Raw genomic sequence first — 71,860 nt, forward strand, 5'->3', positions numbered from 1 at the left:
CCTGCACGTCTCTTCCAACGGGCATTTAAACTGTCTTGTTAAGCTACTGCGACCTCCACCGCTCTTCCAAGTGGCATTTAAACTGTCTTGTTAAGCTACTGCGATCTGCAAGTGTCTTCCAAGGGGCATTTAAACCGTCTTGTTAAGCTACTGCGTCCTGCACGTCTCTTCCAAGGGGCATTTAAACAGTCTTGTTAAGCTGCTGCGACCTGCATGTCTCTTCCAAAGGGCACTTAAACTGTCTTGTTAAGCTACTGCGACCTGCACGTCTCTTCCAAGGGGCATTTAAACCATCTTGTTAAACTAATGCGACCTGCACGTCTCTTCCAAAGGGCATTTAAATCGTCTTGCTACGCTACTGCGACTTGCACGTCTCTTCCAAGGGGCATTTAAACCATCTTGTTAAGATACTGTAACCTCCACCACTTTTCCACGGGGCATTTAAACCGTCTTGTTAAGCTACTGCGACCTGCACGTCTTTTCCAAGCGGCATTTAAACCATCTTGGTAAGCTACTGCGACCTGCAAGCCTCTTCTAAGGGGCATTTAAACCATCTTGTTAAGCTACTGCGACCTGCACGTCTCTTCCAAGGGGCATTTAAACCGTCTTGCTAAGCTACTGCGACTTGTACGTCTCTTCCAAGGGGCATTTAAACCATCTTGTTAAGCTACTGTAACCTCCACCACTTTTCCAAGGGGCATTTAAACCGTCATGTTAAGCTACTGCGACCTGCACGTCTTTTCCAAGCGGCATGTAAACCATCTTGGTAAGCTACTGCGACCTGCAAGCCTTTTCTAAGGGGCATTTAAACCATCTTGTTAAGCTACTGCGACCTGCACGTCTCTTCCAAGGGGCATTTAAACAGTCTTGTTAAGCTACTGCCACCTGCACGTCTCTTCCAAGGGACATTTAAACCGTCTTATTAAGCTCCTGTGACCTGCACGTCTCTTCCAAGGGGCATTTAAACAGTCTTGTTAAGCTTCTCCGACCTCCACCGCTCTTCCAAGGGGCATTTAAACCGTCTTTTTAAGCTACTGCGACCTTCACGTCTCTTCCAAGGGGCATTTAAACCGTCTTGTTAAGCTACTGCGACTTGCACGTTTCTTCCAAGGGGCATTTAAACCATCTTGTTAAGCTACTGTAACCTCCACCACTTTTCCAAGGGGCATTTAAACCGTCTTGTTAAGCTACTGCGACCTGCACGTCTCTTCAATGGGGCATTTAAACTGTCTTGGTAAGCTACTGCGACCTGCAAGCCTCTTCTAAGGGGCATTTAAACCGTCTTGTTAAGCTACTGCGACCTGCACGTCTCTTCCAAGGGGCATTTAAACCGTCTTGTTAAGCTACTGCGACCGGCACGTCTCTTCCAAGGGGCATTTAAACCGTCTTATTAAGCTACTGCGACCTGCACGTCTCTTCCAACGGGCATTTAAACTGTCTTGTTAAGCTACTGCGACCTCCACCGCTCTTCCAAGTGGCATTTAAACTGTCTTGTTAAGCTACTGCGACCTGCAAGTGTCTTCCAAGGGGCATTTAAACCGTCTTGTTAAGCTACTGCGTCCTGCAAGTCTTTTCCAAGGGGCATTTAAACAGTCTTGTTAAGCTGCTGCGACCTGCATGTCTCTTCCAAAGGGCATTTAAACTGTCTTGTTAAGCTACTGCGACCTGCACGTCTCTTCCAAGGGGCATTTAAACCATCTTGTTAAGCTACTGCGACCTGCACGTCTCTTCCAAAGGGCATTTAAATCGTCTTGCTACGCTACTGCGACTTGCACGTCTCTTCCAAGGGGCATTTAAACCATCTTGTTAAGATACTGTAACCTCCACCACTTTTCCACGGGGCATTTAAACCGTCTTGTTAAGCTACTGCGACCTGCACGTCTTTTCCAAGCGGCATTTAAACCATCTTGGTAAGCTACTGCGACCTGCAAGCCTTTTCTAAGGGGCATTTAAACCATCTTGTTAAGCTACTGCGACCTGCACGTCTCTTCCAAGGGGCATTTAAACCGTCTTGTTAAGCTACTGCCACCTGCACGTCTCTTCCAAGGGACATTTAAACCGTCTTATTAAGCTCCTGTGACCTGCACGTCTCTTCCAAGGGGCATTTAAACAGTCTTGTTAAGCTTCTCCGACCTCCACCGCTCTTCCAAGGGGCATTTAAACCGTCTTTTTAAGCTACTGCGACCTTCACGTCTCTTCCAAGGGGCATTTAAACCGTCTTGTTAAGCTACTGCGACTTGCACGTTTCTTCCAAGGGGCATTTAAACCATCTTGTTAAGCTACTGTAACCTCCACCACTTTTCCAAGGGGCATTTAAACCGTCTTGTTAAGCTACTGCGACCTGCACGTCTCTTCAATGGGGCATTTAAACCGTCTTGTTAAGCTACTGCCACCTGCATGTCTCTACCAAGGGGCATTTAAACCGTCTTGTTAAGCTACTACGACCTGCACGTCTCTTCCAAGCGGCATTTAAACAGTCTTGTTAAGCTGCTGCGACCTGCATGTCTCTTCCAAAGGGCATTTAAACTGTCTTGTTCAGCTACTGCGACCTACACCGCTCTTCCAAGGGGCATTTAAACTGTCTTGTTAAGCTACTGCGACCTGCACGTCTCTTCCAAGGGGCATTTAAACCGTCTTGTTAAGCTACTGCGACCTGCACGTCTCTTCCAAAGGGCATTTAAATCGTCTTGCTAAGCTACTGCGACTTGCACGTCTCTTCCAAGGGGCATTTAAACCATTTTGTTAAGCTACTGCTACCTCCACTACTTTTCCACAGGGCATTTAAACCGTCTTGTTAAGCTACTGCGACCTGCATGTTTCTTCAATGGGGCATTTAAACCGTCTTGTTAAGCTACTGCGACCTGCATGTCTCTACCAAGGGTCATTTAAACCGTCTTGTTAAGCTACTGCGATGTGCACGTCTCTTCCAAGCGGCATTTAAAAAGTCTTGTTAAGCTGCTGCGACCTGCATGTCTCTTCCAAAGGGCATTTAAACTGTCTTGTTAAGCTACCGCGACCTACACCGCTCTTCCAAGGGACATTTAAATCGTCTTATTAAGCTCCTGTGACCTGCACGTCTCTTCCAAGGGGCATTTAAACTGTCTTGTTAAGCTTCTGCGACCTCCACCGCTCTTCAAAGGGGCATGTAAACCGTCTTTTTAAGCTACTGCAACCTTCACGTCTCTTCCAAGGGGCATTTAAACCATCTTGTTAAGCTACTGCGACTTGCACGTTTCTTCCAAGGGGCATTTAAACCATCTTGTTAAGCTTCTGTAACCCCCACCACTTTTCCAACTGGCATTTAAACCGTCTTGTTAAGCTACTGCGACCTGCACGTCTCTTCAATGGGGCATTTAAACCGTCTTGTTAAGCTACTGCGACCTGCATGTCTCTATCAAGGGGCATTTAAACCGTCTTGTTAAGCTACTGCGACCTACACCGCTCTTCCAAGGGGCATTTAAACTGTCTTGTTAAGCTACTGCGACCTGCACGTCTTTTCCAAGGGGCATTTAAACCGTCTTGTTAAGCTACTGCGACCTGCACATCTCTTCCAAAGGGCATTTAAATCGTCTTGCTAAGCTACTGCGACCTGCACGTCTCTTCCAAGGGGCATTTAAATCGGGTGGTAAGATACTGCGACCTCCATCGCTCTACCAAGGGGCATTTAAATCGTCTTTTTAAGCTACTGCAACCTTCACGTCTATTCCAAGGGGCATTTAAACCATTTTCTTAAGCTACTGCAACCTCCACCGCTCTTCCAAGGGGCATTTAAACCGTCTTGTTAAGCTACTGCGACCTCCTCGGCTCTTCCAAGGGGCATTTAAACCATCTTGTTAAGCTACTGCGACCTGCACGTCTCTTACAAGGGGCATTTAAACCATCTTGTTAAGCTACTGCGACCTCCAACGCTCTTCCAAGGGGCATTTAAACCATCTTGTTAAGCTACTGAGACCTGCACGTCTTTTCCAAGCGGCATTTAAACCGTCTTGGTAAGCTACTGCGACCTGCAAGCCTCTTCTAAGGGACATTTAAACCGTCTTGTTAAGCTACTGCGACCTGCACGTCTCTTCCAAGGGGCATTTAAACCGTCTTGTTAAGCTACTGCGACCGGCACGTCTCTTCCAAGTGGCATTTAAACCGTCTTATTAAGCTACTGCGACCTGCACGTCTCTTCCAACGGGCATTTAAACTGTCTTGTTAAGCTACTGCGACCTCCACCGCTCTTCCAAGTGGCATTTAAACTGTCTTGTTAAGCTACTGCGATCTGCAAGTGTCTTCCAAGGGGCATTTAAACCGTCTTGTTAAGCTACTGCGTCCTGCACGTCTCTTCCAAGGGGCATTTAAACAGTCTTGTTAAGCTGCTGCGACCTGCATGTCTCTTCCAAAGGGCACTTAAACTGTCTTGTTAAGCTACTGCGACCTGCACGTCTCTTCCAAGGGGCATTTAAACCATCTTGTTAAGCTAATGCGACCTGCACGTCTCTTCCAAAGGGCATTTAAATCGTCTTGCTACGCTACTGCGACTTGCACGTCTCTTCCAAGGGGCATTTAAACCATCTTGTTAAGACACTGTAACCTCCACCACTTTTCCACGGGGCATTTAAACCGTCTTGTTAAGCTACTGCGACCTGCACGTCTTTTCTAAGCGGCATTTAAACCATCTTGGTAAGCTACTGCGACCTGCAAGCCTCTTCTAAGGGGCATTTAAACCGTCTTGTTAAGCTACTGCGACCTGCACGTCTCTTCCAAGGGGCATTTAAACCGTCTTGTTAAGCTACTGCCACCTGCACGTCTCTTCCAAGGGACATTTAAACCGTCTTATTAAGCTCCTGTGACCTGCACGTCTCATCCAAGGGGCATTTAAACAGTCTTGTTAAGCTTCTCCGACCTCCACCGCTCTTCCAAGGGGCATTTAATCCATCTTTTTAAGCTACTGCGACCTTCACGTCTCTTCCAAGGGGCATTTAAACCGTCTTGTTAAGCTACTGCGACTTGCACGTTTCTTCCAAGGGGCATTTAAACCATCTTGTTAAGCTACTGTAACCTCCAACACTTTTCCAAGGGGCATTTAAACCGTCTTGTTAAGCTACTGCGACGTGCACGTCTCTTCAATGGGGCATTTAAACCTTCTTGTTAAGCTACTGCCACCTGCATGTCTCTACCAAGGGGCATTTAAACCGTCTTGTTAAGCTACTACGACCTGCATGTCTCTTCCAAGCGGCATTTAAACAGTCTTGTTAAGCTGCTGCGACCTGCATGTCTCTTCCAAAGGGCATTTAGACTGTCTTGTTAAGCTACTGCGACCTACACCGCTCTTCCAAGGGGCATTTAAACTGTCTTGTTAAGCTACTGCGACCTGCACGTCTCTTCCAAAGGGCATTTAAATCGTCTTGCTAAGCTACTGCGACTTGCACGTCTCTACCAAGGGGCATTTAAACCATCTTGTTAAGCTACTGCTACCTCCACCACTTTTCCACAGGGCATTTAAACCGTCTTGTTAAGCTACTGCGACCTGCATGTTTCTTCAATGGGGCATTTAAACCGTCTTGTTAAGCTACTGCGACCTGCATGTCTCTACCAAGGGTCATTTAAACCGTCTTGTTAAGCTACTGCGACCTGCACGTCTCTTCCAAGCGGCATTTAAAAAGTCTTGTTAAGCTGCTGCGACCTGCATGTCTCTTCCAAAGGGCATTTAAACTGTCTTGTTAAGCTACCGCGACCTACACCGCTCTTCCAAGGGACATTTAAATGGTCTTATTAAGCTCCTGTGACCTGCACGTCTCTTCCAAGGGGCATTTAAACTGTCTTGTTAAGCTTCTGCGACCTCCACCGCTCTTCAAAGGGGCATGTAAACCGTCTTTTTAAGCTACTGCGACCTTCACGTCTCTTCCAAGGGGCATTTAAACCATCTTGTTAAGCTACTGCGACTTGCACGTTTCTTCCAAGGGGCATTTAAACCATCTTGTTAAGCTTATGTAACCCCCACCACTTTTCCAACTGGCATTTAAACCGTCTTGTTAAGCTACTGCGACCTGCACGTCTCTTCAATGGGGCATTTAAACCGTCTTGTTAAGCTACTGCGACCTGCATGTCTCTACCAAGGGGCATTTAAACCGTCTTGTTAAGCTACTGCGACCTACACCGCTCTTCCAAGGGCATTTAAACTGTCTTGTTAAGCTTCTCCGACCTCCACCGCTCTTCCAAGGGGCATTTAATCCATCTTTTTAAGCTACTGCGACCTTCACGTCTCTTCCAAGGGGCATTTAAACCGTCTTGTTAAGCTACTGCGACTGGCACGTTTCTTCCAAGGGGCATTTAAACCATCTTGTTAAGCTACTGTAACCTCCAACACTTTTCCAAGGGGCATTTAAACCGTCTTGTTAAGCTACTGCGACGTGCACGTCTCTTCAATGGGGCATTTAAACCGTCTTGTTAAGCTACTGCCACCTGCATGTCTCTACCAAGGGGCATTTAAACCGTCTTGTTAAGCTACTACGACCTGCATGTCTCTTCCAAGCGGCATTTAAACAGTCTTGTTAAGCTGCTGCGACCTGCATGTCTCTTCCAAAGGGCATTTAAACTGTCTTGTTAAGCTACTGCGACCTACACCGCTCTTCCAAGGGGCATTTAAACTGTCTTGTTAAGCTACTGCGACCTGCACGTCTCTTCCAAAGGGCATTTAAATCGTCTTGCTAAGCTACTGCGACTTGCACGTCTCTTCCAAGGGGCATTTAAACCATCTTGTTAAGCTACTGCTACCTCCACCACTTTTCCACAGGGCATTTAAACCGTCTTGTTAAGCTACTGCGACCTGCATGTTTCTTCAATGGGGCATTTAAACCGTCTTGTTAAGCTACTGCGACCTGCATGTCTCTACCAAGGGTCATTTAAACCGTCTTGTTAAGCTACTGCGACCTGCACGTCTCTTCCAAGCGGCATTTAAAAAGTCTTGTTAAGCTGCTGCGACCTGCATGTCTCTTCCAAAGGGCATTTAAACTGTCTTGTTAAGCTACCGCGACCTACACCGCTCTTCCAAGGGACATTTAAATGGTCTTATTAAGCTCCTGTGACCTGCACGTCTCTTCCAAGGGGCATTTAAACTGTCTTGTTAAGCTTCTGCGACCTCCACCGCTCTTCAAAGGGGCATGTAAACCGTCTTTTTAAGCTACTGCGACCTTCACGTCTCTTCCAAGGGGCATTTAAACCATCTTGTTAAGCTACTGCGACTTGCACGTTTCTTCCAAGGGGCATTTAAACCATCTTGTTAAGCTTATGTAACCCCCACCACTTTTCCAACTGGCATTTAAACCGTCTTGTTAAGCTACTGCGACCTGCACGTCTCTTCAATGGGGCATTTAAACCGTCTTGTTAAGCTACTGCGACCTGCATGTCTCTACCAAGGGGCATTTAAACCGTCTTGTTAAGCTACTGCGACCTACACCGCTCTTCCAAGGGGCATTTAAACTGTCTTGTTAAGCTACTGCGACCTGCACGTCTCTTCCAAAGGGCATTTAAACCGTCTTGTTAAGCTACTGCGACCTGCACATCTCTTCCAAAGGGCATTTAAATCGTCTTGCTAAGCTACTGCGACCTGCACGTCTCTTCCAAGGGGCATTTAAATCGGCTTGGTAAGATACTGCGACCTCCATCGCTCTACCAAGGGGCATTTAAATCGTCTTTTTAAGTTACTGCAACCTGCACGTCTCTTCCAAGGGGCATTTAAACAGTCTTGTTAAGCTTCTCCGACCTCCACCGCTCTTCAAAGGGGCATGTAAACCGTCTTTTTAAGCTACTGCGACCTTCACGTCTCTTCCAAGGGGCATTTAAACCATCTTGTTAAGCTACTGCGACTTGCACGTTTCTTCCAAGGGGCATTTAAACCATCTTGTTAAGCTTATGTAACCCCCACCACTTTTCCAACTGGCATTTAAACCGTCTTGTTAAGCTACTGCGACCTGCACGTCTCTTCAATGGGGCATTTAAACCGTCTTGTTAATCTACTGCGACCTGCATGTCTCTACCAAGGGGCATTTAAACCGTCTTGTTAAGCTACTGCGACCTACACCGCTCTTCCAAGGGGCATTTAAACTGTCTTGTTAAGCTTCTCCGACCTCCACCGCTCTTCCAAGGGGCATTTAATCCATCTTTTTAAGCTACTGCGACCTTCACGTCTCTTCCAAGGGGCATTTAAACCGTCTTGTTAAGCTACTGCGACTTGCACGTTTCTTCCAAGGGGCATTTAAACCATCTTGTTAAGCTACTGTAACCTCCAACACTTTTCCAAGGGGCATTTAAATCGTCTTTTTAAGTTACTGCAACCTGCACGTCTATTCCAAGGGGCATTTAAACCATTTTGTTAAGCTACTGCAACCTCCACCGCTCTTCCAAGGGGCATTTAAACCGTCTTGTTAAGCTACTGCGACCTCCTCCGCTCTTCCAAGGGGCATTTAAACCGTTTTTTTAAGCTACTGCGACCTGCACGTTTCTTCCAAGGGGCATTTAAACAGTCTTGTTAAGCTACTGGACCTACACCGCTCTTCCAAGGGGCATTTAAACCGTCTTGTTAAGCTACAGCGACCTGCACGTCGCTTCCAAGGGCCATTTAAGCCTTCTTGGTAAGCTACTGCGACCTGCAAGCCTCTTCCAAGGGGCATTTATACTGTCTTGTTAAGCTACTGCGACCTGCACGTCTCTTCCAATGTGCATTTAAAACATCTTGGTAAGCTACTGCAACCTGCACGTCTTTTCCAAGGGGCAATTAAACCATCTTGTTAAGCTACTGCGACCTCCACCGCTCTTCCAAGGGGCATTTAAACCATCTTTTTAAGCTACTGCGACTTGCATGTCTCTTCCAAGGGGCATTTAAACCGTCTTGGTAAGCTACTACGACCTGCAAGCCTTTTCTAAGGGGCATTTAAACTCTTTTGTTCAGCTTCTGCGACCTGCACGTCTCTTGCAAGGGGTATTTAAACCGTCTTGATAAGCTACTGCGACCTGCACGTCTATTCCAAGGGGCATTTAAACCATCTTGTTAAGCTACTGCGACCTCCACCTCTCTTCCAAGGGGCATTTAAACCATCTTATTAAGCTACTGCGACCTGCACGTCTCTTCCAAGGGGCATTTAAACCGTCTTGTTAAGCTACTGCGACCTGCACATCTCTTCCAAGGGGCATTTAAACTGTCTTGTTAAGCTACTGCGACCTCCACCGCTCTTCCAAGGGGCATTTAAACCTTCTTGTTAAGCTACTGCGACTTGCACGTTTCTTCCAAGGGGCATTTAAACCATCTTGTTAAGCTTCTGTAACCCCCACCACTTTTCCAACTGGCATTTAAACCGTCTTGTTAAGCTACTGCGACCTGCACGTCTCTTCAATGGGGCATTTAATCCGTCTTGTTAAGCTACTGCGACCTGCATGTCTCTACCAAGGGGCATTTAAACCTTCTTGTTAAGCTACTGCGACCTACACCGCTCTTCCAAGGGGCATTTAAACTGTCTTGTTAAGCTACTGCGACCTGCACGTCTCTTCCAAGGGGCATTTAAACCATCTTGTTAAGCTACTGCGACCTGCACATCTCTTCCAAAGGGCATTTAAATCGTCTTGCTAAGCTACAGCGACCTGCACGTCTCTTCCAAGGGCCATTTAAGCCTTCTTGGTAAGCTACTGCGACCTGCAAGCCTCTTCCAAGGGGCATTTATACCGTCTTGTTAAGCTACTGCGACCTGCACGTCTCTTCCAAGGTGCATTTAAAACATCTTGGTAAGCTACTGCAACCTGCACGTCTTTTCCAAGGGGCAATTAAACCATCTTGTTAAGCTACTGCGACCTCCACCGCTCTTCCAAGGGGCATTTAAACCATCTTTTTAAGCTACTGCGACCTGCACGTCTCTTCCAAGGGGCATTTAAACCGTCTTGGTAAGCTACTACAACCTGCAAGCTTTTTCTAAGGGGCATTTAAACTCTTTTGTTAAGCTTCTGCGACCTGCACGTCTCTTGCAAGGGGCATTTAAACCGTCTTGATAAGCTACTGCGACCTGCACGTCTATTCCAAGGGGCATTTAAACCGTCTTGTTAAGGTACTGCGACCTCCACCTCTCTTCCAAGGGGCATTTAAACCATCTTATTAAGCTACTGCGACCTGCACGTCTCTTCCAAGGGGCATTTAAACCGTCTTGTTAAGCTACTGCGACCTGCACATCTCTTAAAAGGGGCATTTAAACTGTCTTGTTAAGCTACTGCGACCTCCACCGCTCTTCCAAGGGGCATTTAATCCATCTTGTTAAGCTACTGCGACTTGCACGTCTCTTCCAAGGGGCAATTAAACCGTCTTGTTAAGCTACTGCGACCTGCATGTCTCTTCCAAGGGGCATTTAAAACATCTTGTTAAGCTACTGCAACCTGCACGTCTTTTCCAAGGGGCATTTAAACCGTCTTATTAAGCTACTGCGACCTCCACCTCTCTTCCAAGGGGCATTTAAACCATCTTGTTAAGCTACTGCGACCTGCACGTCTCTTCCAAGGGGCATTTAAACCGTCTTGGTAAGATACTGCGACCTGCAAGCCTTTTCTAAGGGGCATTTAAACCCTTTTGTTAAGCTTCTGCGACCTGCACGTCTCTTGCAAGGGGCATTTAAAACGTCTTGGTAAGCTACTGCGACCTGCACGTCTCTTCCAAGGGGCATTTAAACCATCTTGTTAAGCTACTGCGACCTGCACGTCTTTTCCAACTGGCATTTAAACCGTCTTGTTAAGCAACTGCGACCTGCACGTCTCTTCCAAGGGGCATTTAAACTGTCTTGTTAAGCTACTGCGACCTCCACTGCTCCTCCAAGTGGCATTTAAACCATCTTGTTGAGCTACTGCGACCTGCACGTCTCTTCCAAGGGGCATTTAAACCATCTTGTTAAGCTACTGCGACCTGCACGTCTCTTCCAAGGGGCATTTAAACTGTCTTGTTAAGCTTCTGCGACCTCCACCGCTCTTACAAGCGGTATTTAAACTGTCTTGTTAAGCTACTGCGACCTGCACGTCTCTTCCAAGGGCCATTTAAACCATCTTGTTAAGCTACTGCGACCTGCACGTCTCTTCCAAAGGGCATTTAAACAGTCTTGTTAAGCTACTGCGACCTGCACGTCTTTTCCAAGGGGCATTTAAACAGTCTTGTTAAGCTGCTACGACCTCCACCGCTCTTCCAAGGGGCATTTAAACCGTCTTGTTAAGCTACAGCGACCTGCACGTCTCTTCCAAGGGCCATTTAAACCTTCTTGGTAAGCTACTGCGACCTGCAAGCCTCTTCCAAGGGGCATTTTTACCGTCTTGTTAAGCTACTGCGACCTGCACGTCTCTTCCAAGGGGCATTTAAAACATCTTGTTAAGCTACTGCAACCTGCACGTCTTTTCCAAGGGGCATTTAAACCGTCTTGTTAAGCTAATGCGACCTCCACCGCTTTTCCAAGGGGCATTTAAACCATCTTGTTAAGCTACTGCGACCTGCACGTCTATTCCAAGGGGCATTTAAACCGTCTTGGTAAGCTACTACGACCTGCAAGCCTTTTCTAAGGGGAATTTAAACTCTATTGATATGCTATTGCGACCTGCACGTCTATTCCAAGGGGCATTTAAACCGTCTTGTTAAGCTACTGCTGACGCGCCCCCTGGGCCGTGGGGCACTCGGATCCGGGCAATTAGGGAAACGATGGGAGTAGTAGTGGCAACCCGGTTCCGTGGCTCAGGGTGGTCAGGCCAGTGGTAGTCCGTTATGTGTTGTTGATTATGTCCGACTACGCCACCCGTGGATTTGCGGTTATTAGGAACCGCCGCTGCATGCAGACCGCTGGGGCTGATGATGTGTGCAGCTATGGTAGTGTGACTCCCCACGGGAAGAGTGCGGCCCCAGGGCAGTATAGTGGATGGTGGGAGTGATGGTAGTGAGAGTCCCAGTGCTGATAGTGCTAGAGGAGCAAGGAGCACACAGACAACAGGTTGCAGTCCAGGGTCTTTACTAAACAGGCAAACTGACCCACAAACAGTCCCAGCTAGGAGGGGACCTGGATGTCTGAGAGCAACGGGGAAATTGGCCCTGGTCAGGGTGAGGGTGTAGGCCTACCGTGCTTTCTGCGCTCCTTCTGGCTATCTCCTCGTTATAAGGTAACAGCCCACGTTTCCAAGCTTTCCGTGTATTCTCGCCTGTATGGCCTGCGACGTGGGTTCCTTTCTGCTCCCAGCCTTGTACGGCTTTACTGGTCCCTTCGGTTGTGGCAGGGCCTCCAGGCTTCTTAGGCCAAGGAATGTACAGTCCCTTGCGGACTGGTTCTCTGCTGGGGGATGTGGAATCCTTCCAGCCTCAGACACCAAAGTCTGGTAGATTAAGTCCTCTTTCTGCCAAGACAGGCTCTCTTCGCCTCTTGTCTCTGGCTTGTGGCTCTCCTCCTGCCACACTTCCTCTTAGGTGTAGTGCAACTTTCTGTCCCTGCTCTGGGACACCTCTCAGTGCTGAGGCAGGTCGTCCAGTTCTCTCTAACCCTGCCCTCAGTACCAGCTTTTATAGGGGCAGCCAGCTCCCCCTACTGGTCTGAAACAGGAGTCATTGCATGCTAAAGTTTCCCTGACAAGGGAACCTCCCCCTTGCTCTCAGACACAGCTTTAATTACACTTGTGGCATCCAGGTCAGGGTGACACATTCCCCCCTAGTGAAATTTAGTACTCCGGGACTAAACAGTAAACAAAGACAATATGCATAACAATAAAACATTAATAGACAGACGACGCACAAATTGAGTTCTTAAGGTCACAGTGTGGTCTGTGACCGGGTGTCCATATCACCAATACAACGGGGAGCCTTAACCAGGTGGGGGTCTGTCCTACCCCAAGTCCTTCACAGTCTTATTTCATTCCTGGGTTAGGCTCAGAATGCAGTCCATACAAGGTCCCGGTTATAAAAAAGTCCATAACCTGTGAGTCCTTACGGTAGCTGCAAGAAACTGAAACATAGAATTACCAAACATGCATGTAACTTGGCAAACATTTCAACATTTGGCAACAGGGTTATTTACAATTTTAGTACACTCTATATTCTCCAGTGAGCGGGTATCTGTCCCTTTGTGCTCCTGGTTGACCTCCTTAACCCACTGTCTGGTGGTGGACCAACCTGGCTTTCCCCACTAGCGTTAGGGGTACAGCTACCAGCTGGGTGTACAGGTAGGGCAGGCAACTGTCTGCGGGTTCTTTGGCTTACCGCAGGCATGGCAGGCTCACTGTCAGCAGAGGGTTGACTCTCCTGGGCTGCTGGTACAGGCTCTTCTGCCTCTGGAACCGCTTGCTCCTCTTCACCTTCCGGCTCTGGTGTTGGTTGTTGCTGTGCCGGTTGCAGGAAATGCAGGACAGGTACCACTATGGCATCATTTATGCGAGTCCAGGACTGAGGGAACTCTCCGAGAACGGTGCTGATCATTTCTTCCTTGTCCTCTGCGGGTTCAAGGTCACTCTGATCCTCTTCTGCACTACGGAGTTGCTCGGGGCACCTTTTGAGGTGGTCTCTGGAGACGACACTAGTGGTTTCTCCTCCGTCCTTGGTGATTACGCACACCTTTGGGTTGTCGTGGTCAGACTGCAGTACGGTGTAGGGTTCCCTTTCCCACTGGTCGTCCAACTTATGTAGCCTTCTTTTTCGCTTTAGGACTTGCTCACCAGGTTCTAGGGGACCAGCAGGGGCGTGTTGATTGAAGAGTCTTTCTTGCTTCTCTCTCACCTGGGCCAGGCTCTTCTCCACACTCTCCTGTACCTTCTTGTACTGCAGTTGCCTTTCCGTATCCCAGTCCGCATCCGGGGAGGTGTCCTCAGGTATTAGGACTCCCATCTCCAGGTCCACGGGCAGCTTACCTGGTCTAGCTCGCATCAGGTAAGCCGGGGTGCAGTTTGTAGCATTCACCGGGATATTGTTGTACATGTCTACCAGGTCCGGCAATTTTTCTGGCCACAGGCTGCGTTCCTCCAGGGGCAACGTCTTCAGGAGATCAATGACTATATTGTTCATCTTCTCACACATCCCGTTGGTTTGGGGGTGGTAAAGCGTTGTCCGAATCTTCTTACAGCCATAGAGGTTGCAGAACTCCTGGAAGATTTCAGCTTCGAACGCTGGACCCTGGTCTGTCAAGACCTGTTCCGGATACCCGTGTGGATGGCAGAAATATTGCTGGAAGGCTCTGGCCGCCGTTTGGGCTGTCAAGTCCTTTACCGGGACCACCACTAGAAAACGGGAATAGTGGTCCACGATTGTCAGGGCATAGATGTATCCTGACCGGCTGGGAGCTAATTTGACGTGGTCCAGAGCTACCAGCTCAAGAGGCTGCGTGGTGACGATGGGCCTCAAGGGTGTCTTCTGGCTGGTACGGTCCTTCCTCCTTAGGTCACAAGGGCCACAGTTTCTGCACCATTTTTCCACAGCTCCTCTCATGCCGACCCAAAAGAACCTTCCTCTTAGTAGGAACTCCAGTTTCTTCCAACCGAAGTGTCCCGCTCTGTCATGGTAAGCTCCCAGGACCATAGCTGCATCCCGCCTTGGAACCACGACTTGCCAGGTCAGCTCGTGCGTCCGGTTGTTGACAATCCTTCTGCACAACTTGCCTTTGTAGAGGAACAGCTTGCTCTTCTCATTCCACAGCTGCTTGGCTTCCTCTGGAGCATCCGGATCCATGCGGGCTTCTTCCTGGGTCAGCAGTTCTTTCACCAGACGGATGGCAGGGTCACTATCTTGGGTCTCGGCCCAGCTGTGGTGAGGTAGGGGATTGATCATCACGGTTGTTAGATCCTCCTCTTTCGCGCGGTGGGAGTATTGAGCGGCTCCATACCGGTGAAACGCGGGGAGTTCTACATCCTCCAGCTCTTCTGGGTCTTCGTCACCTTCAGGTAAGTGAGGCATCCTCGACAGGGCGTTTGCATTGGCATTGGTTTTGCCGGCCCGGTACTTGATCACAAAGTCATAGTTGGAGACACGGGCCATCCACCGCTGTTCTAGGGCACCCAGTCTTGCATTGTCCAGGTGTGTCAACGGGTTGTTGTCCGTGTACACGGTGAACTTTGCGGAGGCCAGGTAATGCTTGAAGCGTTCCGTCACGGCCCACACCACCGCCAAGAATTCTAGCTTGAAGGAGCTGTAATTCTCCGGGTTCCTCTCGGTGGGCCTCAGCTTCCGGCTGGCGTATGCGATCACCCGTTCTCTGCCCTGTTGGTTTTGGGACAGTACGGCTCCCAGTCCCACATTACTGGCGTCCGTGTGGAGAATAAAAGGCTGGCCATAATCAGGGTAGGCCAGGATCTCATCCCCCGTGAGGGCCATCTTCAACTGGCGGAAGGACTCCTCTTCCGGTTTATCCCACTTGAAGGGTGGCTTTTGACTCCTGGACTTAGACTGTCGGATCAGGAGGTCCTGCATAGGAGCTGCCATCTTAGTGAACCCGGGGATGAACCTTCGGTAGTAGCCTACCAACCCGAGAAACTGTCTCACCTCTTTGATGTTCGAGGGGCTTGGCCAGCTCTTGATTGCCGTGACCTTGTCAGGGTCGGGGGCCACTCCCTCCGCGCTTACCACGTGCCCTAGTTACTGGACCTTTGGTTTCAGCAGGTGGCACTTCGATGGTTTTACCTTCAGGCCATAGCCTGCCAGGGCTTCGAACACCTTGGCCAGGTGCTTTGTAGCGCCGGCGTCCCTGCCCTCTGCTAGGCAGGGACGCTGTTCCCCTCACCTCTCTGCTCCGTGCCCGGCGTCCTCCTCCCGCTCTGCTGGCAGCGCGCGCTCCTTCCCGGCCACTGTGCTTAGGGCGCGCGCGCACGCTCTCCCTCCCTCTTAAAGGGGCCGCGCGCGCCGTCCTAAGGAGTCCCCGGCCAATGGCCGGAGGACTTCACCATATATAAGGCACCTCCTCCAAAATGGAGGTGCCCGAGCAATGTTGTTGCACTGTTCACTACTCTGCTTCAGCCCTCAGGTCTCGTTGCCAGTTACCTGCCAGTTACCTGCCAGATTCCTGCCTGATTACTTGCTACCTGCCTGCTAGTCTGAGGTCCGACGGTCTGCCTTACTACTCCTGTCAGTCTGTCTAAGGACCAGCCTGCCCGCTCACCTGGGAGCGCACATCAGCTACCTGCCTGCTTGCCTGAGGTCCGACGGTCTGCCTTCCAACTCCTGTCAGTCTGTCTATGGACCAGCTGGCCCGCTCACCTGGGAGCGCACATCTGCTACCTGCCTGCTAGCCTACCTGGAGGCTCCGCCGTCACGTGCTGTGACCATCTGCCTGTCCAGTGACTTCTGCCCGCTCACCTGGGAGTGCTCATCTGCTACCTGTCCGCTAGCCTACCCCGAGGCTCTGCCGTCACGTGCTGTGACCATCCGCCTGTCCAGAGACTTCTGCCCGCTCACCTGGGAGCGCTCATCTGCCGCCTGTCTGTTGGTCTTCCTGGAGGCTCCGCTGTCACATGCTGTGACCACCCGTTCATCCAGAGACTCTCGCCTGCTCACCTGGGAGCTCACGTCTATCATCAGCCGCCACAGGTCGTACCAACCCTTTACCTAGAGACTGCCCCGGTCACTTGCCGTGACCACCTGCCCGGTCATTCAGAGACTGCCCCGATCACTTGCCGTGACCACCAGCCCGTTCATCCAGAGACTGCCTCGGTCACTTGCCGTGACCTCCAGCCCATTCACTCAGAGACTGTCCCGGTCACTTGCCGTGACCACCAGCCCGTTCTTCCAGAGACTGCCTCGGTCACTTGCCGTGACCTCCAGCCCGCTCACTCAGAGACTGTCCCGGTCACCTGCTGAAACTTCCAGCCCGTCTTCCCTGGTCGCCACCCGCTCCCTTACAAGGACCGCCCCCTTGTATAGTAGCTCAGAGGTTCCGCCTCCCAGACCCGTTACAGTTTGCTCGGGCCATGGAACCCGGTGGCACCCAAGCTCCCTCGCTCTCGGACCTGTGTCATGAACTGTCCCGTCAAAGGTCCCAACAGGAGTCCATCCTGGGTCACCTGCGGAATGTCAATACTCGCCTGGACACTCTGACTGCTCCACCAGCAACCTCCGCCAGTGCCATGTCTCGCAATCCGGCAGCTCCGCTGCCCAATAATACCATGGTATCCTATCCCGGACCCCGGCTTTCTGCACCTCCTCGCTTCGGAGGCGACTCCGCCCAGGCTCGGGGCTTCATAAATCAGTGCACCCTGCACTTTGAACTATTGTCCCACCAGTTTAACTCCGACCGGGCCAAAATTGCATTTATCATGTCCCATCTCACCGGGGAGGCCCTGGCCTGGCTAAATCCTCTATGGGAGAGAGGAGACCCCCTGGTGTCCAACTTGCCTGCTTTTCTCACGGCCTTCCGGAAAGTCTTCGACGAACCCGGACGGAAGACCTCATCCGCATCATCACTGCTACGCCTCCGTCAGGGAAGTCTCACCGTGGGCCAATATGCCATACGGTTCCGTACCCTTGCCTCGGAGCTGGCCTGGGATAACGACGCTCTGGTATCCGTCTTCTGGGAGGGTCTGTCCGGCCGTATTAAAGATGAACTTGCCGGTCGGGACATCCCTACCACTCTCTATGACCTAATAACTCTTGCCACCCGGATTGACCTACGGTTCCAGGAGCGTGCCAAAGAGGTCACCCGTGAGAGGAGTTCACCACGTCTAGCTCCTACTTTTCAGAAACCCGTCACTCCCTCCGTCTCTACCCAGGTACACTCTCCTGAGCCTATGCAGGTCGACCAGACCAAGATGGTCAAAACCCGTCAGGACTTACGCCGTGCCGAGGGGAGCTGCTTCTACTGTGGCAGTAAGGAGCACCGGATCCGTGCCTGCCCGGAGAGGTCGGGAAACGCCTGTGTCTAGGTTCGCTCAGAGAGGTCGACCTAGACAAGAATAAATCCTCTCCATCTCTGCTGTTGTCAGTCTCAATCGTCTGCGGGGAGAACCGTTATTTCGAACTAGCCCAACTTGACTCTGGAGCAGCCGGGAATCTTATCTCACAGTCCCTGGTAAAGAAATACCGCATCCCCACCAAACCTCTGGCTGTACCCTTGTCTGTTGCTGCCGTGGATTGGGGCCTCTTACCACGCCCCATCCAACTCATCACCGAATCCATTACTCTGCAGGTGGGAATGCTGCATTCTGAGAGTATCTCCTTTCATGTTCTGCCTGGACTTTCTCACGCCCTCCTGCTAGGCCTACCTTGGCTCCAGAGACATGCACCCGTGCTTGACTGGCAGACCGGAGAAGTCCTTCGCTGGGGACAGGACTGCCATAAGACCTGTCTGGTTCCCGTCCATCCCGTCCGTCCTTCTCCTACCCCAGCTAATCTACCTGGACTTCCGATTCCTTATTGGTCTTATGCTGATGTCTTTAATAAAAAGGAGGCAGAGACACTACCCCCTCATAGACCATACGACTGCCCTATCGACCTGTTACCTGGTACTACTCCTCCCCGTGGGCGTATTTATCCATTATCCGCTGCTGAAACCCGGTCGATGTCCGAATATATTGAGGAGAATCTGGCCAGAGGATTCATCCGGAAATCTACCTCCCCGGCGGGAGCAGGCTTCTTTTTCGTCAAAAAGAAGGACGGCTCTCTCCGTCCCTGTATAGACTATAGAGGCCTTAACCAGATCACGGTGAAGAATAAGTACCCCCTTCCGCTCATTCCGGAGTTATTTGATCGTCTGAGGGGGGGCTAGAATCTTCACCAAACTGGACCTCCGTGGGGCGTACAACCTGGTTCGTATCCATCAGGGGGATGAATGGAAGACGGCATTCAACACCCGGGACGGCCACTATGAATATCTGGTAATGCCCTTTGGCCTCTGTAATGCTCCTGCCGTCTTTCAAGAGTTGGTCAATGACATCTTCCGGGACCTTCTCTACTCCTGCGTAGTGGTGTACCTGGACGACATCTTGGTCTTCTCTCCGGATCTCCAGACTCACCGGAGGGACGTTCGCCAGGTCCTGCTCAGGCTCAGGCAGAATCACCTCTTCGCTAAATACGAGAAGTGCCTCTTTGAGCAGACCTCGCTTCCGTTTTTAGGCTACATTATTTCTCAGACCGGCCTACGAATGGATCCAGAGAAACTGTCTGCCATCGAGAAATGGCCTCGACCGGAGGGGTTAAAGGCCATTCAGCGATTCCTGGGCTTCGCCAACTACTACCGTCTCTTCATACCTCACTTCTCTTCCCGGACCGCCCCAATTTCCGCGCTCACCCGTAAAGGTACTAATCCCAAAGAGTGGCCACCCGAAGCAGAGGAGGCCTTTCTTTCCCTAAAACAGGCCTTCTCTTCCGCCCCGGTGCTGCATCGCCCAGATGGCAACAAGCAGTTCTTCCTGGAAGTTGACGCCTCCTCCTCTGGAGCCGGAGCGGTACTTACTCAAAAATCATCTTCCGGGAGAATGGTAACTTGTGGTTTCTTCTCTAAACTCTTCTCCTCCTCAGAGCGCAATTATTCCATTGGAGACCGAGAGTTATTGGCCATCAAACTGGCATTGGAGGAGTGGCGTTACCTGCTCGAGGGGGCTCTTCACCCGGTAATAATTTACACTGACCACAAGAACTTGGCTTACCTCCAGCATGCCCAGAGACTTAACCCGCGCCAAGCCCGGTGGTCCTTGTTTTTTGCTCGCTTTGATTTTGTTCTTCATTTTCGCCCGGCTGACAAAAACGTCAAAGCAGACGCCTTGTCCCGATCCTTTCTGGTGTCCGATCTCGAGGAAGAACCTAAACATATCATCAATCCCGCCAGAGTAATGCAGGTGGCTCCCGTGAGTCTAAATCGTCTCCCTCCCGGTAAGACGTTTGTTTCAGTACCTGATCGGGAGAAGATCCTACACTGGGGCCATTCGTCTAAACTAGCTGGCCACGCCGGTCAGAAAAAGACCCTCCAGCTTATTGCCCGGCACTACTGGTGGCTTACCCTGCACAAGGACGTAATAGACTTTGTTTCTACCTGTATGTCCTGCGCCCGCAACAAAGTCCCGAGACACCTGCCAGCCGGTCGCCTCCTTCCGCTTCCTGTGCCTGCTGCCCCCTGGCAGCATATTGCTATGGACTTCATAACTGATCTCCCCGTCTCTGCCGGTTGTACGGTCATTTGGGTGGTCGCTGACCGCTTTTCCAAGATGGCTCACTTTATTCCCTTGCCAGGCCTCCCGTCTGCACCCGAGCTGGCTAAAGACTTTATCCGCCACATCTTCCGTCTTCATGGCCTGCCCCTCCACATCGTGTCGGATCGTGGGGTACAGTTCACCTCACGTTTCTGGAGAGCCACTTGTAAACTGCTAGACGTCACCCTGGACTTCTCTTCCGCTTACCACCCACAGTCCAATGGTCAAGTGGAGCGGATCAATCAGAACCTGACCAGTTACCTCCGGCACTTCGTTAATGCCCATCATTCAGACTGGGTGGATCTCCTACCATGGGCCGAGTTCTCTTATAATAATCACCAGAGCGAATCCTCCTCCAAATCCCCGTTTTTTGTTGTCTTCGGTCAGCATCCTCGGATTCCTTTTCCTGTCTCCACCTCTGTGGACAACCCGGCTGCGGAATCTCTCGTTAGCAAATTTTCCTCCATTTGGGAGAGTACCCGATCCGCACTCCTTCAGTCGTCCGAACGGATGAAAAGACACGCTGACAAAAAACGCCTGGATCCTCCACAATTTCGTCCTGGAGATAAAGTCTGGCTCTCATCTAAATATGTCCGACTCAAGATACCTTCTTACAAGTTAGGGCCTCTCTTCATCGGTCCTCTGGAGCTCATCAGTCAGATCAACCCGGTGGCCTATAAATTGAAACTCCCGGCCAACTTACGGATCCCTAACTCCTTCCATGTATCTCTCCTCAAACCTGTGGTACTTAACTCTTTTTCCAAGTCTACAGGTACGCCTCCTGCTCCGGTTTCTGCTGAGGACGAGTTTGAGGTAGAGAACATTCTTGCCACCAAAAGGGTAAGAGGAAAGACCTTTTTTCTAGTAGATTGGAAGGGGTTTGGTCCTGAGGAGAGAACGTGGGAGCCCCGGGAGAACATCCATGCCCCTCTCATCCTAGCTAAATTTCTGTCTGGCCTAAAAAAGGGGGGGCCTAAAGGGGGGGGTACTGTAGCGCCGGCGTCCCTGCCCTCTGCTAGGCAGGGAAGCTGTTCCCCTCACCTCTCTGCTCCGTGCCCGGCGTCCTCCTCCCGCTCTGCTGGCAGCGCGCGCTCCTTCCCGGCCACTGTGCTTAGGGCACGCGCGCTCTCCCTCCCTCTTAAAGGGGCCGCGCGCGCCGTCCTAAGGAGTCCCCGGCCAATGGCCGGAGGACTTCACCATATATAAGGCACCTCCTCCAAAATGGAGGTGCCCGAGCAATATTGTTGCACTGTTCACTACTCTGCTTCAGCCCTCAGGTCCCGTTGCCAGTTACCTGCCAGTTACCTGCCAGATTCCTGCCTGATTACTTGCTACCTGCCTGCTAGTCTGAGGTCCGACGGTCTGCCTTACTACTCCTGTCAGTCTGTCTAAGGACCAGCCTGCCCGCTCACCTGGGAGCGCACATCAGCTACCTGCCTGCTTGCCTGAGGTCCGACGGTCTGCCTTCCAACTCCTGTCAGTCTGTCTATGGACCAGCTTGCCCGCTCACCTGGGAGCGCACATCTGCTACCTGCCTGCTAGCCTACCTGGAGGCTCCGCCGTCACGTGCTGTGACCATCTGCCTGTCCAGTGACTTCTGCCCGCTCACCTGGGAGCGCTCATCTGCTACCTGTCTGCTAGCCTACCCGGAGGCTCTGCCGTCACGTGCTGTGACCATCAGCCTGTCCAGAGACTTCTGCCCGCTCACCTGGGAGCGCTCATCTGCCGCCTGTCTGTTGGTCTTCCTGGAGGCTCCGCCGTCACATGCTGTGACCACCCGTTCATCCAGAGACTCTCGCCTGCTCACCTGGGAGCTCACGTCTATCATCAGCCGCCACAGGTCGTACCAACCCTTTACCTAGAGACTGCCCCGGTCACTTGCCGTGACCACCTGCCCGGTTATTCAGAGACTGCCCCGATCACTTGCCGTGACCACCAGCCCGTTCATCCAGAGACTGCCTCGGTCACTTGCCGTGACCTCCAGCCCGTTCACTCAGAGACTGTCCCGGTCACTTGCCGTGACCACCAGCCCGTTCTTCCAGAGACTGCCTCGGTCACTTGTCGTGACCTCCAGCCCGCTCACTCAGAGACTGTCCCGGTCACCTGCTGAGACTTCCAGCCCGTCTTCCCTGGTCGCCACCCGCTCCCTTACAAGGACCGCCCCCTTGTATAGTAGCTCAGAGGTTCCGCCTCCCAGACCCGTTACATGCTTTAGGTGGTCCTCGTAGGTCTTCGGATAGACGATCACCCGAAGGGCATACAGTTGAACTCACTCAGTCCCATCGGGGTGGTGAAGGCGGTCTTCTCCTTGTCAGCCTCTGCCACAGGAACCTGCCAGTACCCGCTAGTAAGGTCCAAAGTAGAAAAGAAGTTAGCTGATTTTAGTGCAGCTAAAGACTCCTCTATTCTAGGCAGCGGATATGCGTCTTTGTGAGTGATACGGTTGATTTGTCTATAGTCCACGCACATTCTCATGGTGCCGTCTTTCTTTTTGACCAGAACCAAGGGGGCTGCCCAGGGTCTACAGCTGTCTCTAATGACCCCAGCTTCCTTCATCTCTCTTAGCATGCCCTTTGCGTTCTGATAATGTGCAGGGGGTACAGGTCGGTGTCTTTCTTTTATCGGTGGGTGGCTCCCTGTGGGGATGTGGTGTTCTATCCCTTTTACTCTGCCGAAGTCTAGCGGGGGCTTACTAAAGACTCTCTCGTACTCCTGTACCACCCGGTAGACTCCTTGTTTTTGGTGCAGGGGAGTGGAGTCAGCACCCACATGGAGTTTCTGGCACCAGTCCTCCTTTTGTTTCCGGGAGCCATTACCCTCCGCCTGAGGAGATGGAGGCAAGGGTTCCACAGCCCTGATAGCTTGGTGTTCGACAACAAACAGTTTGGCGAGTGTAGCATACCTGGGTAAGTGTACTTCCCTCTCCCCAATGTTGAGGATGCGGACGGGCACCCTCCCATGACGGACATCAACCACCCCCCGGGCTGTCAAAATGGTGGGCCTGCTGTCTGAGTACACGGGTTCTACCATGGCTTGGTAGTCTCTACCTCTCAACCCGATTGCAGTCCGACACCAGATCATCATTTCACTTTTGGGAGGCATGGAAATGGGGAATGGATCACTGAGTCTTACGCTACCGATCTCACCACCAGACAGTTCTACCTGCTGCCGTCTCATCAGGGCTTTTATCTCCTTGTTGAGGACTCTCTGTTGGCTGGAACTAGCATTCACCGCCCCTGTTGTAGAATTACAATTACCTCTGAAAGACAATTTTCAATTATGTTAGTACCCACAGTTATTTTAGGGTGACTTTCATGACGGTCAATGTCCACAATAATCACTCCCTGTGCCGGCAGTTCAACTTTACCAATTTTAATGGTCATCTCCTTGAACCCCATCTGCGACACGGATAAGCCATTACTGGCGATGATGCTCAAGTTACTGTCTGGATACCGTGTGATATCAGCATCAGTCCAATACTGCTTAAAAAGTACATAAGGGATAGTGGTTACTTGTGACCCAGTATCCAGCAAGGCGCACATGGGGATACCGTCCAGCACCACGGGTAAAACCGGGCGCCCCCCAACGTACTTATCACGCCAATTATAAGGGCCTGGTGATCTTATGCCTGGGGGTCGGCCCTCAGCCCCAGGTTGGACCCGTTTAAATTACAGTACCTGGAAATGTGTCCGGGCTGGTTGCATCGACGGCAAATGGGCTGTCCATCCTCTGCGTAGCGGTCTGTGGGTCTCCCTCGGAACGACGGTTTACTCCTCTGTCGATGCCACGGGACATCCTCCGGACTTGAAGCCAGCTCGATGGGTCTTGACGGGTCTACTTGCAACGCCTGGACGGTCCTGATCAACGCCGCAGCGCTCCTGGTCAGCTCCTGGACTTGGTGGTGCAGATCTTTCGACGGGGCTTGGTTCAGGGCCTGTGCATCAGCCTCCACGGAGTCCATAGAGGAGGGCGCCGCCTCCTGGTGGTAAGTGATAGCAGGGCGCCGGGGGTTTATAGCGCCACTGGTTGCAGATTCACGGAGCACCCTTATGGCCCTGTCCTTAAATTAGGCAAAGGTCAGGTCGGGGTTCTGAAAGAACATGAGGCGCAGTTGGGCCCTGTGGGCGCTAGACAGCAGACCCTGTATGAATTGTTCTGTTAGCAGTTTATCCGTTTCCTGCACACTGCCAGGGTCAGTTTGTTGAATAGCCCTCAAGGCTTCCTGCAGATTTAGGGCATAGTCTCTGATGCTGTCCTGTGCCCGCTGCCTACATCCATAGAACCTCATTTTAATCTCAGCGGAGGTACGTGTGTCAAAGGTACCCTGCAGCCGGGCCAGAATACCCTTCACAGTCCTTTTCTCCTCAGTGGGCCATGATTTTACCTCCCTTTGGGCTGCGCCAGTTAATTGCCCTGTCAATATGCTGACCTTCTGTTCCTCTGTCAGGGGGTAAACCTGGAACAAACTGTATAGCCTTTCCTTGAAGTCAGTTAGGGCATGGGGCTCCCCTGAATATTTGGGCAGCCAGGCCGCTCCAGGGATGTAGGGCAAGTAAAAGGGCATTACCGCTGCTGCAGCTGCGTTGGTGGTAGTGGGCGCCTCTGTGTCCGACATCTTCCTCCCCCCTAGTTAAGCGTGGCCTACCTTCCGACGATCCTCTTCTGTAGGTCGCGGCTCCGCTGCTGCTGCTATGGACGAGGACCTGGCGTCGCGTCCTGATGACGTCAGCGTCGCTCTCTCTTCCTTTCAGGACCTTGCGCAGCGTCGGTGCGTGGGGCGGAGCTTCGGATCTCGCGCGGTTTTGACGTCCACGCCCCTCTTCTTCCCGCGCGGCGTCCTGAAGATGGCGTCCGATGGCGGTAAACAGCTGCGGATGGCGGGAAGACGGCAGAAGACGGCGGGAAACGGTCCAAGATGGCGTCTGATGGCGGGAATCGGCTCCGGATGGCGGGAAGAGACTCCGGACGGCGGGAAACTTCGCCACAGGTAAGTTACAAAAGTCTTTTTCAGGCACGCAGTACCCGGTGGTTGCGGGCACGAAATCTTGCCGACTATGCCAAAGCTGACTCGACCCCTGGGCCGTGGGGCACTCGGATCCGGGCAATTAGGGAAACGATGGGAGTAGTAGTGGCAACCCGGTTCCGTGGCTCAGGGTGGTCAGGCCAGTGGTAGTCCGTTATGTGTTGTTGATTATGTCCGACTACGCCACCCGTGGATTTGCGGTTATTAGGAACCGCCGCTGCATGCAGACCGCTGGGGCTGATGAGGTGTGCAGCTATGGTAGTGTGACTCCCCACGGGAAGAGTGCGGCCCCAGGGCAGTATAGTGGATTTTGGGAGTGATGGTAGTGAGAGTCCCAGTGCTGATAGTGCTAGAGGAGCAAGGAGCACACAGACAACAGGTTGCAGTCCAGGGTCTTTACTAAACAGGCAAACTGACCCACAAACAGTCCCAGCTAGGAGGGGACCTGGATGTCTGAGAGCAACGGGGAAATTGGCCCTGGTCAGGGTGAGGGTGTAGGCCTACCGTGCTTTCTGCGCTCCTTCTGGCTATCTCCTCGTTATAAGGTAACAGCCCACGTTTCCAAGCTTTCCGTGTATTCTCGCCTGTATGGCCTGCGACGTGGGTTCCTTTCTGCTCTCAGCCTTGTACGGCTTTACTGGTCCCTTCGGTTGTGGCAGGGCCTCCAGGCTTCTTAGGCCAAGGAATGTACAGTCCCTTGCGGACTGGTTCTCTGCTGGGGGATGTGGAATCCTTCCAGCCTCAGACACCAAAGTCTGGTAGATTAAGTCCTCTTTCTGCCAAGACAGGCTCTCTTTGCTTCTTGTCTCTGGCTTGTGGCTCTCCTCCTGCCACACTTCCTCTTAGGTGCAGTGCAACTTTCTGTCCCTGCTCTGGGACACCTCTCAGTGCTGAGGCAGGTCGTCCAGTTCTCTCTAACCCTGCCCTCAGTACCAGCTTTTATAGGGGCAGCCAGCTCCCCCTACTGGCCTGAGACAGGAGGCATTGCATGCTAAAGTTCCCCTGACAAGAGAACCTCCCCCTTGCTCTCAGACACAGCTTTAATTACACTTGTGGCATCCAGGTCAGGGTGACACACTACGACCTACACCTCTCTTCCAAGGGGCATTTAAACCGTCTTATTAAGCTACTGCGACCTGCACGTCTCTTCCAAGGGGCATTTAAACCATCTTGTTAAGCTACTGCGACCTGCACATCTTTTCCAAGGGGCATTTAAACTGTCTTTTTAAGCCACTGCGACCTCCACCGCTCTTCCAAGGGGCATTTAAACCGTCTTGTTAAGCTACTGTGACCTGCATGTCTCTTCCAAGGGGCATTTAAACCATCTTGTTAAGCTACTGCGAGTTGCACGTCTCTTCCAAGGGGCATTTAAACCGTCTTGTTAAGCTACTGTGACCTGCATGTCTCTTCCAAGGGGCATTTAAACCATTTTGTTAAGCTGCTACAACCTGCATGTCTCTTCCAAGGGGCATTTAAAACATCTTGTTAAGCTACTGCAAACTGCACGTCTTTTCCAAGGGGCATTTAAACCGTCTTGTTAAGCTACTGCGACCTGCATGTCTCTTCCAAGGGGCATTTAAAACATCTTGTTAAGCTACTGCAACCTGCACGTCTTTTCCAAGGGGCATTTAAACCGTCTTATTAAGCTACTGCGACTTCCACCGCTCTTCCAAGGGGCATTTAAACCATCTTCTTAAGCTACTGCGACCAGCACGTCTCTTCCAATGGGCATTTAAACCGTCTTGGTAAGATACTGCGACCTGCACGTCTCTTCCAAGGGGCATTTAAACCATCTTGTTAAGCTACTGCGACCTGCACGTCTTTTCCAAGGGGCATTTAAACCGTCTTGTTAAGCTACTGCGACCTCCACTGCTCTTCCAAGGGGCATTTAAACCATCTTGCTAAGCTACTGCGACCAACAAGCCTTTTCTAAGGGGCATTTAAACCCTTTTGTTAAGCTTCTGCGACCTGCACGTCTCTTGCAAGGGGCATTTAAAACGTCTTGTTAAGCTACAGCGACCTGCACGTCTCTTCCAAGGGGCATTTAAACCGTCTTGTTAAGCTACTGCGACCAGCACGTCTCTTCCAAGGGGAATTTCAACGGTCTTGTTAAGCTACTGCGACCGGCACGTCTCTTCCAAGGAGCGTTTAAACAGTCTTGTTAAGCTACTGCGACCTGCACGTCTCTTCCAAGAGGCATTTAAACCATCTTGTTAAGCTACTGTGACCTACATGTCTCTTCCAAGGGGCATTTAAACCGTCTTGTTAAGCTACTGCGACCTCCACCGCTCTTCCAAGGGGCATTTAAACCGTCTTGTTAAGCTACTGCGACCTGCACGTCTCTTCCAAGGGCCATTTTAAACTTCTTGGTAAGCTACTGCGACCTGCAAGCCTCTTCCAAGGGGCATTTAAAATGTCTTGTTAAGCTTCTGCGACCTGCACGTCTCTTCCAAGGGGCATTTAAACCATCTTGTTAGTCTAATGCAAACTTCACGTCTTTTCCAATGGGCATTTAAACCATCTTGTTAAGCTACTGCGACCTGCACTTCTTTTCCAAGGGGCATTTAAAGCGTCTTGTTAAGCAACTGCGACCTACACGTCTCTTCCAAGGGGCATTTAAACTGTCTAGTTAAGCTACTGCGACTTCCACCGCTCCTCCAAGTGTCATTTAAACCGTCTTGTTAAGCTACTGCGACCTGCACGTCTCTTCCAAGGGGCATTTAAACCGTCTTGTTAAGCTACTGCGACCTGCACGTCTCTTCCAAGGGAGATTTAAACCGTCTTATTAAGCTCCTGTGACATGCACGTCTCTTCCAAGGGGCGTTTAACCTGTCTTGTTAAGCTTCAGCGACCTCCACCGCTCTTCCAAGGGGCATTTAAACCATCTTGTTAATCTACTGCGACCTGCACGTCTCTTCAATGGGGCATTTAAACCGTCTTGTTAAGCTACTGCAACCTGCATGTCTCTTCCAAGGGGCATTTAAACTGTCTTGTTAAGCTACTGCGACCTACACCGCTCTTCCAAAGGGCATTTAAACCGACTTGTTAAGCTACTGTGACCTGCACGTCTCTTCCAAGGGGCATTTAAATCGTCTTGTTAAGCTACTGCGACCTGCACTTCTCTTCCAAGGGGCATTTCAACCATCTTGTTAAGCTACTGCGACCTCCACCGCTCTACCAAGGGGCATTTAAACCATCTTTTTAAGCTACTGCAACCTGCGCGTCTCTTCCAAGGGGCATTTAAAAAGTTTTGTTAAGCTACTGCGACCTTCACCGCTCTTCCAAGGGGCATTTAAACCGTCTTGTTAAGCTACTGCGACCTCCTCCGCTCTTCCAAGGGGCATTTAAACCGTCTTGTTAAGCTACTGCGACCTGCACGTTTCTTCCAAGGGGCATTTAAACCGTCTTGTTAAGCTACTGCGACCTGCACGTCTCTTCCAAGGGACATTTAAACCATCTTGTTAAGCTACTGCGACTTGCACGTCTCTTCCAAGGGGCATTTAAACCGTCTTGCTAAGCTACTGTAATCTCCACCACTTTTCCAAGGGGCATTTAAACAGTCTTGTTAAGCTATTGCGACCTGCACGTCCCTTCCAAGGGCCATTTAAACCTTCTTGGTTAGCTTCTGCGACCTGCACGTCTCTTCCAAGGGGAATTTAAACCATCTTGTTAAGCTAATGCGACCTTCACGTCTCTTCCAAGGGGCATTTAAACCGTCATGTTAAGCTACTGCGACCTCCACCGACCTTCCAAGGGGCATTTAAACCATCTTGTTAAGCTACTGCGACCTGCACGTCTCTTCCAAGGGGCATTTAAACCGTCTTGTTAAGCAACTGCGACCTGCACGTCTCTTCCAAGGTGCATTTAAACTGTCTTGTTAAGCTACTGCGACCTCCACCGCTCCTCAGAGTGGCATTTAAACTGTCTTGTTAAGCTACTGCGACCTGAACGTCTCTTCCAAGGGGCATTTAAACCGTCTTGTTAAGCTACTGCAACCTGCATGTCTCTTCCAACGGGCATTTAAACCGTCTTTTTAAGCTCCTGTGACCTGCACGTGTCTTCCAAGGGGCATTTAAACCGTCTTGTTAAGCAACTGCGACCTGCACGTCTCTTCCAAGGGGCATTTAAACTGTCTTGTTAAGCTACTGCGACCTCCACCGCTCCTCCAAGTGGCATTTAAACCGTCTTGCTAAGCTACTGCTACCTGCACGTCTCTTCCAAGGGGCATTTAAACCGTCTTGTTAAGCTACTGCGACCTGCACGTCTCTTCCAAGGGACATTTAAACCGTCTTATTAAGCTCCTGTGACCTGCACGTCTCTTCCAAGGGGCATTTAAACCGTCTTGGTAAGATACTGCGACCTGCAAGCCTTTTCTAAGGGGCATTTAAACCCTTTTGTTAAGCTTCTGCGACCTGCACGTCTCTTGCAAGGGGCATTTAAAACGTCTTGTTAAGCAACTGCGACCTGCACGTCTCTTCCAAGGGGCATTTAAACTGTCTTGTTAAGCTACTGCGACCTCCACCGCTCCTCCAAGTGGCATTTAAACCATCTTGTTAAGCTACTGCGACCTGCACGTCTCTTCCAAGGGGCATTTAAACCGTCTTGTTAAGCTACTGCGACCTGCACGTCTCTTCCAAGGGGCATTTAAACTGTCTTGTTAAGCTTCTGCGACCTCCACCGCTCTTCCAAGCGGTATTTAAACTGTCTTGTTAAGCTACTGCGACCTGCACGTCTCTTCCAAGGGGCATTTAAACCGTCTTGTTAAGCTACTGCGACCTGCACGTCTCTTCCAAAGGGCATTTAAACAGTCTTGTTAAGGTGCTGCGACCTGCACGTCTCTTCCAAGGGGCATTTAAACTGTCTTGTTAAGCTACTGGACCTCCACCGCTCTTCCATGGGGCATTTATAAAGTCTTGTTAAGCTACAGCGACCTGCACGTCTCTTCCAATGGCCATTTAAACCTTCTTGGTAAGCTACTGCGACCAGCAAGCCTCTTCCAAGGGGCATTTAAAACATCTTGTTAAGCTACTGCAACCTGCACGTCTTTTCCAAGGGGCATTTAAACCATCTTGTTAAGCTACTGCGACCTCCACCGCTCCTCCAAGGGGCATTTAAACCATCTTGTTAAGCTACTGCGACCTGCCTGTCTCTTGCAAGGGGCATTTAAACCGTCTTGATAAGCTACTGCGACCTGCACGTCTATTCCAAGGGGCATTTAAACCGTCTTGTTAAGCTACTGCGACCTCCACCTCTCTTCCGAGGGGCATTTAAACCGTCTTATTAAGCTACTGCGACCTGCACGTCTCTTCCAAGGGGCATTTAAACCGTCTTGTTAAGCTACTGCGACCTGCACATCTCTTCCAAGGGGCATTTAAACTGTCTTGTTAAGCCACTGCGACCTCCACCGCTCTTCCAAGGGGCATTTAAACCGTCTTGTTAAGCTACTGTGACCTGCATGTCTCTTCCAAGGGGCATTTAAACCATCTTGTTAAGCTACTGCAACCTGCACATCTTTTCCAAGGGGCATTTAAACCGTCTTGTTAAGCTACTGCGACCTGCATGTCTCTTCCAAGGGGCATTTAAAACATCTTGTTCAGCTACTGCAACCTGCACGTCTTTTCCAAGGGGCATTTAAACTGTCTTATTAAGCTACTGCGACCTCCACCGCTCTTCCAAGGGGCATTTAAACCATCTTGTTAAGCTACTGCGACCAGCATGTCTCTTCCAAGGGGCATTTAAGCCGTCTTGGTAAGATACTGCGACCTGCACGTTTCTTCCAAGGGGCATTTATACTATCTTGTTAAGCTACTGCGACCTGCACGTCTTTTCCAAGGGGCATTTAAACCATCTTGTTAAGTAACTGCGACTTGCATGTCTCTTCCAAGGGGCATTTAAACTGTGTTGTTAAGCTACTGCGACCTCCACCGCTCCTCCAAGTGGCATTTAAACCATCTTGTTAAGCTACTGCGACCTGCACGTCTCTACCAAGGGGCATTTAATCCGTCTTGTTAAGCTACTGCGACCTGCACGTCTCTTCCAAGGGGCATTTAAACTGTCTTGTTAAGCTTCTGCGACCTCCACCGCTCTTCCAAGCGGTATTTAAACTGTCTTGTTAAGCTACTGCGACCTGCACGTCTCTTCCAAGGGGCATTTAAACCGTCTTGTTAAGCTACTGCTACCTGCACGTCTCTTCCAAGGGGCATTTAAACCATCTTGTAAAGCTACTGTAACCTCCACCACTTTTCCAAGGGGCATTTAAACCGTCTTGTTAAGCTACTGCGACCTGCACGTCTCTTCAATGGGGCATTTAAACCGTCTTGTTAAGCTACTGCGACCTACACCGCTCTTCCAAGGGGCATTTAAACCGTCTTGTTAAGCTACTACGACCTGCCCGTCTCTTCCAAGGGGCATTTAAACCGTCTTGTTAAGCTACTGCGACCTCCACCGCTTAACCAAGGGGCGTTTAAACCGTCTTTTTAAGCTACTGCAACCTGCACGTCTCTTCCAAGGGGCAATTAAACCATTTTGTCAAGCTACTGCGTCCTCCACCGCTCTTCCAAGGGCAATTTAAACTGTCTTGGTAAGCTACTGCGACCTGCAAGCCTCTTCCAAGGGGCATTTATACCGTCTTATTAAGCTACTGCAACCTGCACGTCTTTTCCAAGGGGCATTTAAACCGTCTCGTTAAGCTACTGCGACCTCCACCGCTCTTCCAAGGGGCATTTAAACCATCTTTTTAAGCTACTGCGACCTGCACGTCTCTTCCAAGGGGCATTTAATCCGTCTTGATAAGCTACTGCGACCTGCACGTCTATTCCAAGGGGCAATTTAACCATCTTGTTAAGCTACTGCGACGTCCACCTCTTTACCAAGGGGCATTTAAACCGTCTTATTAAGCTACTGCGACTTGTACATCTCTTCCTAGGGGCATTTAAAAAGTCTTGTTAAGCCACTGCGACCTGCACGTCTCTTCCAAGGGGCATTTAAACTGTCTTGTTAAGCTACTGCGACCTCCACCGCTCTTCCAAGGGGAATCTAAACCGTCTTGTTAAGCTACTGCGACTTGCACGTCTCTTCCAAGGGGCATTTAAACCGTCTTGTTAAGCTACTGTAACCTCCACCACTTTTCCAAGGGGCATTTAAACAGTCTTGTTAACCTACTGCGACCTGCACGTCTCTTACAAGGGGCATTTAAACTGTCTTGTTAAGCTACAGCGATCTGCATGTCTCTACCAAGGGGCATTTAAACCATCTTGTTAAGCTACTGCGACCTGCACGTCTTTTACAAGGGGCATTTAAACCGTCTTGTTAAGCTACTGCGACCTCCACCGGTCTTCCAAGGGGCATTTAAACCATCTTGTTAAGCTACTGCGAACTGCAAGCCTTTTCTAAGGGGCATTTAAACCCTTTTGTTAAGCTTCTGCGACCTGCTCGTCTCTTGCAAGGGGCATTTAAAACGTCTTGTTAAGCTACTGCTATCTCTACCGCTCTTCCAAGGGGCATTTCAACGGTCTTGTTAAGCTACTGCGACCTCCACCGCTCTTCCAAGGGGCATTTAAACCATCTTGTTAAGCTACTGCGACCTACACGTCTCTTCCAAGGGGCATTTAAACTGTCTTGTTAAGCTACTGCGACCTGCACGTCTCTTCCAAGGGAGATTTAAACCGTCTTATTAAGCTCCTGTGACCTGCACGTCTCTTCCAAGGGGCATTTAACCTGTCTTGTTAAGCTTCTGCGACCTCCACCGCTCTTCCAAGGGGCATTTAAACCATCTTGTTAAGCTACTGCGACCTGCACGTCTCTTCCAAAGGGCATTTAAACCGTCTTGTTAAACTACTGCGACCTACACGTCTCTTCCAAGGGGCATTTAAACTGTCTTGTTAAGCTACTGTGACCTCCACCTCTCTTCCAAGTGGCATTTCAACGGTCTTGTTAAGCTACTGCGACCTGCACGCCTCTTCCAAGGGGCATTTAAACAGTCTTGTTAAGCTACTGTGACCTACATGTCTCTTCCAAGGGGCATTTAAACCGTCTTGTTAAGTTACTGCGACCTCCACCCCTCTTCCAAGGGGCATTTAAACCGTCTTGTTAAGCTACTGCGACCTGCACGTCTCTTCCAAGGGCCATTTTAACCTTCTTGGTAAGCTACTGCGACCTGCAAGCCTCTTCCAAGGGGCATTTAAAATGTCTTGTTAAGCTTCTGCGACCTGCACGTCTCTTCCAAGGGGCATTTAAACCATCTTGTTAGGCTAATGCGAACTTCACGTCTTTTCCAATGGGCATTTAAACCATCTTGTTAAGCTACTGCGACCTCCACCGCTCTTCCAAGGGGCATTTAAACCATCCTGTTAAGCTACTGCGACCTGCACGTCTTTTCCAAGGGGCATTTAAAGCGTCTTTTTAAGCAACTGCGACCTGCACGTCTCTTCCAAGGGGCATTTAAACCGTCTTGTTAACCTACTGCGACCTGCACGTCTCTTCCAAGGGGCATTTAACCTGTCTTGTTAAGCTTCTGCGACCTCCACCGCTCTTCCAAGGGGCATTTAAACCATCTTGTTAAGCTACTGCGACCTGCACGTCTCTTCCAAAGGGCATTTAAACAGTCTTGTTAAACTACTGCGACCTGCACGTCTCTTCAATCGGGCATTTAAACCGTCTTTTTAAGCTACTGCAACCTGCATGTCTCTTCCAAGGGGCATTTAAACCGTCTTGTTAAGCTACTGCGACCTGCACTTCTCTTCCAAGGGGCATTTAAACCATCTTGTTAAGCTACTGCGACCTGCACGTCTCTTCCAAGGGGCATTTAAACAGTCTTGTTAAGCTGCTACGACCTGCATGTCTCTTCCAAGGGGCATTTAAACCATCTTGTTAAGCTACTGCGACCTGCACGTCTCTTCCAAGGGCAATTTAAACTGTCTTGGTAAGCTACTGCGACCTGCAAGCCTCTTCCAAGGGGCATTTATACCGTCTTATTAAGCTACTGCAACCTGCACGTCTTTTCCAAGGGGCATTTAAACCGTCTCGTTAAGCTACTGCGACCTCCACCGCTCTTCCAAGGGGCATTTAAACCATCTTTTTAAGCTACTGCGACCTGCACGTCTCTTCCAAGGGGCATTTAAACCATCTTGATAAGCTACTGCGACCTGCACGTCTATTCCAAGGGGCAATTTAACCATCTTGTTAAGCTACTGCGACGTCCACCTCTTTACCAAGGGGCATTTAAACCGTCTTATTAAGCTACTGCGACTTGTACATCTCTTCCAAGGGGCATTTAAAAAGTCTTGTTAAGCCACTGCGACCTGCACGTCTCTTCCAAGGGGCATTTAAACTGTCTTGTTAAGCTACTGCGACCTCCACCGCTCTTCCAAGGGGAATCTAAACCGTCTTGTTAAGCTACTGCGACTTGCACGTCTCTTCCAAGGGGCATTTAAACCGTCTTGTTAAGCTACTGTAATCTCCACCACTTTTCCAAGGGGCATTTAAACAGTCTTGTTAACCTACTGCGACCTGCACGTCTCTTACAAGGGGCATTTAAACCGTCTTGTTAAGCTACAGCGATCTGCATGTCTCTACCAAGGGGCATTTAAACCATCTTGTTAAGCTACTGCGACCTGCACGTCTTTTCCAAGGGGCATTTAAACCGTCTTGTTAAGCTACTGCGACCTCCACCGGTCTTCCAAGGGGCATTTAAACCATCTTGTTAAGCTACTGCGACCTGCAAGCCTTTTCTAAGGGGCATTTAAACCCTTTTGTTAAACTTCTGCGACCTGCTCGTCTCTTGCAAGGGGCATTTAAAACGTCTTGTTAAGCTACTGCGACCTCTACCGCTCTTCCAAGGGGCATTTCAACGGTCTTGTTAAGCTATTGCGACCTGCACGTCCCTTCCAAGGGCCATTTAAACCTTCTTGGTTAGCTTCTGCGACCTGCACGTCTCTTCCAAGGGGAATTTAAACCATCTTGTTAAGCTAATGCGACCTTCACGTCTCTTCCAAGGGGCATTTAAACCGTCATGTTAAGCTACTGCGACCTCCACCGACCTTCCAAGGGGCATTTAAACCATCTTGTTAAGCTACTGCGACCTGCACGTCTCTTCCAAGGGGCATTTAAACCGTCTTGTTAAGCAACTGCGACCTGCACGTCTCTTCCAAGGTGCATTTAAACTGTCTTGTTAAGCTACTGCGACCTCCACCGCTCCTCAGAGTGGCATTTAAACTGTCTTGTTAAGCTACTGCGACCTGAACGTCTCTTCCAAGGGGCATTTAAACCGTCTTGTTAAGCTACTGCAACCTGCATGTCTCTTCCAACGGGCATTTAAACCGTCTTTTTAAGCTCCTGTGACCTGCACGTGTCTTCCAAGGGGCATTTAAACCGTCTTGTTAAGCAACTGCGACCTGCACGTCTCTTCCAAGGGGCATTTAAACTGTCTTGTTAAGCTACTGCGACCTCCACCGCTCCTCCAAGTGGCATTTAAACCGTCTTGCTAAGCTACTGCTACCTGCACGTCTCTTCCAAGGGGCATTTAAACCGTCTTGTTAAGCTACTGCGACCTGCACGTCTCTTCCAAGGGACATTTAAACCGTCTTATTAAGCTCCTGTGACCTGCACGTCTCTTCCAAGGGGCATTTAAACCGTCTTGGTAAGATACTGCGACCTGCAAGCCTTTTCTAAGGGGCATTTAAACCCTTTTGTTAAGCTTCTGCGACCTGCACGTCTCTTGCAAGGGGCATTTAAAACGTCTTGTTAAGCAACTGCGACCTGCACGTCTCTTCCAAGGGGCATTTAAACTGTCTTGTTAAGCTACTGCGACCTCCACCGCTCCTCCAAGTGGCATTTAAACCATCTTGTTAAGCTACTGCGACCTGCACGTCTCTTCCAAGGGGCATTTAAACCGTCTTGTTAAGCTACTGCGACCTGCACGTCTCTTCCAAGGGGCATTTAAACTGTCTTGTTAAGCTTCTGCGACCTCCACCGCTCTTCCAAGCGGTATTTAAACTGTCTTGTTAAGCTACTGCGACCTGCACGTCTCTTCCAAGGGGCATTTAAACCGTCTTGTTAAGCTACTGCGACCTGCACGTCTCTTCCAAAGGGCATTTAAACAGTCTTGTTAAGGTGCTGCGACCTGCACGTCTCTTCCAAGGGGCATTTAAACTGTCTTGTTAAGCTACTGGACCTCCACCGCTCTTCCATGGGGCATTTATAAAGTCTTGTTAAGCTACAGCGACCTGCACGTCTCTTCCAATGGCCATTTAAACCTTCTTGGTAAGCTACTGCGACCAGCAAGCCTCTTCCAAGGGGCATTTAAAACATCTTGTTAAGCTACTGCAACCTGCACGTCTTTTCCAAGGGGCATTTAAACCATCTTGTTAAGCTACTGCGACCTCCACCGCTCCTCCAAGGGGCATTTAAACCATCTTGTTAAGCTACTGCGACCTGCCTGTCTCTTGCAAGGGGCATTTAAACCGTCTTGATAAGCTACTGCGACCTGCACGTCTATTCCAAGGGGCATTTAAACCGTCTTGTTAAGCTACTGCGACCTCCACCTCTCTTCCAAGGGGCATTTAAACCGTCTTATTAAGCTACTGCGACCTGCACGTCTCTTCCAAGGGGCATTTAAACCGTCTTGTTAAGCTACTGCGACCTGCACATCTCTTCCAAGGGGCATTTAAACTGTCTTGTTAAGCCACTGCGACCTCCACCGCTCTTCCAAGGGGCATTTAAACCGTCTTGTTAAGCTACTGTGACCTGCATGTCTCTTCCAAGGGGCATTTAAACCATCTTGTTAAGCTACTGCAACCTGCACATCTTTTCCAAGGGGCATTTAAACCGTCTTGTTAAGCTACTGCGACCTGCATGTCTCTTCCAAGGGGCATTTAAAACATCTTGTTCAGCTACTGCAACCTGCACGTCTTTTCCAAGGGGCATTTAAACTGTCTTATTAAGCTACTGCGACCTCCACCGCTCTTCCAAGGGGCATTTAAACCATCTTGTTAAGCTACTGCGACCAGCATGTCTCTTCCAAGGGGCATTTAAGCCGTCTTGGTAAGATACTGCGACCTGCACGTTTCTTCCAAGGGGCATTTATACTATCTTGTTAAGCTACTGCGACCTGCACGTCTTTTCCAAGGGGCATTTAAACCATCTTGTTAAGTAACTGCGACTTGCATGTCTCTTCCAAGGGGCATTTAAACTGTGTTGTTAAGCTACTGCGACCTCCACCGCTCCTCCAAGTGGCATTTAAACCATCTTGTTAAGCTACTGCGACCTGCACGTCTCTACCAAGGGGCATTTAATCCGTCTTGTTAAGCTACTGCGACCTGCACGTCTCTTCCAAGGGGCATTTAAACTGTCTTGTTAAGCTTCTGCGACCTCCACCGCTCTTCCAAGCGGTATTTAAACTGTCTTGTTAAGCTACTGCGACCTGCACGTCTCTTCCAAGGGGCATTTAAACCGTCTTGTTAAGCTACTGCTACCTGCACGTCTCTTCCAAGGGGCATTTAAACCATCTTGTAAAGCTACTGTAACCTCCACCACTTTTCCAAGGGGCATTTAAACCGTCTTGTTAAGCTACTGCGACCTGCACGTCTCTTCAATGGGGCATTTAAACCGTCTTGTTAAGCTACTGCGACCTACACCGCTCTTCCAAGGGGCATTTAAACCGTCTTGTTAAGCTACTACGACCTGCCCGTCTCTTCCAAGGGGCATTTAAACCGTCTTGTTAAGCTACTGCGACCTCCACCGCTTAACCAAGGGGCGTTTAAACCGTCTTTTTAAGCTACTGCAACCTGCACGTCTCTTCCAAGGGGCAATTAAACCATTTTGTCAAGCTACTGCGTCCTCCACCGCTCTTCCAAGGGCAATTTAAACTGTCTTGGTAAGCTACTGCGACCTGCAAGCCTCTTCCAAGGGGCATTTATACCGTCTTATTAAGCTACTGCAACCTGCACGTCTTTTCCAAGGGGCATTTAAACCGTCTCGTTAAGCTACTGCGACCTCCACCGCTCTTCCAAGGGGCATTTAAACCATCTTTTTAAGCTACTGCGACCTGCACGTCTCTTCCAAGGGGCATTTAATCCGTCTTGATAAGCTACTGCGACCTGCACGTCTATTCCAAGGGGCAATTTAACCATCTTGTTAAGCTACTGCGACGTCCACCTCTTTACCAAGGGGCATTTAAACCGTCTTATTAAGCTACTGCGACTTGTACATCTCTTCCTAGGGGCATTTAAAAAGTCTTGTTAAGCCACTGCGACCTGCACGTCTCTTCCAAGGGGCATTTAAACTGTCTTGTTAAGCTACTGCGACCTCCACCGCTCTTCCAAGGGGAATCTAAACCGTCTTGTTAAGCTACTGCGACTTGCACGTCTCTTCCAAGGGGCATTTAAACCGTCTTGTTAAGCTACTGTAACCTCCACCACTTTTCCAAGGGGCATTTAAACAGTCTTGTTAACCTACTGCGACCTGCACGTCTCTTACAAGGGGCATTTAAACTGTCTTGTTAAGCTACAGCGATCTGCATGTCTCTACCAAGGGGCATTTAAACCATCTTGTTAAGCTACTGCGACCTGCACGTCTTTTACAAGGGGCATTTAAACCGTCTTGTTAAGCTACTGCGACCTCCACCGGTCTTCCAAGGGGCATTTAAACCATCTTGTTAAGCTACTGCGAACTGCAAGCCTTTTCTAAGGGGCATTTAAACCCTTTTGTTAAGCTTCTGCGACCTGCTCGTCTCTTGCAAGGGGCATTTAAAACGTCTTGTTAAGCTACTGCTATCTCTACCGCTCTTCCAAGGGGCATTTCAACGGTCTTGTTAAGCTACTGCGACCTCCACCGCTCTTCCAAGGGGCATTTAAACCATCTTGTTAAGCTACTGCGACCTACACGTCTCTTCCAAGGGGCATTTAAACTGTCTTGTTAAGCTACTGCGACCTGCACGTCTCTTCCAAGGGAGATTTAAACCGTCTTATTAAGCTCCTGTGACCTGCACGTCTCTTCCAAGGGGCATTTAACCTGTCTTGTTAAGCTTCTGCGACCTCCACCGCTCTTCCAAGGGGCATTTAAACCATCTTGTTAAGCTACTGCGACCTGCACGTCTCTTCCAAAGGGCATTTAAACCGTCTTGTTAAACTACTGCGACCTACACGTCTCTTCCAAGGGGCATTTAAACTGTCTTGTTAAGCTACTGTGACCTCCACCTCTCTTCCAAGTGGCATTTCAACGGTCTTGTTAAGCTACTGCGACCTGCACGCCTCTTCCAAGGGGCATTTAAACAGTCTTGTTAAGCTACTGTGACCTACATGTCTCTTCCAAGGGGCATTTAAACCGTCTTGTTAAGTTACTGCGACCTCCACCCCTCTTCCAAGGGGCATTTAAACCGTCTTGTTAAGCTACTGCGACCTGCACGTCTCTTCCAAGGGCCATTTTAACCTTCTTGGTAAGCTACTGCGACCTGCAAGCCTCTTCCAAGGGGCATTTAAAATGTCTTGTTAAGCTTCTGCGACCTGCACGTCTCTTCCAAGGGGCATTTAAACCATCTTGTTAGGCTAATGCGAACTTCACGTCTTTTCCAATGGGCATTTAAACCATCTTGTTAAGCTACTGCGACCTCCACCGCTCTTCCAAGGGGCATTTAAACCATCCTGTTAAGCTACTGCGACCTGCACGTCTTTTCCAAGGGGCATTTAAAGCGTCTTTTTAAGCAACTGCGACCTGCACGTCTCTTCCAAGGGGCATTTAAACCGTCTTGTTAACCTACTGCGACCTGCACGTCTCTTCCAAGGGGCATTTAACCTGTCTTGTTAAGCTTCTGCGACCTCCACCGCTCTTCCAAGGGGCATTTAAACCATCTTGTTAAGCTACTGCGACCTGCACGTCTCTTCCAAAGGGCATTTAAACAGTCTTGTTAAACTACTGCGACCTGCACGTCTCTTCAATCGGGCATTTAAACCGTCTTTTTAAGCTACTGCAACCTGCATGTCTCTTCCAAGGGGCATTTAAACCGTCTTGTTAAGCTACTGCGACCTGCACTTCTCTTCCAAGGGGCATTTAAACCATCTTGTTAAGCTACTGCGACCTGCACGTCTCTTCCAAGGGGCATTTAAACAGTCTTGTTAAGCTGCTACGACCTGCATGTCTCTTCCAAGGGGCATTTAAACCATCTTGTTAAGCTACTGCGACCTGCACGTCTCTTCCAAGGGCAATTTAAACTGTCTTGGTAAGCTACTGCGACCTGCAAGCCTCTTCCAAGGGGCATTTATACCGTCTTATTAAGCTACTGCAACCTGCACGTCTTTTCCAAGGGGCATTTAAACCGTCTCGTTAAGCTACTGCGACCTCCACCGCTCTTCCAAGGGGCATTTAAACCATCTTTTTAAGCTACTGCGACCTGCACGTCTCTTCCAAGGGGCATTTAAACCATCTTGATAAGCTACTGCGACCTGCACGTCTATTCCAAGGGGCAATTTAACCATCTTGTTAAGCTACTGCGACGTCCACCTCTTTACCAAGGGGCATTTAAACCGTCTTATTAAGCTACTGCGACTTGTACATCTCTTCCAAGGGGCATTTAAAAAGTCTTGTTAAGCCACTGCGACCTGCACGTCTCTTCCAAGGGGCATTTAAACTGTCTTGTTAAGCTACTGCGACCTCCACCGCTCTTCCAAGGGGAATCTAAACCGTCTTGTTAAGCTACTGCGACTTGCACGTCTCTTCCAAGGGGCATTTAAACCGTCTTGTTAAGCTACTGTAATCTCCACCACTTTTCCAAGGGGCATTTAAACAGTCTTGTTAACCTACTGCGACCTGCACGTCTCTTACAAGGGGCATTTAAACCGTCTTGTTAAGCTACAGCGATCTGCATGTCTCTACCAAGGGGCATTTAAACCATCTTGTTAAGCTACTGCGACCTGCACGTCTTTTCCAAGGGGCATTTAAACCGTCTTGTTAAGCTACTGCGACCTCCACCGGTCTTCCAAGGGGCATTTAAACCATCTTGTTAAGCTACTGCGACCTGCAAGCCTTTTCTAAGGGGCATTTAAACCCTTTTGTTAAACTTCTGCGACCTGCTCGTCTCTTGCAAGGGGCATTTAAAACGTCTTGTTAAGCTACTGCGACCTCTACCGCTCTTCCAAGGGGCATTTCAACGGTCTTGTTAAGCTACTGCGACCTCCACCGCTCTTCCAAGGGGCATTTAAACCATCTTGTTAAGCTACTGCGACCTACACGTCTCTTCCAAGGGGCATTTAAACTGTCTTGTTAAGCTACTGCGACCTGCACGTCTCTTCCAATCGAGATTTAAACCATCTTATTAAGCTCCTGTGACCTGCACGTCTCTTCCAAGGGGCATTTAACCTGTCTTGTTAAGCTTCTGCGACCTCCACCGCTCTTCCAAGGGGCATTTAAACCATCTTGTTAAGCTACTGCGACCTGCACGTCTCTTCCAAAGGGCATTTAAACCATCTTGTTAAACTACTGCGACCTACACGTCTCTTCCAAGGGGCATTTAAACTGTCTTGTTAAGCTACTGTGACCTCCACCTCTCTTCCAAGTGGCATTTCAACGGTCTTGTTAAGCTACTGCGACCTGCACGCCTCTTCCAAGGGGTATTTAAACAGTCTTCTTAAGCTACTGTGACCTACATGTCTCTTCCAAGGGGCATTTAAACCGTCTTGTTAAGTTACTGCGACCTCCACCGCTCTTCCAAGGGGCATTTAAACCGTCTTGTTAAGCTACTGCGACCTGCACGTCTCTTCCAAGGGCCATTTTAACCTTCTTGGTAAGCTACTGCGACCTGCAAGCCTCTTCCAAGGGGCATTTAAAATGTCTTGTTAAGCTTCTGCGACCTGCACGTCTCTTCCAAGGGGCATTTAAACCATCTTGTTAGGCTAATGCGAACTTCACGTCTTTTCCAATGGGCATTTAAACCATCTTATTAAGCTACTGCGACCTCCACCGCTCTTCCAAGGGGCATTTAAACCATCCTGTTAAGCTACTGCGACCTGCACGTCTTTTCCAAGGGGCATTTAAAGCGTCTTGTTAAGCTACTGCGACCTGCACGTCTCTTCCAAAGGGCATTTAAACCGTCTTGTTAAACTACTGCGACCTGCACGTCTCTTCAATCGGGCATTTAAACCGTCTTGTTAAGCTACTGCAACCTGCATGTCTCTTCCAAGGGGCATTTAAACCGTCTTGTTAAGCTACTACGACCTGCACGTCTCTTCCAAGCGGCATTTAAACAGTCTTGTTAAGCTGCTGTAACCTGCATGTCTCTTCCAAAGGGCATTTAAACTGTCTTGTTAAGCTACTGCGACCTACACCGCTCTTCCAAAGGGCATTTAAACCGTCTTGTTAAGCTACTGCGACCTGCACGTCTCTTCCAAGGGGCATTTAAATCGTCTTGGTAATCTACTGCGACCTGCACTTCTCTTCCAAGAGGCATTTAAACCATCATGTTAAGCTACTGCGACCTCCACCGCTCTACCAAGGGGCATTTAAACCATCCTGTTAAGCTACTGCGACCTGCACGTCTCTTCCAAGGGCCATTTAAACTGTCTTGGTAATCTACTGCGACCTGCAAGCCTCTTCCAAGGGGCATTTAAAACGTTTTGTTAAGCTACTGCGAACTTCACCGCTCTTCCAAGGGGCATTTAAACCGTCATGCAAAGCTACTGCGACCTCCTCCGCTCTTCCAAGGGGCATTTAAACCGTCTTGTTAAGCTACTGCGACCTGCACGTTTCTTCCAAGGGGCATTTAAACCGTCTTGTTAAGCTCCTGCGACCTGCACGTCTCTTCCAAGGGGCATTTAAACCATCTTGTTAAGATACTGCGACTTGCACGTCTCTTCCAAAGGGCAATTAAACCGTCTTGTTAAGCTACTGTAATCTCCACCACTTTTCCAAGGGGCATTTAAACAGTCTTGTTAAGCTACTGCAACCTGCACGTCTCTTCCAAGGGTCATTTAAACCTTCTTGGTAAGCTTCTGCGACTTGCACGTCTCTTCCAAGGGGAATTTAAACCATCTTGTTAAGCTAATGCGACCTTCACGTCTCTTCCAAGGGGCATTTAAACCGTCTTGTTAAGCTACTGCGACATCCACCGCCCTTCCAAGGGGCATTTAAACCATCTTGTTAAGCTACTGCGACCTGCACGTCTCTTCCAAGGGGCATCTAAACCGTCTTGTTAAGCAACTGCGACCTGCACCGCTCCTCCAAGTGGCAATTAAACCGTCTTGTTAAGCTACTGCGACCTGCACGTCTCTTCCAAGGGGCATTTAAACCGTCTTGTTAAGCTACTGCGACCTGCACGTCTCTTCCAAGGGACATTTAAACCGTCTTATTAAGCTCCTGTGACATGCACGTCTCTTCCAATGGGCATTTAAACCGTCTTGTTAAGCAACTGCGACCTGCTCGTCTCTTCCAAGGGGCATTTAAACCGTCTTCTTAAGCAACTGCGACCTGCACGTCTCTTCCAAGGGGCATTTAAACCATCTTGTTAAACTACTGCGACCTCGACCGCTCCTCCAAGTGGCATTTAAACCGTCTTGTTAAGCTACTGCGACCTGCACGTCTCTTCCAAGGGGACATTTAAACCGTCTTATTAAGCAACTGCGACCTGCACATCTCTTCCAAGGGGCATTTCAACCGTCTTGTTAAACTCCTGTGACCTGCACGTCTCTTCCAAGGGGCATTAAACCATCTTGTTAAGCAACTGCGACCTGCACGTCTCTTCCAAGGGGCGTTTCAACTGTCTTGTTAAGCTACTGCGACCTGCACGTCTCTTCCAAGGGGCATTTAAACCGTCTTGTTAAGCAACTGCGACCTGCACGTCTCTTCCAAGGGGCATTTCAACTGTCTTGTTAAGCTACTGCGACCTCCACCGCTCCTCCAAGTGGCGTTTAAACCGTCTTGTTAAGCTACTGCGACCTGCACGTCTCTTCCAAGGGGCATTTAAACCGTCTTGTTAAGCTACTGCGACCTGCACGTCTCTTCCAAGGGACATTTAAACTGTCTTATTAAGCTCCTGTGGCCTGCACGTCTCTTCCAAGGGGCATTTAAACTGTCTTGTTAAGCTTCTGCAACCTCCACCGCTCTTCCAAGGGGCATTTAAACCGTCTTGTTAAGCTACTGCGACCTGCACGTCTCTTCCAAAGGGCATTTAAATCGTCTTGTTAAGCCTACTGCGACTTGCACGTCTCTTCCAAGGGGCATTTAGACCGTTTTGTTAAGCTACTGCGACCACCACCGCTCTTCCAAGGGGCATTTAAACCGTCTTGTTAAGCTACTGCGACCTCCTCCGCTCTTCCAAGGGGCATTTAAAAAGTCTTGTTAAGCTACTCCGACCTGCACGTTTCTTCCAAGAGGCATTTAAACCGTCTTGTTAAGCTACTGCGACCTCCTCCGCTCTTCCAAGGAGCATTTAAACCATCTTGTTAAGCTACTGTGACCTGCACATCTCTTCCAAGGGGCATTTAAACCATCTTGTTAAGCTACTGTGACCTGCACTTCTCTTCCAAAGGGCATTTAAAACATCTTGTTAAGCTACTGCAACCTGCACGTCTTTTCCAATGGGCATTTAAACAGTCTTGTTAAGCTACTGCGACCTGCACGTCTCTTCCAAGGGGCATTTAAACAGTCTTGTTAAGCTACTGCGACCTGCATGTCTCTTCCAAGGGGCATTTATCTGTCTTGTTACGCTACTGCGACCTCCACCGCTCTTTCAAGGGGCATTTAAACCATCTTGTTAAGCTACTGCGACCTGCACGTCTCTTCCAAGGGCCATTTAAACCGTCTTGGTAAGCTACTGCGACCTGCAAGCCTCTTCCAAGCGGCATTTATACCGTCTTGTTAAGCTACTGCGACCTGTACGTCTCTTCCAAGGGGCATTTAAAACATCTTGTTAAGCTACTGCAACCTGCACGTCTTTTCCAAGGGGCATTTAAACCGTCTTGTTAAGCTACTGCGTCCTCCACCGCTCTTCCAAGGGGCATTTAAACCATCTTGTTAAGCTACTGCGACCTGCACGTCTCTTCCAGGGGGCATTTAAACCATCTTGGTAAGCTAATGCGACCTGCAAGCCTTTTCTAAGGGGCATTTAAACCCTTTTGTTAAGCTTCTGCGACCTGCACGTCTCTTGCAAGGGGCATGTAAACCGTCTTGATAAGCTACTGCGACCTGAACGTCTATTCCAAGGGGCATTTAAACCGTCTTGTTAAGCTACTGCGACCTGCACGTCTCTTCCAAAGGGCATTTAAATCGTCTTGTTAAGCCTACTGCGACTTGCACGTCTCTTCCAAGGGGCATTTAGACCGTTTTGTTAAGCTACTGCGACCACCACCGCTCTTCCAAGGGGCATTTAAACCGTCTTGTTAAGCTACTGCGACCTCCTCCGCTCTTCCAAGGGACATTTAAAAAGTCTTGTTAAGCTACTCCGACCTGCACGTTTCTTCCAAGAGGCATTTAAACCGTCTTGTTAAGCTACTGCGACCTCCTCCGCTCTTCCAAGGAGCATTTAAACCATCTTGTTAAGCTACTGTGACCTGAACATCTCTTCCAAGGGGCATTTAAACCATCTTGTTAAGCTACTGTGACCTGCACATCTCTTCCAAGGGGCATTTAAAACATCTTGTTAAGCTACTGCAACCTGCACGTCTTTTCCAATGGGCATTTAAACAGTCTTGTTAAGCTACTGCGACCTGCACGTCTCTTCCAAGGGGCATTTAAACAGTCTTGTTAAGCTACTGCGACCTGCATGTCTCTTCCAAGGGGCATTTATCTGTCTTGTTACGCTACTGCGACCTCCACCGCTCTTTCAAGGGGCATTTAAACCATCTTGTTAAGCTACTGCGACCTGCACGTCTCTTCCAAGGGCCATTTAAACCGTCTTGGTAAGCTACTGCGACCTGCAAGCCTCTTCCAAGCGGCATTTATACCGTCTTGTTAAGCTACTGCGACCTGTACGTCTCTTCCAAGGGGCATTTAAAACATCTTGTTAAGCTACTGCAACCTGCACGTCTTTTCCAAGGGGCATTTAAACCGTCTTGTTAAGCTACTGCGTCCTCCACCGCTCTTCCAAGGGGCATTTAAACCATCTTGTTAAGCTACTGCGACCTGCACGTCTCTTCCAGGGGGCATTTAAACCGTCTTGGTAAGCTACTGCGACCTGCAAGCCTTTTCTAAGGGGCATTTAAACCCTTTTGTTAAGCTTCTGCGACCTGCACGTCTCTTGCAAGGGGCATGTAAACAGTCTTGATAAGCTACTGCGACCTGAACGTCTATTCCAAGAGGCATTTAAACCGTCTTGTTAAGCTACTGCGACCTCCACCTCTCTTCCAAGGAGCATTTAAACCGTCTTATTAAGCTACTGCGACCTGCACGTCTCTTCCAAGGGGCATTTAAACAGTCTTGTTAAGCTTCTGCGACCTGCATGTCTCTTCCAAGGGGCATTTAAACCGTCTTGTTAAGCTACTGCGAACTGCACGTCTCTTCCAAGGGCCATTTAAACCATCTTGGTAAGCTACTGCGACCTGCAAGACTCTTCCAAGGGGAATTTATAGCGTCTTTTTAAGCTACTGCGACCTTCAAGACTCTTCCAAGGGGCATTTAAACCGTCTTGGAAAGCTACTGCGACCTGCAAGCCTTTTCTAAGGGGCATTTAAACCCTCTTGTTAAGCTACTGCGACCTGCACGTCTCTTCCAAGGGGCATTTAAACCGTCTTGTTAAGCTACTGCGTACTGCACGTCTCTTCCAAGGGCCATTTAAACCATCTTGGTAAGCTACTGCGACCTGCAAGACTCTTCCAAGGGGAATTTATAGCGTCTTTTTAAGCTACTGCGACCTTCAAGACTCTTCCAAGGGGCATTTAAACCGTCTTGGTAAGCTACTGCGACCTGCAAGCCTTTTCTAAGGGGCATTTAAACCCTCTTGTTAAGCTACTGCGACCTGCACGTCTACTGCAAGTGGCATTTAAACCGTCTTGTTAAGCTACTGCGACCTGCACGTCTCTTCCAAGGGCCATTTAAACTGTCTTGTTAAGCTACTGCGACCTCCACCTCTCTTCCAAGGGGCATTTCAACCGTCTTGTTAAGCTCCTGCGACCTGCACGTTTCTTCCAAGGTGCATTTAAACCATCTTGTTAAGCTACTGCGACCTGCATGTCTCTTCCAAGGGGAATTTAAACCGTCTTATTAAGCTACTGCGACCAGCACGTCTCTTCCAAGGAACACTTAAACCGTCTTATTAAGCTACTGCGACTTGCACGTCTCTTTCAAGGGGCATTTAAACCGTCTTGTTAAGCTACTGTAATCTCCACCACTTTTCCAAGGGGCATTTAAACCATCTTGTTAAGCTACTGCGACCAGCACGTCTCTTCCAAGGGGCAATTAAACCGTCTTGTTAAGCTAGTGTGACCTGCACGTCTCTTCCAAGGGGCATTTAAACCGTCTTGTTAAGCAACTGCGACCTGCACGTCTCTTCCAAGGGGCATTTAAACTGTCTTGTTAAGCTACTGCGACCTCCACCGCTCCTCCAAGTGGCATTTAAACCGCATTGTTAAGCTACTGAGACCTGCACGTCTCTTCCAAGGGGCATTTAAACCATCTTGTTAAGCTACTGCGACCTGCACGTCTCTTCCAAGGGGCATTTAAACCGTCTTATTAAGCTACTGTGACATGCACGTCGCTTCCAATGGGCATTTAAACCGTCTTGTTGAGCAACTGCGACCTGCACGTCTCTTCCAAGGGGCATTTAAACCGTCTTATTAAGCTACTGCGACCTCCACCGCTCCTCCAAGTGGCATTTAAACCGTCTTGTTAAGCTACTGCGACCTGCACGTCTCTTCCAAGGGGCATTTCAACTGTCTTGTTAAGCTACTGCGACCTCCACCGCTCCTCCAAGGGGCATTTAAACCGTATTGTTAAGCAACTGCGACCTGCACGTCTCTTCCAAGGGGCATTTAAACCGTCTTATTAAGCTACTGCGACCTCCACCGCTCCTCCAAGGGGCATTTAAACCGTCTTGTTAAGCTACTGCGAACTGCACGTCTCTTTCAAGGGGCATTTAAACCGTCTTGTTAAGCTCCTGTGACCTGCACGTCTCTTCCAAGAGGCATTTAAACCATCTTGTTAAGCAACTGCGACCTGCAAGTCTCTTCCAAGGGGCATTTAAACTGTCTTGTTAATCTACTGTGACCTCCACCGCTCCTCCAAGTGGCATTTAAACCGTCTTGTTAAGCTACTGCGACCTGCACGTCTCTTCCAAGTGGCATTTAAACCATCTTGTTAAGCTACTACGACCTGCAAGCCTTTTCTAAGGGGCATTTAAACCCTTTTGTTAAGCTTCTGCGAAATGACCGTCTCTTGCAAGGGGCATGTAAACCGTCTTGATAAGCTACTGCGACCTGAACGTCTACTCCAAGGGGCATTTAAACCGTCTTGTTAAGCTACTGCGACCTCCACCTCTCTTCCAAGGGGCATTTAAACCGTCTTATTAAGCTACTGCGACCTGCACGTCTCTTCCAAGGGGCATTTAAACAGTCTTGTTAAGTTTCTGCTACTTGCATGTCTCTTCCAAGGGGCATTTAAACCGTCTTGTTAAGCTAGTGCGACCTGCACTTGTCTTCCAAGGTGCATTTAAACCGTCTTGGTAAGCTACTAAGACCTGCAAGACTTTTCTAAGGGGCATTTAAACCCTCTTGTTAAGCTACTGTGACCTGCACTTCTCCTGCAAGTGGCATTTAAACCGTCTTGTTAAGCTACTGCGACCTGCACGTCTCTTCCATGGGGCATTTAAACAGTCTTGTTAAGCTTCTGCGACCTTCACGTCTCTTCCAAGGGCCATTTAAACTGTCTTGTTAAGCTCCTGCGACCTGCACGTCTCTTCCAAGGGGCATTTAAACCATCTTGTTAAGCTACTGCGACCTGCATGTCTCTTCCAAGGGGCATTTAAACCGTCTTATTAAGCTACTGCGACCTGCACGTCTCTTCCAAGGGGCATTTAAACCGTCTCATTAAGCTACTGCGTCCTGCACGTCTCTTCCAAGGGGCATTTAAACCGTCTTGTTAAGCTACTGTAATCTCCACCACTTTTCCAAGGGGTATTTAAACTGTCTTGTTAAGCTACTGGGACCTGCACGTCTCTTCCAAGGAACATTTAAATCGTCTTATTAAGCTACTGCGACTTGCACATCTCTTTCAAGGGGCATTTAAACCGTCTTGTTAAGCTACTGTAATATCCACCACTTTTCCAAGGGGCATTTAAACCATCTTGTTAAGCTACTGCGACCAGCACGTCTCTTCCAAGGGGCAATTAAACCATCTTGTTAAGCAACTGCGACCTGCAAGTCTCTTCCAAGGGGCATTTAAACTGTCTTGTTAAGCTACTGCGACCTCCATCGCTCCTCCAAGTGGCATTTAAACCGCCTTGTTAAGCTACTGCGACCTGCACGTCTCTTCCAAGGGGCATTTAAACCGTCTTGTTAAGCTACTGCGACGTGCACGTCTCTTCCAAGGGGCATTTAAACCGTCTTATTAAGCTACTGTGACATGCACGTCTCTTCCAATGGGCATTTAAACCGTCTTGTTAAGCAACTGCGACCTGCACGTCTCTTCCAAGGGGCATTTAAACCGTATTGTTAATCAACTGCGACCTGCACGTCTCTTCCAAGGGGCATTTAAACTGTCTTGTTAAGCTACTGCGACCTCCACAGCTCCTCCAAGTGGCATTTAAACCGTCTTGTTAAGCTACTGCGACCTGCACGTCTCTTCCAAGGGGCATTTCAACTGTCTTGTTAAGCTACTGCGACCTCCACCGCTCCTCCAAGTGGCATTTAAACCGTCTTGTTAAGCTACTGCGACCTACACGTCTCTTCCAAGGGTCATTTAAACCGTCTTGTTAAGCTACTGCGACCTGCACGTCTCTTCCAAGGGGCATTTAAACCGTCTTGTTAAGCTCCTGTGACCTGCACGTCTCTTCCAAGGGGCATTTAAACCATCTTCTTAAGCAACTGCGACCTGCATGTCTCTTCCAAGGGGCATTTAAACTGTCTTGTTAAGCTACTGTGACCTCCACCGCTCCTCCAAGTGGCATTTAAACCGTCTTGTTAAGCTACTGCGACCTGCACGTCTCTTCCAAGGGGCATTTCAACTGTCTTGTTAAGCTACTGCGACCTCCACCGCTCCTCCAAGTGGCATTTAAACCGTCTTGTTAAGCTACTGCGACCTGCACGTCTCTTCCAAGGGGCATTTAAACCATCTTGTCAAGCTTCTGCGACCAGCACGTCTCTTCCAAGAGACTTTTAAACCGTCTTATTAAGCTCCTGTGACCTGCACGTCTCTTCCAAGGGGCATGTAAACAGTCTTATTTAGCTACTGTGACATGCACGTCTCTTCCAATGGGCATTTAAACTGTCTTGTTAAGCTTCTGCGACCTCCACCGCTCTTCCAAGGGGCATTTAAACTGTCTTGTAAAGCTACTGCAACCTGCACGTCTCTTCCAAAGGGCATTTAAATCGTCTTGTTAAGCTACTGCGACTTGCACGTCTCTTCCAAGGGGCATTTAAACCATCTTGTTAAGCTACTGTAACCTCCACCACTTTTCCAAGGGGCATTGAAACTATCTTGTTAAGCTACTGCGACCTGCACGTCTCTTCAATGGGACATTTAAACTGTCTTGTTAAGCTACTGCGACCTGCATGTCTCTACCAAGGAGCATTTAAACCATCTTGTTAAGCTACTGCGACCTGAACGTCTCTCCCAAGCGGCATTTAAACAGTCTTGTTAAGCTACTGCAACCTGCACGTCTCTTCCAAGGGGCATTTAAACCGTTTTGTTAAGCTACTGCGACCTCCACTGCTCTTCCAAGGGGCTTTTAAACCGTCTTGTTAAGCTACTGTGCCCTCCTCCACTCTTCCAAGGGGCATTTAAAAAGTCTTGTTAAGCTACTGCGACCTGCACATTTCTTCCAAGGGGCATTTAAACCGTCTTGTTAAGCTACTGCGACCAGCACGTCTCTTCCAAGGAACACTTAAACCGTCTTATTAAGCTACTGCGACTTGCACGTCTCTTTCAAGGGGCATTTAAACCGTCTTGTTAAGCTACTGTAATCTCCACCACTTTTCCAAGGGGCATTTACACCGTCTTGTTAAGCTACTGCGACCAGCACGTCTCTTCCAAGGGGCAATTAAACCGTCTTGTTAAGCTAGTGCGACCTGCACGTCTCTTCCAAGGGGCATTTAAACCGTCTTGTTAAGCAACTGCGACCTGCACGTCTCTTCCAAGGGGCATTTAAACTGTCTTGTTAAGCTACTGCGACCTCCACCGCTCCTCCAAGTGGCATTTAAACCGCATTGTTAAGCTACTGAGACCTGCACGTCTCTTCCAAGGGGCATTTAAACCGTCTTGTTAAGCTACTGCGACCTGCACGTCTCTTCCAAGGGGCATTTAAACCGTCTTATTAAGCTACTGTGACATGCACGTCTCTTCCAATGGGCATTTAAACCGTCTTGTTGAGCAACTGCGACCTGCACGTCTCTTCCAAGGGGCATTTAAACCGTCTTATTAAGCTACTGCGACCTCCACCGCTCCTCCAAGTGGCATTTAAACCGTCTTGTTAAGCTACTGCGACCTGCACGTCTCTTCCAAGGGGCATTTCAACTGTCTTGTTAAGCTACTGCGACCTCCACCGCTCCTCCAAGGGGCATTTAAACCGTATTGTTAAGCAACTGCGACCTGCACGTCTCTTCCAAGGGGCATTTAAACCATCTTATTAAGCTACTGCGACCTCCACCGCTCCTCCAATGGGCATTTAAACCGTCTTGATAAGCTACTGCGAACTGCACGTCTCTTCCAAGGGGCATTTAAACCGTCTTGTTAAGCTCCTGTGACCTGCACGTCTCTTCCAGTGGGCATTTAAACCGTCTTGTTAAGCAACTGCGACCTGCAAGTCTCTTCCAAGGGGCATTTAAACTGTCTTGTTAATCTACTGTGACCTCCACCGCTCCTCCAAGTGGCATTTAAACCGTCTTGTTAAGCTGCTGCGACCTGCACGTCTCTTCCAAGTGGCATTTAAACCATCTTGTTAAGCTACTACGACCTGCAAGCCTTTTCTAAGGGGCATTTAAACCCTTTTGTTAAGCTTCTGCGAAATGCACGTCTCTTGCAAGGGGCATGTAAACCGTCTTGATAAGCTACTGCGACCTGAACTTCTACTCCAAGGGGCATTTAAACCGTCTTGTTAAGCTACTGCGACCTCCACCTCTCTTCCAAGGGGCATTTAAACCGTCTTGTTAAGCTACTGCGACCTGCACGTCTCTTCCAAGGGGCATTTAAACCATCTTGTTAAGCAACTGCGACCTGCACGTCTCTTCCAAGGGGCATTTAAACTGTCTTGTTAAGCTACTGTGACCTCCACCGCTCCTCCAAATGGCATTTAAACCGTCTTGTTAAGCTACTGCGACCTGCACGTCTCTTCCAAGGGGCATTTAAACCATCTTGTCAAGCTACTGCGACCAGCACGTCTCTTCCAAGGGACTTTTAAACCGTCTTATTAAGCTCCTGTGACCTGCACGTTTCTTCCAAGGGGCATGTAAACAGTCTTATTTAGCTACTGTGACATGCACGTCTCTTCCAATGGGCATTTAAACTGTCTTGTTAAGCTTCTGCGACCTCCACCGCTCTTCCAAGGGGCATTTAAACTGTCTTGTTAAGCTACTGCGACCTGCACGTCTCTTCCAAAGGGCATTTAAATCGTCTTGTTAAGCTACTGCGACTTGCACGTCTCTTCCAAGGGGCATTTAAACCATCTTGTTAAGCTACTGTAACCTCCACCACTTTTCCAAGGGGCATTTAAACTATCTTGTTAAGCTACTGCGACCTGCACGTCTCTTCAATGGGGCATTTAAACTGTATTGTTAAGCTACTGCGACCTGCATGTCTCTACCAAGGAGCATTTAAACCATCTTGTTAAGCTACTGCGACCTGAACGTCTCTCCCAAGCGGCATTTAAACAGTCTTGTTAAGCTACTGCAACCTGCACGAATCTTCCAAGGGGCATTTAAACCGTTTTGTTAAGCTACTGCGACCTCCACTGCTCTTCCAAGGGGCATTTAAACCGTCTTGTTAAGCTACTGCGCCCTCCTCCACTCTTCCAAGGGGCATTTAAAAAGTCTTGTTAAGCTACTGCGACCTGCACGTTTCTTCCAAGGGGCATTTAAACCGTCTTGTTAAGCTACTGCGACCTGCACGTCTCTTCCAAGGGGCATTTAAACCATCTTGTTAAGCTACTGCGACTTGCATGTCTCTTCCAAGGGGCATTTAAACAGTCTTGTTAAGCTACCGCAAACTGCTCGTCTTTTCCAAGGGGCATTTAAACAGTCTTGTTAAGCTACTGCGACCTGCACGTCTCTTCCAAGGGGCATTTAAACAGTATTGTTAAGCTACTGCGACCTGCATGTCTCTTCCAAGGGGCATTTATCCGTCTTGTTAAGCTACTGCGACCTCCACCGCTCTTCCAAGTGGCATTTAAACCGTCTTGTTAAGCTACTGCGACCTGCACGTCTCTTCCAAGGGCCATTTAAACCGTCTAGGTAAGCTACTGCGACCTGCAAGCCTCTTCCAATGGGCATTTATACCATCTTGTTAAGCTACTGCGACCTGCACGTCTCTTCCAAGGGGCATTTAAAACATCTTGTTAAGTTACTGCAACCTGCACGTGTTTTCCAAGGGGCATTTAAACCGTCTTGTTAAGCTACTGCGTCCTACACCGCTCTTCCAAGGGGCATTTAAACCATCTTGTTATGCTACTGCGACCTGCACGTCTCTTCCAGGGGGCATTTAAACCGTCTTGGTAAGCTACTACGACCTGCAAGCCTTTTCTAAGGGGCATTTAAACCCTTTTGTTAAGCTACTGCGACCTGAACGTCTACTCCAGGGGGCATTTAAACCTTCTTGTTAAGCTACAGCGACCTCCACCTCTCTTCCAAGGGGCATTTAAACCGTCTTATTAAGCTACTGCGACCTGCACGTCTCTTCCAAGGGGCATTTAAACAGTCTTGTTAAGCTTCTGCAACCTGCATGTCTCTTCCAAGGGGCATTTAAACCGTCTTGTTAAGCTAGTGCGACCTCCACAGCTCTTCCAAGGGGCATTTAAACCGTCTTGTTAAGCTACTGCGAACTGCACGTCTCTTCCAAGGGCCATTTAAACCATCTTGGTAAGCTACTGAGACCTGCAAGACTCTTCCAAGGGGCATTTATAGCGTCTTGTTAAGCTACTGCGACCTGCACGTCTCTTCCAAGGGGCATTTAAACCGTCTTGTTAAGCTACTGCGACCTGCACGTCTCTTCCAAGGGGCATTTAAACCGTCTTATTAAGCTACTGCGACATGCACGTCTCTTCCAATGGGCATTTAAACCGTCTTGTTAAGCAACTGCGACCTGCACGTCTCTTCCAAGGGGCATTTAAACCGTCTTGTTAAGCAACTGCGACCTGCACGTCTCTTCCAAGGGGCATTTAAACTGTCTTGTTAAGCTACTGCGACCACCACTGCTCCTCCAAGTGGCATTTAAACCGTCTCGTTAAGCTACTGCGACCTGCACGTCTCTTCCAAGGGGCATTTAAACCGTCTTGTTAAGCAACTGCGACCTGCACGTCTCTTCCAAGGGGCATTTCAACTGTCTTGTTAAGCTACTGCGACCTCCATCGCTCCTCCAAGTGGCATTTAAACCGTCTTGTTAAGCTACTGCGACCTGCACGTCTCTTCCAAGGGGTATTTAAACCGTCTTGTTAAGCTACTGCGACCTGCACGTCTCTTCCAAGGGGCATTTAAACCGTCTTGTTAAGCTCCTGTGACCTGCACATCTCTTCCAAGGGGCATTTAAACCGTCTTGTTAAGCAACTGCGACCTGCACGTCTCTTCCAAGGGGCATTTAAACCGTCTTATTAAGCTACTGCGACATGCACGTCTCTTCCAATGGGCATTTAAACCGTCTTGTTAAGCAACTGCGACCTGCACGTCTCTTCCAAGGGGTATTTAAACCGTCTTGTCAAGCTACTGCGACCAGCACGTCTCTTCCAAGGGACTTTTAAACCGTCTTATTAAGCTCCTGTGACCTGCACGTTTCTTCCAAGGGGCATGTAAACAGTCTTATTTAGCTACTGTGACATGCACGTCTCTTCCAATGGGCATTTAAACTGTCTTGTTAAGCTTCTGCGACCTCCACCGCTCTTCCAAGGGGCATTTAAACTGTCTTGTTAAGCTACTGCGACCTGCACGTCTCTTCCAAAGGGCATTTAAATCGTCTTGTTAAGCTACTGCGACTTGCACGTCTCTTCCAAGGGGCATTTAAACCATCTTGTTAAGCTACTGTAACCTCCACCACTTTTCCAAGGGGCATTTAAACTATCTTGTTAAGCTACTGCGACCTGCACGTCTCTTCAATGGGGCATTTAAACTGTATTGTTAAGCTACTGCGACCTGCATGTCTCTACCAAGGAGCATTTAAACCATCTTGTTAAGCTACTGCGACCTGAACGTCTCTCCCAAGCGGCATTTAAACAGTCTTGTTAAGCTACTGCAACCTGCACGAATCTTCCAAGGGGCATTTAAACCGTTTTGTTAAGCTACTGCGACCTCCACTGCTCTTCCAAGGGGCATTTAAACCGTCTTGTTAAGCTACTGCGCCCTCCTCCACTCTTCCAAGGGGCATTTAAAAAGTCTTGTTAAGCTACTGCGACCTGCACGTTTCTTCCAAGGGGCATTTAAACCGTCTTGTTAAGCTACTGCGACCTGCACGTCTCTTCCAAGGGGCATTTAAACCATCTTGTTAAGCTACTGCGACTTGCATGTCTCTTCCAAGGGGCATTTAAACAGTCTTGTTAAGCTACCGCAAACTGCTCGTCTTTTCCAAGGGGCATTTAAACAGTCTTGTTAAGCTACTGCGACCTGCACGTCTCTTCCAAGGGGCATTTAAACAGTATTGTTAAGCTACTGCGACCTGCATGTCTCTTCCAAGGGGCATTTATCCGTCTTGTTAAGCTACTGCGACCTCCACCGCTCTTCCAAGTGGCATTTAAACCGTCTTGTTAAGCTACTGCGACCTGCACGTCTCTTCCAAGGGCCATTTAAACCGTCTAGGTAAGCTACTGCGACCTGCAAGCCTCTTCCAATGGGCATTTATACCATCTTGTTAAGCTACTGCGACCTGCACGTCTCTTCCAAGGGGCATTTAAAACATCTTGTTAAGTTACTGCAACCTGCACGTGTTTTCCAAGGGGCATTTAAACCGTCTTGTTAAGCTACTGCGTCCTACACCGCTCTTCCAAGGGGCATTTAAACCATCTTGTTATGCTACTGCGACCTGCACGTCTCTTCCAGGGGGCATTTAAACCGTCTTGGTAAGCTACTACGACCTGCAAGCCTTTTCTAAGGGGCATTTAAACCCTTTTGTTAAGCTACTGCGACCTGAACGTCTACTCCAGGGGGCATTTAAACCTTCTTGTTAAGCTACAGCGACCTCCACCTCTCTTCCAAGGGGCATTTAAACCGTCTTATTAAGCTACTGCGACCTGCACGTCTCTTCCAAGGGGCATTTAAACAGTCTTGTTAAGCTTCTGCAACCTGCATGTCTCTTCCAAGGGGCATTTAAACCGTCTTGTTAAGCTAGTGCGACCTCCACAGCTCTTCCAAGGGGCATTTAAACCGTCTTGTTAAGCTACTGCGAACTGCACGTCTCTTCCAAGGGCCATTTAAACCATCTTGGTAAGCTACTGAGACCTGCAAGACTCTTCCAAGGGGCATTTATAGCGTCTTGTTAAGCTACTGCGACCTGCACGTCTCTTCCAAGGGGCATTTAAACCGTCTTGTTAAGCTACTGCGACCTGCACGTCTCTTCCAAGGGGCATTTAAACCGTCTTATTAAGCTACTGCGACATGCACGTCTCTTCCAATGGGCATTTAAACCGTCTTGTTAAGCAACTGCGACCTGCACGTCTCTTCCAAGGGGCATTTAAACCGTCTTGTTAAGCAACTGCGACCTGCACGTCTCTTCCAAGGGGCATTTAAACTGTCTTGTTAAGCTACTGCGACCACCACTGCTCCTCCAAGTGGCATTTAAACCGTCTCGTTAAGCTACTGCGACCTGCACGTCTCTTCCAAGGGGCATTTAAACCGTCTTGTTAAGCAACTGCGACCTGCACGTCTCTTCCAAGGGGCATTTCAACTGTCTTGTTAAGCTACTGCGACCTCCATCGCTCCTCCAAGTGGCATTTAAACCGTCTTGTTAAGCTACTGCGACCTGCACGTCTCTTCCAAGGGGTATTTAAACCGTCTTGTTAAGCTACTGCGACCTGCACGTCTCTTCCAAGGGGCATTTAAACCGTCTTGTTAAGCTCCTGTGACCTGCACATCTCTTCCAAGGGGCATTTAAACCGTCTTGTTAAGCAACTGCGACCTGCACGTCTCTTCCAAGGGGCATTTAAACCGTCTTATTAAGCTACTGCGACATGCACGTCTCTTCCAATGGGCATTTAAACCGTCTTGTTAAGCAACTGCGACCTGCACGTCTCTTCCAAGGGGTATTTAAACCGTCTTGTCAAGCTACTGCGACCAGCACGTCTCTTCCAAGGGACTTTTAAACCGTCTTATTAAGCTCCTGTGACCTGCACGTTTCTTCCAAGGGGCATGTAAACAGTCTTATTTAGCTACTGTGACATGCACGTCTCTTCCAATGGGCATTTAAACTGTCTTGTTAAGCTTCTGCGACCTCCACCGCTCTTCCAAGGGGCATTTAAACTGTCTTGTTAAGCTACTGCGACCTGCACGTCTCTTCCAAAGGGCATTTAAATCGTCTTGTTAAGCTACTGCGACTTGCACGTCTCTTCCAAGGGGCATTTAAACCATCTTGTTAAGCTACTGTAACCTCCACCACTTTTCCAAGGGGCATTTAAACTATCTTGTTAAGCTACTGCGACCTGCACGTCTCTTCAATGGGGCATTTAAACTGTATTGTTAAGCTACTGCGACCTGCATGTCTCTACCAAGGAGCATTTAAACCATCTTGTTAAGCTACTGCGACCTGAACGTCTCTCCCAAGCGGCATTTAAACAGTCTTGTTAAGCTACTGCAACCTGCACGAATCTTCCAAGGGGCATTTAAACCGTTTTGTTAAGCTACTGCGACCTCCACTGCTCTTCCAAGGGGCATTTAAACCGTCTTGTTAAGCTACTGCGCCCTCCTCCACTCTTCCAAGGGGCATTTAAAAAGTCTTGTTAAGCTACTGCGACCTGCACGTTTCTTCCAAGGGGCATTTAAACCGTCTTGTTAAGCTACTGCGACCTGCACGTCTCTTCCAAGGGGCATTTAAACCATCTTGTTAAGCTACTGCGACTTGCATGTCTCTTCCAAGGGGCATTTAAACAGTCTTGTTAAGCTACCGCAAACTGCTCGTCTTTTCCAAGGGGCATTTAAACAGTCTTGTTAAGCTACTGCGACCTGCACGTCTCTTCCAAGGGGCATTTAAACAGTATTGTTAAGCTACTGCGACCTGCATGTCTCTTCCAAGGGGCATTTATCCGTCTTGTTAAGCTACTGCGACCTCCACCGCTCTTCCAAGTGGCATTTAAACCGTCTTGTTAAGCTACTGCGACCTGCACGTCTCTTCCAAGGGCCATTTAAACCGTCTAGGTAAGCTACTGCGACCTGCAAGCCTCTTCCAATGGGCATTTATACCATCTTGTTAAGCTACTGCGACCTGCACGTCTCTTCCAAGGGGCATTTAAAACATCTTGTTAAGTTACTGCAACCTGCACGTGTTTTCCAAGGGGCATTTAAACCGTCTTGTTAAGCTACTGCGTCCTACACCGCTCTTCCAAGGGGCATTTAAACCATCTTGTTATGCTACTGCGACCTGCACGTCTCTTCCAGGGGGCATTTAAACCGTCTTGGTAAGCTACTACGACCTGCAAGCCTTTTCTAAGGGGCATTTAAACCCTTTTGTTAAGCTACTGCGACCTGAACGTCTACTCCAGGGGGCATTTAAACCTTCTTGTTAAGCTACAGCGACCTCCACCTCTCTTCCAAGGGGCATTTAAACCGTCTTATTAAGCTACTGCGACCTGCACGTCTCTTCCAAGGGGCATTTAAACAGTCTTGTTAAGCTTCTGCAACCTGCATGTCTCTTCCAAGGGGCATTTAAACCGTCTTGTTAAGCTAGTGCGACCTCCACAGCTCTTCCAAGGGGCATTTAAACCGTCTTGTTAAGCTACTGCGAACTGCACGTCTCTTCCAAGGGCCATTTAAACCATCTTGGTAAGCTACTGAGACCTGCAAGACTCTTCCAAGGGGCATTTATAGCGTCTTGTTAAGCTACTGCGACCTGCACGTCTCTTCCAAGGGGCATTTAAACCGTCTTGTTAAGCTACTGCGACCTGCACGTCTCTTCCAAGGGGCATTTAAACCGTCTTATTAAGCTACTGCGACATGCACGTCTCTTCCAATGGGCATTTAAACCGTCTTGTTAAGCAACTGCGACCTGCACGTCTCTTCCAAGGGGCATTTAAACCGTCTTGTTAAGCAACTGCGACCTGCACGTCTCTTCCAAGGGGCATTTAAACTGTCTTGTTAAGCTACTGCGACCACCACTGCTCCTCCAAGTGGCATTTAAACCGTCTCGTTAAGCTACTGCGACCTGCACGTCTCTTCCAAGGGGCATTTAAACCGTCTTGTTAAGCAACTGCGACCTGCACGTCTCTTCCAAGGGGCATTTCAACTGTCTTGTTAAGCTACTGCGACCTCCATCGCTCCTCCAAGTGGCATTTAAACCGTCTTGTTAAGCTACTGCGACCTGCACGTCTCTTCCAAGGGGTATTTAAACCGTCTTGTTAAGCTACTGCGACCTGCACGTCTCTTCCAAGGGGCATTTAAACCGTCTTGTTAAGCTCCTGTGACCTGCACATCTCTTCCAAGGGGCATTTAAACCGTCTTGTTAAGCAACTGCGACCTGCACGTCTCTTCCAAGGGGCATTTAAACTGTCTTATTAAGCTACTGCGACCTCCACCGCTCCTCCAAGTGGCATTTAAATCGTCTTGTTAAGCTACTGCGACCTGCACGTCTCTTCCAAGGGGCATTTAAACTTTCTTGTTAAGCTACTGTGACCTGCATTTCTCTTCCAAGGGACTTTTAAACCGTCTTGTTAAGCTCCTGTGACCTGCACGTCTCTTTCAAGGGGCATTTAAACAGTCTTATTAAGCTACTGTGACATGCACGTGTCTTCCAAGGGGCATTTAAACAGTCTTGTTAAGCTGCTGTGACCTGCATGTCTGTTCCAAGGGGCATTTAAACCGTCTTGTTAACCTACTGCCACCTGCATGTCTCTACCAAGGGGCATTTAAACAGTCTTGTTAAGCTACTGCGACCTGCACGTCTCTTCCAAGGCGCATTTAAACAGTCTTGTTAAGCTGCTGTGACCTGCATGTCTGTTCCAAGGGGCATTTAAACCGTCTTGTTAAGCTACTGCGACTTGCACATTACTTCCAAGGGGCATTTAAACTATCTTGTCAAGCTACTGTGACCTCCACCGCTCTTCCAAGGGGCATTTAAACCGTCTTGCTAAGCTACTGCGACCTGCACGTCTTTTCCAAGACGCATTTAAACCGTCTTTTTAAGCTACTGCGACTTGCACGTCTCTTCCAAGGGGCATTTAAACCGTCTTGTTAAGCTACTGCGTCCTTCACGTCTCTTCCAAGGGGCATTTAAACCGTCTTGTTAAGCTACTGCGACCTGCACGTCTCTTCCACGTGGCATTTAAAACGTCTTGTTAGGCTACTGTGACCTGCAGGTTTCTACCAAGGGGCATCTAAACCATCTTATTAAGCTACTGCGACCTGCACGTCTCTTCCAAGTGGCATTTAAACCGTCTTGTTAAACTACTGTGACCTGAACGTTTCTACCAAGGGGCATTTAAACCGTCTTATTAAGCTACTGCGACCTGCACGTCTCTTCCAAGGGGCATTTAAACCTTCTTGTTAAGCTACTGCGACCTGCACGTCTCTTCCAAGGGACATTTAAAGCGTCTTATTAAGCTCCTGTGACCTGCACGTCTCTACCAAGGGGCATTTAAACTGTCTTGTTAAGCTTTTGCGACCTGCACGTCTCTTCCAAGGGACATTTAAACTGTCTTATTGAGCTCCTGTGACCTGCACGTCTCTTCCAACGGGCATTTAGAACGTCTTGTTAAGCTACTGCGAACTGCACGTCTCTTCCAAGGGACATTTAAACTGTCTTATTAAGCTCCTGTGACCTGCACGTCTCTTCCAAGGGACATTTAAACCAACTTGTTAAGCTACTGCCACCTGCACGTCTCTTCCAAGTGGCATTTAAACCGTCTTGTTAAACTACTGTGACCTGAACGTTTCTACCAAGGGGCATTTAAACCGTCTTATTAAGCTACTGCGACCTGCACATCTCTTCCAAGGGGCATTTAAACCGTCTTCTTAAGCTACTGCGACCTGCACGTCTCTTCCAAGGGACATTTAAAGCGTCTTATTAAGCTCCTGTGACCTGCACGTCTCTACCAAGGGGCATTTAAACTGTCTTGTTAAGCTTCTGCGACCTGCACGTCTCTTCCAAGGGACATTTAAACCGTCTTATTAAGCTCCTGTGACCTGCACGTCTCTTCCAAGGGGCATTTAAAACGTCTTGTTAAGCTTCTGCGAACTGCACGTCTCTTCCAAGGGACATTTAAACTGTCTTATTAAGCTCCTGCGACCTGCACGTCTCTTCCAAGGGGCATTTAAACCGACTTGTTAAGCTACTGCCACCTGCACATCTCTTCCAAGGGGCATTTAAATCGTCTTGTTAAGCTACTGCAACCTCCACCACTTTTCCAAGGGGCATTTAAACCGTCTTTTTAAGCTACTGCGACCTGCACGTCTCTTCAATGGGGCATTTAAACCGTCTTGTTGAGCTACTGCGACCTGCATGTCTCTACCATGGGGCATTTAAACCGTCTTGGTAAGCTACATCGACCTGCATGTATCTTCCAAGGGGCATTTAAACTGTCTTGTTAAGCTGCTGCGTCCTGCATGTCTCTTCCAAAGGGCATTTAAACTGTCTTGTTAAGCTACTGTGACCTGCACATCTGTTCCAAGGGGCATTTAAATCGTCTTGGTAAGCTACTGCGACCTACACTTCTCTTCCAAGGGGCACTTAAACCATCTTGTTAAGCTTCTGCGTCCTCCACCGCTCTACCAAGTGGCATTTAAACCGTCTTTTTAAGCTACTGCGACATGCACATCTCTTCCAAGGGGCATTTAAACTGTATTGTTAAGCTACTGCGACCTGCACTTCTCTTCCAAGAGGCATTTAAACCGTCTTGTTAAGCTACTGCGACCTGCACATCTCTTCCAAGGGGCATTTAAACAGTCTTGTTAAGCTGCTGCGACCTGCATGTCTCTTCCAAGGGGCATTTAAACCGTCTTGTTAAGCTACTGCGACCTGCATGTCTCTTCCAAGGGCCATTTAAACCGTCTTGGTAAGCTACTGCAACCTGCAAGCCTCTTCCAAGGGGCATTTATACCGTCTTGTTAAGCTACTGTGACCTGCACGTCTCTTCCAAGGGGCATTTAAAACATCTTGTTAAGCTACTGCGACCTGCACGTCTCTTCCAAGGGGCATTTAAACCGTCTTGTTAAGCTACTGCGACCTGCACGTCTCTTCAAAGGGGCATTTAAACCGTCTTGTTAAGCTACTGCGACTTGCACGTCTCTTCCAAGGGGCATTTAAACTGTCTTGTTAAGCTACTGCGACCTTCAACGCTCTTCCAAGGGGCATTTAAACCGTCTTATTAAGCTACTGCGACCTGCACGTCTCTTCCAAGGGGCAATTAAACCGTCTTGTTAAGCTACTGCGACCTGCACGTCTTTTTCAAGGGGCATTTAAACCATCTTGTTAAGCTACTGCGACCTGCACGTCTCTTCCAGAGGGTATTTAAGCCGTCTTGTTAAGCTACTGCGACCTGCATGTCTCTACCAAGGGGCATTTAAACAGTCTTGTTAAGCTGCTGTGACCTGCATGTCTGTTCCAAGGGTCATTTAAACCGTCTTGTTAAGCTACTGCGACCTGCACGTCTCTTCCAAGGGGCCTTTAAACAGTCTTGTTAAGCTGCTGTGACCTGCATGTCTGTTCCAAGGGTCATTTAAACCGTCTTGTTAAGCTACTGCGACTTGCACATCACTTCCAAGGGGCATTTAAACTGTCTTGTCAAGCTACTGCGACCTCCACCGCTCTTCCAAGGGGCATTTAAACCGTCTTGCTAAGCTACTGCGACCTGCACGTCTTTTCCAAGATGCATTTAAACTGTCTTTTTAAGCTATTGCGACTTGCATGTCTCTTCCAAGGGGCATTTAAACCGTCTTGTTAAGCTACTGCGACCTTCACGTCTCTTCCAAGGGGCATTTAAACTGTCTTGTTAAGCTACTGCGACCTGCACGTCTCTTCCAAGTGGCATTTAAACCGTCTTGTTAAGCTACTGCGACCTGCACGTCTCTTCCAAGTGGCATTTAAACCGTCTTGTTAGGCTACTGTGACCTGCACGTTTCTACCAAGGGGCATCTAAACCATCTTATTAAGCTACTGCGACCTGCACGTCTCTTCCAAGTGGCATTTAAACCGTCTTGTTAAACTACTGTGACCTGAACTTTTCTACCAAGGGGCATTTAAACCGTCTTATTAATCTACTGCGACCTGCACGTCTCTTCCAAGGGGCATTTAAACCGTCTTGTTAAGATACTGCGACCTGCACGTCTCTTCCAAGGGGCATTTAAATCGTCTTGGTAAGCTACTGCGACCTACACTTCTCTTCCAAGGGGCACTTAAACCATCTTGTTAAGCTACTGCGACTTCCACCGCTCTACCAAGGGGCATTTAAACCTTCTTTTTAAGCTACTGCAACCTGCACGTTTCTTCCAAGGGGCATTTAAACAGTCTTGTTAAGCTACTGCGGCCTGCACGTCTCTTCCAAGAGGCATTTAAACCGTCTTGTTAAGCTACTGCGACCTGCACGTCTCTACCAAGGGGCATTTAAACCGTCTTTTTAAGCTACTGCGACCTGCACGTCTCTTCCAAGGGGCATTTAAACAGACTTGTTAAGCTGCTGCGACCTGCATGTCTCTTCCAAGGGGCATTTAAACCGTCTTGTTAAGCTACTGCGACCTCCACCGCTCTTCCAAGGGGCATTTAAACCGTCTTGTTAAGCTACTGCGACCTGCACGTCTCTTCAAAGGGGCATTTAAAGCGTCTTGGTAAGCTACTGCGACCTGCAAGCCTCTTCCAAGGGGCATTTATACCGTCTTGTTAAGCTTCTGCGACATGCACGTCTTTTCCAAGGTGCATTTAAACCGTCTTGTTAAGCTACTGCGACCTCCACCGCTCTTCAAAGGGGCATTTAAGCCATCTTGTTAAGCTACGGCGACCTGCACGTCTCTTCCAAGGGGCATTTAAACCATCTTGGTAAGCTACTGCGACCTGCAAGCCTTTTCTAAGGGGCATTTAAACCCTTTTGTTAAGCTACTGCGACATGCACGTCTCTTGCAAGGGGCATTTAAACCGTCTTGTTAAGCTACTGCGACCTGCACGTCTCTTCCAAGGGGCATTTAAACTGTCTTATTAAGCTACTGCGACCTCCACCTCTCTTACAAGAGGCATTTCAACCATCTTTTTAAGCTACTGTGACCTGCACGTCTCTTCCAAGGGGCATTTAAACCGTCTTGTTAAGCTACTGCGACCTGCACGTCTCTTCCAAGGGGCATTTAAACCATCTTGTTAAGCTACTGCGACTTGCACGTCTCTTCCAAGGGGCATTTAAACTGTTTTGTTAAGCTACTGCGACCTCCACCGCTCTTCCAAGGGGCATTTAAACCATCTTGTTAAGCTACTGCGAACTGCACTTCTCTTCCAAGGGGCAATTAAACCGTCTTGTTAAGCTACTGCGACCTGCACGTCTCTTTCAAGGGGCATTTAAACCGTCTTGTAAAGCTACTTTGACCTGCATGTCTCTCCCAAGGGGCATTTAAACCGTCTTGTTAAGCTACTGCGACCTCCACCGCTCTTCCAAGGGGACATTTAAACTGTCCTGTTAAGCTACTGTGACCTGCACGTCTCTTCCAAGGGCCATTTAAACCACCTTGGTAAGCTACTGCCACCTGCAAGCCTCTTCCAAGTGGCATTTAAACTGTGTTGTTAAGCTACTGCGACCTGTACGTCTCTTCCAAGCGGCATTTAAACCGTCTTGTTAAGCTACTGCGACCTGCAAGCCTCTTCCAATTGGCATTTAAACCGTCTTGTTAAGCTACTGTGACCTGAACGTCTCTTCCAAGGGGCATTTAAAACGTCTTTTTAAGCTACTGCGACCTGCACGTCTCTTCCAAGGGGCATTTATACTGTCTTGTCAAGCTACTGCGACCTGCACGTCTCTTCCAAGGGGCATTTAAACTGTCTTGCTAATCTACTGCGACCTCCACCGCTCTTCCAATTGGCATTTAAACTGTCTTATTAAGCTACTGCCACCTGCACGTCTCTTTCAAGGGGCATTTAAACCATCTTGTTAAGCTACTGCGACCTGCACGTCTCTTCCAATGGGTATTTAAGCCGTCTTGTTAAGCTACTGCGACCTGCATGTCTCTACCAAGGGGCATTTAAACATTCTTGTTAAGCTGCTGTGACCTGCATGTCTGTTCCAAGGGTCATTTAAACCGTCTTGTTAAGCTACTGCGACCTGCACGTCTCTTCCAAGGGGCATTTGAACAGTCTTGTTAAGCTGCTGTGACCTGCATGTCTGTTCCAAGGGTCATTTAAACCGTCTTGTTAAGCTACTGCGACTTGCACATCACTTCCAAGGGGCATTTAAACTGTCTTGTCAAGCTACTGCGACCTCCACCGCTCTTCCAAGGGCCATTTTAACCGTCTTGTTAAGCTACTGCGAACTGCACGTCTCTTCCAAGGGGCATTTAAACAGTCTTGTTAAGCTTCTGCGACTTGCACATCACTTCCAAGGGGCATTTAAACTGTCTTGTCAAGCTACTGCGACCTCCACCGCTCTTCCAAGGGGCATTTAAACCGTCTTGCTAAGCTACTGCGACCTGCACGTCTTTTCCAAGATACATTTAAACTGTCTTTTTAAGCTACTGCGACTTGCATGTCTCTTCCAAGGGGCATTTAAACCGTCTTGTTAAGCTACTGCGACCTTCACGTCTCTTCCAAGGGGCATTTAAACTGTCTTGTTAAGCTACTGCGACCTGCACGTCTCTTCCAAGTGGCATTTAAACCGTCTTGTTAAGCTACTGCGACCTGCACGTCTCTTCCAAGTGGCATTTAAACCGTCTTGTTAGGCTACTGTGACCTGCACGTTTCTACCAAGGGGCATCTAAACCATCTTATTAAGCTACTGCGACCTGCACGTCTCTTCCAAGTGGCATTTAAACCGTCTTGTTAAACTACTGTGACCTGAACGTTTCTTCCAAGGGGCATTTAAACCGTCTTCTTAAGATACTGCGACCTGCACGTCTCTTCCAAGGGGCATTTAAATCGTCTTGGTAAGCTACTGCGACCTACACTTCTCTTCCAAGGGGCACTTAAACCATCTTGTTAAGCTACTGCGACTTCCACCGCTCTACCAAGGGGCATTTAAACCTTCTTTTTAAGCTACTGCAACCTGCACGTTTCTTCCAAGAGGCATTTAAACCGTCTTGTTAAGCTACTGCGACCTGCACGTCTCTACCAAGGGGCATTTAAACCGTCTTTTTAAGCTACTGCGACCTGCACGTCTCTTCCAAGGGGCATTTAAACAGACTTGTTAAGCTGCTGCGACCTGCATGTCTCTTCCAAGGGGCATTTAAACTGTATTGTTAAGCTACTGCGACCTGCACTTCTCTTCCAAGAGGCATTTAAACCGTCTTGTTAAGCTACTGCGACCTGCACATCTCTTCCAAGGGGCATTTAAACAGTCTTGTTAAGCTGCTGCGACCTGCATGTCTCTTCCAAGGGGCATTTAAACCGTCTTGTTAAGCTACTGCGACCTCCACTGCTCTTCCAAGGGGCATTTAAACCGTCTTGTTAAGCTACTGCGACCTGCACGTCTCTTCCAAGGGCCATTTAAACCGTCTTGGTAAGATACTGCAACCCGCAAGCCTCTTCCAAGGGGCATTTATACCGTCTTGTTAAGCTACTGTGACCTGCACGTCTCTTCCAAGGGGCATTTAAAACATCTTGTTAAGCTACTGCGACCTGCACGTCTCTTCCAAGGGGCATTTAAACCGTCTTGTTAAGCTACTGCGACCTGCACGTCTCTTCAAAGGGGCATTTAAACCGTCTTGTTAAGCTACTGCGACTTACACGTCTCTTCCAAGGGGCATTTAAACTGTCTTGTTAAGCTACTGCGACCTTCAACGCTCTTCCAAGGGGCATTTAAACCGTCTTATTAAGCTACTGCGACCTGCACGTCTCTTCCAAGGGGCAATTAAACCGTCTTGTTAAGCTACTGCGACCTGCACGTCTCTTTCAAGGGGCATTTAAACCATCTTGTTAAGCTACTGCGACCTGCACGTCTCTTCCAGAGGGTATTTAAGCCGTCTTGTTAAGCTACTGCGACCTGCATGTCTCTACCAAGGGGCATTTAAACAGTCTTGTTAAGCTGCTGTGACCTGCATGTCTGTTCCAAGGGTCATTTAAACCGTCTTGTTAAGCTACTGCGACCTGCACGTCTCTTCCAAGTGGCATTTAAACAGTCTTGTTAAGCTGCTGTGACCTGCATGTCTGTTCCAAGGGTCATTTAAACCGTCTTGTTAAGCTACTGAGACTTGCACATCACTTCCAAGGGGCATTTAAACTGTCTTGTCAAGCTACTGCGACCTCCACCGCTCTTCCAAGGGCCATTTAAACCGTCTTGTTAAGCTACTGCGAACTGCACGTCTCTTCCAAGGGGCATTTAAACAGTCTTGTTAAGCTTCTGCGACTTGCACATCACTTCCAATTGGCATTTAAACTGTCTTGTCAAGCTACTGCGACCTCCACCGCTCTTCCAAGGGGCATTTAAACCGTCTTGCTAAGCTACTGCGACCTGCACGTCTTTTCCAAGATGCATTTAAACCGTCTTGTTAAGCTACTGCGACCTACACGTCTCTTCCAAGGGGCATTTAAACCGTCTTGTTAAGCTACTGCGACCTTCACGTCTATTCCAAGGGGCATTTAAACTGTCTTGTTAAGCTACTGCGACCTGCACGTCTCTTCCAAGTGGCATTTAAACCGTCTTGTTAAGCTACTGCGACCTGCACGTCTCTTCCAAGTGGCATTTAAACCGTCTTGTTAGGCTACTGTGACCTGCACGTTTCTACCAAGGGGCATCTAAACCATCTTATTAAGCTACTGCGACCTGCACGTTTCTTCCAAGTGGCATTTAAACCGTCTTGTTAAACTACTGTGACCTGAACGTTTCTACCAAGGGGCATTTAAACCGTCTTATTAATCTACTGCGACCTGCACGTCTCTTCCAAGGGGCCTTTAAACCGTCTTGTTAAGATACTGCGACCTGCACGTCTCTTCCAAGGGGCATTTAAATCGTCTTGGTAAGCTACTGCGACTTCCACCGCTCTACCAAGGGGCATTTAAACCTTCTTTTTAAGCTACTGCAACCTGCACGTTTCTTCCAAGGGGCATTTAAACCATCTTGTTAAGCTACTGCGGCCTGCACGTCTCTTCCAAGAGGCATTTAAACCGTCTTGTTAAGCTACTGCGACCTGCACGTCTCTACCAAGGGGCATTTAAACCGTCTTTTTAAGCTACTGCGACCTGCACGTCTCTTCCAAGGGGCATTTAAACAGACTTGTTAAACTGCTGTGACCTGCATGTCTCTTCCAAGGGGCATTTAAACCGTCTTGTTAAGCTACTGCGACCTCCACCGCTCTTCCAAGGGGCATTTAAACCGTCTTGTTAAGCTACTGCGACCTGCACGTCTCTTCAAAGGGGCATTTAAAGCGTCTTGGTAAGCTACTGCGACCTGCAAGCCTCTTCCAAGGGGCATTTATACCGTCTTGTTAAGCTTCTGCGACATGCACGTCATTTCCAAGGTGCATTTAAAACGTCTTGTTAAGCTACTGCGACCTCCACCGCTCTTCAAAGGGGCATTTAAGCCATCTTGTTAAGCTACTGCGACCTGCACGTCTCTTCCAAGGGGCATTTAAACCATCTTGGTAAGCTACTGCGACCTGCAAGCCTTTTCTAAGGGGCATTTAAACCCTTTTGTTAAGCTACTGCGACATGCACGTCTCTTGCAAGGGGCATTTAAACCGTCTTGTTAAGCTACTGCGACCTGCACGTCTCTTCCAAGGGGCATTTAAACTGTCTTATTAAGCTACTGCGACCTCCACCTCTCTTACAAGAGGCATTTCAACCATCTTTTTAAGCTACTGTGACCTGCACGTCTCTTCCAAGGGGCATTTAAACCGTCTTGTTAAGCTACTGCGACCTGCACGTCTCTTCCAAGGGGCATTTAAACCATCTTGTTAAGCTACTGCGACTTGCACGTCTCTTCCAAGGGGCATTTAAACTGTTTTGTTAAGCTACTGCGACCTCCACCGCTCTTCCAAGGGGCATTTAAACCATCTTGTTAAGCTACTGCGAACTGCACGTCTCTTCCAAGGGGCATTTAAACCGTCTTGTTAAGCTACTGCGACCTGCACGTCTCTTTCAAGGGGCATTTAAACCGTCTTGTAAAGCTACTTTGACCTGCATGTCTCTCCCAAGGGGCATTTAAACCGTCTTGTTAAGCTACTGCGACCTCCACCGCTCTTCCAAGGGGACATTAAAACTGTCCTGTTAAGCTACTGTGACCTCCACGTCTCTTCCAAGGGCCATTTAAACCACCTTGGTAAGCTACTGCCACCTGCAAGCCTCTTCCAAGTGGCATTTAAACTGTGTTGTTAAGCTACTGCGACCTGTACGTCTCTTCCAAGCGGCATTTAAACCATCTTGTTAAGCTACTGCGACCTGCAAGCCTCTTCCAATTGGCATTTAAACCGTCTTGTTAAGCTACTGTGACCTGAACGTCTCTTCCAAGGGGCATTTAAAACGTCTTATTAAGCTACTGCGACCTGCACGTCTCTTCCAAGGGGCATTTAAACTGTCTTGTCAAGCTACTGCGACCTGCACGTCTCTTCCAAGGGGCATTTAAACTGTCTTGCTAATCTACTGCGACCTCCACCGCTCTTCCAATTGGCATTTAAACTGTCTTATTAAGCTACTGCGACCTGCACGTCTCTTTCAAGGGGCATTTAAACCATCTTGTTAAGCTACTGCGACCTGCACGTCTCTTCCAATGGGTATTTAAGCCGTCTTGGTAAGCTACTGCGACCTGCATGTCTCTACCAAGGGGCATTTAAACATTCTTGTTAAGCTGCTGTGACCTGCATGTCTGTTCCAAGGGTCATTTAAACCGTCTTGTTAAGCTACTGCGACCTGCACGTCTCTTCCAAGGGGCATTTGAACAGTCTTGTTAAGCTGCTGTGACCTGCATGTCTGTTCCAAGGGTCATTTAAACCGTCTTGTTAAGCTACTGCGACTTGCACATCACTTCCAAGGGGCATTTAAACTGTCTTGTCAAGCTACTGCGACCTCCATCGCTCTTCCAAGGGGCATTTAAACCGTCTTTCTAAGCTACTGCGATCTGAACGTCTTTTCCAAGATGCATTTAAACTGTCTTTTTAAGCTACTGCGACTTGCATGTCTCTTCCAAGGGGCATTTAAACCGTCTTGTTAAGCTACTGCGACCTTCACGTCTCTTCCAAGGGGCATTTAAACTGTCTTGTTAAGCTACTGCGACCTGCACGTCTCTTCCAAGTGGCATTTAAACTGTTTTGTTAAGCTACTGCGACCTGCACGTCTCTTCCAAGTGGCATTTAAACCGTCTTGTTAGGCTACTGTGACCTGCACGTTTCTACCATGGGGCATCTAAACCATCTTATTAAGCTACTGCGACCTGCACGTCTCTTCCAAGTGGCATTTAAACCGTCTTGTTAAACTACTGTGACCTGAACGTTTCTACCAAGGGGCATTTAAACCGTCTTATTAAGCTACTGCGACCTGCACGTCTCTTCCAAGGGGCATTTAAACCGTCTTGTTAAGATACTGCGACCTGCACGTCTCTTCCAAGGGGCATTTAAATCGTCTTGGTAAGCTACTGCGACCTACACTTCTCTTCCAAGGGGCACTTAAACCATCTTGTTAAGCTACTTCGACTTCCACCGCTCTACCAAGGGGCATTTAAACCGTCTTTTTAAGCTACTGCAACCTGCACGTTTCTTCCAAGGGGCATTTAAAAAGTCTTGTTAAGCTACTGCGGCCTGCACGTCTCTTCCAAGAGGCATTTAAACCGTCTTGTTAAGCTACTGCGACCTGCATGTCTCTACCATGGGGCATTTAAACCGTCTTTTTAAGCTACTGCGACCTGCACGTCTCTTCCAAGGGGCATTTAAACAGACTTGTTAAGGTGCTGCGACCTGCATGTCTCTTCCAAGGGGCATTTAAACCGTCTTGTTAAGCTACTGCAACCTCCACCGCTCTTCCAAGGGGCATTTAAACCGTCTTGTTAAGCTACTGCGACCTGCACGTCTCTTCAAAGGGGCATTTAAAGCGTCTTGGTAAGCTACTGCGACCTGCAATCCTCTTCCA

This window comes from Phyllobates terribilis, unplaced genomic scaffold (genome assembly GCF_046119375.1).
Source record: "Phyllobates terribilis strain yellow unplaced genomic scaffold, ASM4611937v1 Scaffold_68__1_contigs__length_7421828, whole genome shotgun sequence".
Classification (NCBI taxonomy): domain Eukaryota; kingdom Metazoa; phylum Chordata; class Amphibia; order Anura; family Dendrobatidae; genus Phyllobates; species Phyllobates terribilis.